This window comes from Melospiza melodia, chromosome 9, assembly GCF_035770615.1.
Source record: "Melospiza melodia melodia isolate bMelMel2 chromosome 9, bMelMel2.pri, whole genome shotgun sequence".
Lineage (NCBI taxonomy): Eukaryota > Metazoa > Chordata > Aves > Passeriformes > Passerellidae > Melospiza > Melospiza melodia.
In genome coordinates this window covers 9,954,035-10,024,647 of record NC_086202.1, presented here as the reverse complement: position 1 = coordinate 10,024,647, position 70,613 = coordinate 9,954,035, and the positions used below count along the sequence as shown (strand labels likewise).

Sequence of the window (70,613 nt, the reverse complement as noted above, 5' to 3'; positions counted from 1 at the left end):
CTCTGGGAGCTGAGGGGTTGTCAGTCCCTACTAATAAACAGGTATGAGGAATGTCTTTAGGCCCAGAACTGCAATAACAACAGCAGAACTGGTGATGCATCAGTTTGTTCTCTGTGTGTGTCCCACATATGCCCATGACCAGAGCCCAGCCCCTAAAGTTGATTCTCAGCAAGACCTGTGGTCCCCTAGGCAAGGAGGAGCAAGAACCATTTTGCCTTTGCCTTGAGAGATGGAAAGCCCAGGTATGAATGGTGAAAGGTGAGGAAAGCTTTCCTCCTCTTTATTATATACTCCAGGGTTTTTTTAAAGAAGGCAATCAGGCTGTCTGACTATGATCTGTGTAGTGCCAAGAGATGCAGCTGTGGGCTGAATGCTCCCAAACCTGCTGATGTTTGTCTGTGCTGCAGGTGTGCTGGACTTCAGTGGGTCAGGGGCAGAAATGTAGGTGGTATGTGGGTGTATAATGAAACCCCTGCACCCTTGTGCTGCTGTCAGGTTGCAACATATTTGCAATCAGACAAACAAATCAAGGGGCTGGGGAGCCCTGCCACTGGGCTGCTGACTAATCTCCCCTCCCCACGCCTCTGGCTGCTGAGCCCTGCCGTGGGGTTTGGGCACACAGGCCCTATGGCTTGGCTTGCTAGGAGCTCAACGGGGCTTGTCGGGCAGGAGGAGCCCCCAAACTGGGGACTTTCCACTAAACCTTTCTGCCCATGGTGTTTTGAGCAGGGTGTAGCAGCAGCAAGAGAATCTCTAGAGAGTGTGATGCTACAGAATAAAAGAGTGGGTGGCAGGGGCTGTTAGCGTGCTGGCAGTAATTCCCAGCTCCGTGACAGTGAGCCACTGATATCATCACACATGCTGGGCCAGATCCCACATTCCTCCTTTTGCCTGAGTACCTGATGAAAGCAGTGGGAATTGCTATCCAAGATAATGATTGCAGGATCAGGTGGATGATGACACCCTGTTTTTCTTATCGCTTTATCTCTGGCACTGCCTCTCTCTCTCCATGTCTCTTTCCACTAGAAATGTTTTCATTCTGTGCTCACAAATTGTAAGAAGAGCCCACTGGAGAACTCTAGTATGCATATGATCCCTGGAAACTCCAAGAACTTTTAGGGAAAACACTCTTCTGCTTTGTTTCCAGCAATTCGGTTGCCTCAGAAGATTCACAAAGCCATGTAATGTCTTGTTGCTGTTGCCCTGGGCAAGCAATTGCTGGGTGCTCTGTAGTGAGGAGCAGCTGAGGAGGTGGCTGGGCAGCAGCACGTGGGGAGAGGTGCAGTAAGATGTCCTGGAAATTCCCTTTGTTTGCAGACTCCTTCATCTACACCTTTGAGATCCCACTCTGGACAGTTTACATGGCTGTAAAGAAGAGATCAGGCATGATAAACAGATGCAAATGTTTGCATGGTTGCTGCTGTGTCTGCTTCCCTGCCCTGGTAGGACCTTCCATGGTGCCCTGGATCTCTGCAGGCTGAGCTTTTCTGGCTCTTTTCCAGAGTAGGAAGGCAAAGTGAATTTGTGTCATTTGAGAATCTGAAGGAACCATAGGAACTATGAATTATACACACTGTTCAAACTCCAGCATTCCTGCAAGTTGAAGCCCTGGGGAAAATGAAACATTCCCCCTGCCCAGGAGAGCATGTCAGCCTGCTGACAGGCACCCTGAATTAAAGTGAGAAGGGTTGGTGTTTGCAAAAAACCCTACCAAGACACATGGTCTGGGAGGTGTCACAGCTCTGTAAGTAACACTGAGCTTTAGATGAACAATGAAGACCTCCTAAATTTGCTGGAGTGAAATCAAAGGTAACTGAGGTATCAGTCATGGCCTACCTAAACTGGAATACGTGCCCTCACAGCTGCTGGCACTGTAGGACCCACAGGCTGCTCTGCCTGGGCATCTCTTCTCCTGTGTGGAGGTTGGCCATGGACAAGGGACAGAGGAGGGCAGAGCTGCAGAGGTGTCTTGGTGCAAGTGCAGGAGCACAAATGTGGCAGCCAGACCTTTCGTGCGTGTTAGTCAAAGCAAAGTTCCCCTTTATCCTGTCTGCTGGCCAAGGCTTGGTTGGAAGTGTAACCATAACCCAGCTGGGTTTTGTGCTTGTTTCTAATATGGCAGTAAGAGATTTCTCCTACTTGATGGAGGAGAACTTGCTGAAGGATTTTACATTGCACCCACTCAAATTCTTAGACATGGGAAATTAATACAGATTCAGTTAATAGTTTGTGCATGGGTGATCTTTCTGCCCATGGACAGGCGAGAGATTTGTGTTGTCTCACGTTTGAGTGCTCTTCACACCAGGACCAAGAGAAATGAAGTTGAAATGACCTCCCTGTAAGGACAAGGTAGTCCTTGGTTTGGTGGAAGCAGAGCTGTACTTCAGAGACTGTTTTCACAGCTGTTGGTCTCAAGTGGGCTGTAATCACAAGAGATATAAATTTGCAACTTTTCCCCCATTTTTCTGGGTTGTCTGAGGATCAGAACTACACTCTGCATGTTTGGGCCCCGGGGCTATATAAGAGCAGGCACGGGACCATGGGGAATTGTGCTGATGGGGACCTGCCAAGGACAAATCCTCTGTCATTCAGACGTGCTGAGGCTGGAAGTTTTTCAAGTATAATGTGTCAGCTGTATGTGAACCTCATCCTTTTATGTGACAGTGGCCATAGTGAGGTGGAATTCTGACTTTATGGTGTCTTTAGGGGCCCCATTCCCACTGTGAGGGCTGTGGAGGTCAGCTCCTTCTTAGAAGATTGCTAGTGGCACTGCTTGTTGCAGAGACCAGCATCAGGAGCTGTGGGATCCCTGACTGCAGCCCCACACCTGATCACACTTGGTGGCTCTGATCCCTCCCCTCTCTGCAGGATGGTGTCCTTTTCCTTATCTATTTCCTTTCTGTAAGTGCTTTGATCTCTGGGTGGATTCAGTGCCAAAGCCAGGTGTTCCCAGATACTTTTTTTTTTTTTCATTTGCAAGTTATCAGTTACTTTGGTGACATGTTGCAAGTTTGCCTTAAAAATATTGATTTAGTTGAGGACTGGTGTTGCAAGCGGGCAGGAAGACGCCCTGGTCAGCTTTTGAACACTTAGAGCTGTAAACCAGCAGCTTTCCTGGGAGAGCAACACCCAGCCCAGGATGTGCTCCTCTGCCTGCTCACTGCACAGACTCGGGGGCCAGGCTGAGCTGGCACAAACACCTCATGTGTAATTCACTACAGCCAGCTGCTGATGGGCTCCAAGCAGTGTGTCTGATCACGGGACAGCCGTGTGATCCCTGGCTCTGCACAGCACAAGCTCTTCATGGTTTTTGAGGTGTGATGAACTGATCCAGCAATTCCTGGTCCAAACCCTGTAACTCCTACTTGACAACAGCATTTTTTGTTTTGAAGACATCAGGGTAGGGAAACTCCTCCACTTCGGTAGTTTTTTCCGGTGGTTAATAATTCTTGCTGCTAAAAATGTGAGTCTCATTTCTCACATGAACTTGGTTGACTTCTGCTTCCCATTTTGTCTTTTATGCTGGTCTCATCCAGTGTGAGCAGTGGAAGTTGGCCAGATGACTAAGAGCATCTCAAGTTCAAATTCTAGTAATCCAGCTAAATTTTCTGGAGGACTGCAATTTATTTTCTCCACGGAAGTGATGGTCAAAATATTCTGCAGTAACTGGTGAGAAATAACCCTTCTGACTTTAAAGAATTGACCCCCACGCTCTCCTCTCTCTCTGCCTCCAACACTGTTCTCCAATCTTTTTCTGCAGCTGATTAAGAGGGAATCCCCTGCTGGAAGAAGAAACTGAAATAGAAAAATCCCTTTCCAGGAATGAGCACTCTATGGGTAATCAAGCTGGGATTGCATTGTTAGGAGGAACTTTTCAAAAATCAGGCCCCCAGCAATGCACAGCAAGAGAATCTTTTTAAGATCTGCAGAATAAGCTGGCTGGCAGCTTTATATAGAGATGCAATCCAGTTCTTGTGTTTGGAAGCAAAAGAAAAATCCTTCCATATAAGTTTAATTACAGTTGTTTTTATAAATCCTTTGCAGTGCACATTTCAGCTAAAACAACCTTGCAATTAATCTTGTAGACGAAAGCCTGATGTAACAAAAATCTGATGTAAAATCTATCTCTACTTCCATGTCCCTTCTTGAATTCTAATCTAAAAAGAGAAGAAAAAAAACTTTAAGGAGCTGAGAGAATTTCTGTATCTGGATATTTTTACAGTGCAGTCCTACAAGCCTGAGCTATTAGCATTCAACAACAAGGAAATATCACCACAATTGTTGCCTGTTGATGGGCTGTATCTCCCACTGACCTGTGCTCACTGGAGAATTGATGATACTTGATGTGACAGCACCACTCTCATAGTGTCTCCTAATCCCAAATCTCAGAGTCAAAACTCCTGTCAATAACTCCTCTGGTTTTTCCTCTAACATATCCAGCTGACATGGGTGCCTGGGAGGACTGGGAATCATTTGCAGCCAAGTATTTAATGAGTGTCCATCACCAGACAGGGTTTATTTGTGGCTGTGTGGCCATCTCCTTCTGCACTGAGCTCAGCATGTCACTACAGCCCCTGCCTCCCCAGACAACATCTGCATGATAGCCAATGTGACAGGCTTCACTGTGCCTTCTCCAGGGGTGTCCAAAATGATCCAATATAGGCTGACAGCTTAGAATAAACACACTAGAATAAATATGTATTATGACGATCCTGTCAGTTGAGACTGGACTGGAGAAATGTCCTCTGCCTAAGTGTTAAATTTGCAGACAAAGAATTGAAGCTGAGCAAATGGATAGAATTGCCTGCTGTAAAAATGGTAGGTACCAAATGGTCCTAAAGCCTGGACCCAATTAAATGCATTGGGGTTGGTTTGGGTGGGATTTTTTTTTTCTTTTTGATGGTGGAAGGCTTTTCTGTGTGCCTGTGTCTAGGTACAGCCCTCTGGGGGATGTCAGGATCAACCTGCCCAAGCCATCATCTGGTGTGATACAAAGCTGCTTCATTTCTGGCTGGAGGAAGGATTTTCTCACAATGGTTTCAAGACTCTGTCCATGCCATATGCCTGTGTAGCCCTCTGAGCTCCTCCCTCTCCAGGATGAATTAAATCATTTGTGGTTGCACGTTTTTGCCTAACTGTAGACAATGCCACAATTCTCCCCTTATCTTCCTAATTTCAACCCTTTTTGTCTTTTTTTAACCAGAGGTGGTGGAAAAAAGAGTCCTTTCCACCCTCCAGGGAGACAGTCAAAGAGTCTTTCTTCTATCACTGACTGACATGTGTGACTTGTCCTAGAAGAAATGGTTCTGTGTTTGGCTTTGGACATGGGTTTCCTCCTCCTCCTCCTCCTCCTCCTCCTCCTCCTCCTCTCTGCAGGTCTGCATTCAGAGGGATGTTTGAATCATCCCCATAATTCCTGTCTTGGTTGTCTTGGTGCATGACAGGAGGCAGGAGTTTGTGTTTTTGGAGTGCAGAAACCATTTGTAAAGAACAACACACTGTAGTTGTCCTCTGAAGTAGGCAGAGCATTGCCAGCAGCAAAAAGCTGCAGAATCATACGTGACTTTTCCAAACATCAGGCCCCACTTTTCCTCTTGTACACCAGGGTAGATATGCAACACAGGAGACTTACTTAAATGCCAAGTGAAACACAAAATGAGTATATTCATGTCTGAAGCATCTGAAGTGCTCCTCTTATTCAATAAAGCCCCAACACCTCCCACTTCCACACTGTCCCAGAGCACTTCCTGCTGAAGGCAGGCAGCTCTAAGCCCTGAGCACTTGTGCCTGCAGCTGACCAACCCATGGCACCAAAATCCAAAGGGTCTCAGATAGGGAGAATGGGCTTTGGCTGCCTCTGGCCCCTTCCTGGTTTCCAGCTCTTTCACAGGGTAAATTGAGCCTTTGTCCTGCTCAGCATCATGAGGCTAGGCTCCTGCCAGCAGGGACAATGCCCTCTTGTGAAGGAATAAGCCTGTAGGGAGGAGGCTGAGCTGTGCAGCACCTTCCAGCACCAGCCTCTGCTGTGGCTGGTGCCAAGGTGAGTGTTGATGGAGGGAGGGATGCCCACCTGCTGCTCCTTCTGGGGAGTGATTGCCCCCAGCACCCACCTGCACCATCTCCCTCCTGCAGGTGTCTGTCCCCACAGCAAGAGCAGCAGAAGCAGACACATCTACCTCTCTCCTGTGTGTTTTTTTTTTTTTTTTTTTAACCTGGGAATTATCTTAAAATAGAGCCACCTACACCACACTGAGGTGAATGGCCAGCACACGCAAATTCATCACTCTGGGCTTAAAGCTGCAGCACGGAAAGGGCAAAGAAGGGCCAAAGTGTGAACTGGTCAAGCTGAGGCCTCTGGAAATGTCAGCAGAATCTGTGTCAATCAGAGAGAAATTCCACAGGCTTGTCCCAAATCTACTGCAGGTCTGCACTTGGCAGGGAGGACTCATCACACCTCTGTTCATGGTCCCTGCAGGAGCCCTGTACTGCTCCAGGACACCCTGAGGAGAGGGCTTGGACCCACGGTGGGAGAGGGGAGCAGATACTTAAACCTGCCTTTAGGAATGATATTGGGGTATGCCAAAATATGCAAATTGATCTTCTGTGCTCTCCCTGCTGCAGTGAGGATGATTTGTCCCTTCTTTAAAGACATCAGGAGAAGATGCACAGACAGTCTTGTCACGCTACCCTTGTGACAAAGCAGAGTCACCATACAGGAAAGCCACGCTGAGCTGAGATTCTCCAGGCCTGTCTCAGCCTGTTGCTGCCTTTCTGTGGACCCTTTGCTGCCACACCACCAGAAGGGACCAGGCAGAGGTAAGCCCTAAGAAGCTCCATTGTTTGCACATCTCTCTCTGCTTTCCCTTTCTGCTTCTGGAGGTTTGTGCTCAGGTGTTATACCATGTGTGGGACACCTATAGGGCCTGGTGGTATTTCTGGCTAGCTAGAATGCACAGAGTGCTGTTCTGATCTGTGTGGAAAAGAGTGCCTGTCACCATACATTCATAGCTCAACATGGTGCCAGGCACAGCCCCAGGAGCAGACTTGCAATATCACAAATGTGTTTTATTCCTGGAAAAGCTCTAGTTGTTCCTTACGGGTAGGCACTTCTGGGGTTGTTAGGATAAAAAAAGGAGCAGCAGCTTGAGCAGCCTGTTTTCTGTAGGCTCAGTAGTAGGACAGGAATGCCATGTCTGCACAGTGAGCAGTTTCTCTAGGACTGATCTCCCTTGGTGGAATGATTTTTAAAGGAAAATCTGGGTTTTTGTATCTTTAGGCCCCTTGGGTTCAGGTGCCCAAGGTCTTTCCAAAACAGTCCAAATATACATCTTTCCCTTTCCTGGTGGATGAAGGATGTGTTGTAAACAACTGGAACTGTCAGTGATTCAGCTGGTGGAAGATGTGTCAGATGTCCCTATTCCCAAAGCACTACTGCTGAGGTCTTGGTATATGTCCCAGTACCCAGCCTTCCCAAAAGGGACACTGCCCCTTAATCCACACTCCTGATACAGCACTGCTTCCCACAGCATTGTCTGTTAAGGGGCTCCTGAGGGATCCCAGGGGTGCAGGAAAGGAAACATTCACATCTGTGCCACGTTCCTGGAGGAGGAGGTTGGTGGGAAGAGAGATGAGCAACTGCCATGGAGGCTCACTTTGCCACCCACTCCTAAACTGGACTTCCAGTATCACTGTAAGTAATGCTGGACAAATGTTCTGGCAAGTGACAAATTGTTTCCCAGCTCAGCTCCATTCTCTTCCCACCTTTTTTTCCCTGTGAGTCAACTTCTGCCTACACAGATGCTTCCAGAGCAGCCCGAATGCCCTCTTCGTTCTGTGCTGATGGGATGGTGAGTTTGCACTGAGGCACAGTTTCTACCCCTGGATTTCCAGATTTTCCTGCATGTGGGCAGAGAGCAGAATGATGCTGAGTGACTGAAGTCCCTGTTCACAGTTCAGGAATAACAAAGACTGCCAAAGCTTGCAGCCCCAAAGCCACATTCCATGGGACCTCCTGTGCACAGTCAGGCAGCAAACAGCTGTAGTGATATGAAATGTGGTGTCTTTGTGCTGATCTTCAGCCAGAGGTTACACTCCTCACCCCAGAGCTGGAGTGGTGATGGTGATGGATGGTCCAGGCCCTCCAGCACAGCAACCACAGGCTCTGCTGGGACCTTTCTGCTGATATCTTGGCAAAGGAAAACAAAGCTGAATCTGCAGGGTGCAAAAGGGGTGGAGCAAGCGGCAGTTTACAGGGGGAGCATTTTCCTCATGCTCTGAAGGACTGACTGTAGGATGAGACCCTCTGCTAGCTGTAGGCTATAAGGTAGCCCTAGAGATCCTTCACTGTGAGCAGTCTCTGTCATTTCCCAGGACAAACTTCAGCAGGGCAATGGGAAGGGCTTGACTTTGAATGTTTTTTTCTCTTTAATAAACAAGAGACTCTTAATAAACCTGGAAATTCCTCTTTTAAATTTGATACATTGGCCTCTTCCAGACTCCCAAGCTTCAGGTTGGAAGTAATAGGAAGTGAGAATAAATGTGCTGGAAGCTGAAGTATTGAAGACCCAAGCCCTGCTTGCTGGGGTGCAGCTTGCACACCAATGGGAAAGGCAGTTTCTGGCGCAAGAGCTCCTGTGCAAGAGGCTGTTTGCCATAGCTGCAGAGGAAATCAGCTGTGTCACCCCACAGGCTTTTCTGTCAGAAGGAAACTCTGGTGAAGGCTCATATTAGAAGCAGCAGCATTGTACTGGCAAGGGTTTCCAACACAAAGTTGACTTAGAAGAAATGACGATGTTGCAGTGGTATAACTGCATGTTTGATGATACCAATACAAATCATTGCTCGTGTCCTGCTGGTCTCAGATCTTGTTCTCCCTACAGGACAGAGGTGAGCAAAAGCATGGCAGGTATCAGCCATTATTTTTAACTTATTTGTTTTTAAAGGAATGGTGCTGTTGCTGGTATTTACTTCCATTTTACCTTACCTTAAATATGATCTCCTCTTACTCTGCCTGTGAAATACAGAGGTGGAATGCAGTCCTACTTGCACAAAACACTTTGGTGCAAAGAAAACTATCATGGGCCCAAAGTGATGGGGAAGTTTTATTTTATAAAGATGCTCAAGTGAGCTGTGCCATCAAAAGGATACAAAGTCGAAGCCACATCCTGCCGGCTTGGCTAATCCATAAAAGAGCTTTCAGTGTTTTCCCTTGGAGTAACAGCTTTAAATTTTAATAAGCTGTAGTGTACTTTCACCGGATGTAATAAGCTGATACAAAGTTTAAATGGGGTTAAGTAAGTAGATACCTAGGAGAAAGGAACATAAAAGATCTAAAGTATTTCCTCTCTTTTACAAGTTTATTTCACTGAGTTTATTTTGGGAAAAACATATTTTGTTCAAATTATTTTTTTGTTCTCTGGATGATTCAGTATCAGGGGAGGGAGACAATATTTGAAGCAACCAAAGAGCAACTTGAGCAGAGAGGACACTAGGTAAAAAGAAATAAATTTATCAAGTTATTAATTCAGGTAACTTTGCCATTTGATTTTAGGACAGTTACCAAGTCGTAGGCATGTGTGCCTGAACGTGACCCACATAATCCTGTAAAACAGGGATTTGTAGGAAGGCTCCTTTGAAGGTCATCCAGCCCACCTGTACCCCGAGGCAGGATCGATTCTGTTAAGTCTTTCTGGGCAGAGTTTTGTTGAGCCTGTTCCTGGAGCCCTCAGCCATGCTGAGCTGCAGTCGCAGGGAGCGACCCCAGGGCAGGCTCTCAGCTTCTCTGCTCCTGCAGCGCCTGTCCTGCCTTCCCTGTGAGCTTCACCCGTGGTACTGCTGGGAGAGACAAGCTCTGCTGTATCTGCCCCAGCCTCCCCCAGCCCACTGCCTCCAGCTCTCCCTTTTTCCCCACAGCTGCCCTCTAGACACCCTGAGCAGACCCAAACTGCACTCAGAAACACCCTCCAGGGTGATGTCCAAAGCCAAGATCTACTTTTTGTGTGTTGTCTGTTTGCAAAGGTGGGATAAAGAGCTTTGTGGGCATGGGATGTGCAATGCCGTGCTTGTGCTGGAGTGAGTGAGGTGCTTTGTAGTCTGCACCATGACCCTCTGGTTGCCCTGTCCTTGCTGTGTCATGCCTGGGGACCCCTGTAAACAAGCAGGGGCTGTGGGGTGGGAATCTTTCTTGTTATTAGCAGTGCTATAGATAACAGAGCCATATGGGGGTTTACTGAATGTGTTTGTTTGCTTATATCTGTGTAGCCTACTGAAATGGCTCCAAAACATTCTCAACTAAAAGTGTGAGCTGTTCCATTTTGAGCTTAAAAAGTCATTTCTGTACCCAGGAGCTGTACTCATTCTCGGTGGAGTGGGCATAGTAGCACACACTGTGCAGTGGATTATACTTATGTGATTATAGCCTCTAGGCAACAACCTGGTGCTTAAGAAATGAGTCAGTCAGAAAGACCAAGGCAGAGGGAATCAGATTCAGCAACGATGAGATTTGCTTCCAAAGGATCTGGACTGAAGTATACAGCATTCCTTCAAGGTATGCTTGTCCTAATAGCCAATTAAACAGCATATGTAGGAATATTTTACCTTACTTGGTGTCTCACAACAGTGTAAAGAAGCAATAAGCACACACAAGGTCTTGCAGTATGACAGGTTAGTTGGGTGCAGAAAGGCAGGAATAGCTGAGAGAAGTGAGGGAAACCCCAGCCAGGCTGGTGAAAGCTGTGTTAGTGCAAGGAGATCTGCCTATGCAGAATGCCTATGCAGGTTCCTGGGAAATACATCCAGGAAAAGGGAAGAGACAGGATGAGAAGGCAAGAAATGCATATGTGGGGAAGCAGTGGCAGGAAGAGAAAAGAACAAATGAGAACTGGCAAGTTGATAAAAGAACAAAAAGGCTTTGTCTCTCATTAAAGGCAGCTAACTGCAGAAATCATTTTCCCATGTAAGCAATTACTGCAGCTACCCCAGGGATAGTATGTGGTTGGAAATGGGAAGACAGGTTCTCTACATTCATAACTGGGTCTGGCAAGTGCTCCACCAATATGGCTCATGGTGCTGGGGGCCATATCAGGCAAGCAGAGAAATTGAAACTTGATTGTGCAGATAGATGAATTCCCTGTTTTAAAAATTATCTTCCATCTGTATGCAGGGTTAAGCTACCAGCTAGTGGAACAGAAAGAACAGAGGCTTCTAAAAGGTGTCAGGAGGTTTGGTTCATTCCTCTTTCACTGCTGACTGTAGCTGTTGACAGCAGCTTCCAGCAGTCAGTGCAGTCGCAGTCACACAGGCATGAGTCAGGTAAAAATCAGACTGAGACTGAGATTCTCTTTCAGCCTGATTTTCAGAAATGCTGAGTGCAGGCAACTCATGTCTATGTCTGATAGTGCTTTTAACCCTGTAGAATCAGCTTTTGGCAACAGGTGTTCTGTTGGGGCTGAGAGAAATTCATAATGAGATGAATGATCATGATCTGATCTTACATCCTAGACTGTATTTCACGAGTGGCCAAGTCATAACACCAATGAGGTCTGAGTCTGACAATCTCCTGTTGCCACTGCTCAGCTGACCTAAGCCCTGGGTATAAACTTCAGTGTCTTGAGACTCTCCATTTACTGGCACAGGCCTGTCTCACTGCTTGTCCTGTAAGTGTTTTGACATCAGCCACTCCAAAATTAGAAACTGATGATATGGAAAGCTTAATAACATTAAAGAAATGCCAAACCATCTTCTCTGCTGCCTTGTGCTATGCTTTGTTCATCTGAGGAATTTCTTGCATTTCCCAACTAACAGGAGGATGTGGGGTGAGGATTGTTCCCCAGCAGGGGTATGAGGCAGCTCAAGCCCCAGACTAGGACCCCATGGCATTCAGGTTACTCTCTAGAGCACCTCCCTGACCTATCTCCTGTATGATCTTTGGTCTTCTCCTCATTCTCCTTTCCAAGAGCTCACTGGCTTTCTCTCACCTTTGGTCTTGCTGAGGTTTGGCCTTAACTCTTTGGAGTTACAAGCACATTTGTAACATCCAGAACAGAGCATCCCACATCTCAGCTGAGACAAGTCAAGCCCTAGAAACTTGGCTGAGTCTGTGTCTTTTGCTCCCCAAGAAATGGTGTTCATTTATTCATGTAAGCCTCCTTGTAAAACACGTTTTGAGTTTTATTCTGTCCAAAAGACATTTTTCACTCTTGGGCAATACCTTCTGGATGCAGTTCCCTTGGGTGGAGGTCCAGCCGCACCCCTCGGGAGATGGGGTTGGCCGCTCTCCTTTGCAGAGAACAGGCAGAAACAAAGAGCCGAGAGGAGGTGGGGAGGGCAGAAGGGAAGAACGAGCTAGGTTAGGGGAAACAGCCTGGAAGAAAAGGAAAGGACCAGCTGATCTGAAAGTCTCGATAAAAGCCCAAGACAAAGGCAGAAAGAGCCTGGGAGATTTTTAGGGGAAGCGGGAGGAGGAGCAGAGAGATGCAGCAGAACCTAAGTGGGAATGATGTAAAATGCTGCAGGGAGGAGGGGAGTTTCCTACCTAAAGCGGAGTGGTTTAATTTTCTCAACCACTTCCATTTACAGGAATCCAGGCCCTTTCTTTCTTCTGGCTGGGAGCACCCGACAAACAAAGGAGCTGCTCCAGCAGGAAAGAGCATCCATGTCCATCCCATAGTCCTGACAGCTCAGCCCTGGTTGCTCATCTGTTTCCAAGTACAGCTGAGACATTTTGCTGGTGGGCAGAGAAGTCAGGGACACTGCATCCAGCACCCTGCAGCAGAGGAAGCATTAGTATTGCTGTTGTTAGCCTTGTTATTTTCTCCTAATAAAAAGGTGGTCGTGACTCACTCCATTAAGAAACAAAAGCAGAGCTGTAATCTGCTGAAAGGGAGTTGTTTGGATGCTCAGCGTTGGGTGTATAAAAGGAGGAAGGTCAGCTGCAGGTCAGGTCTGGTGATATACACCCTGCCAGCAGCACGGCCCAAGCTTCAGGTACTCCCTGGAGAACCGATTTTCTGGGCTGGGGTAATTGCCCCAGCTTCAGAGGTATCGCTTCAGGCAGGAGTGTGCAAGGTGAAAAAGCTCTTCTTCTCACCCTTCCACATTTCAGTTGGGTTTCCTGAGAGGAAATGATACTGTGACTGTGCTGGCCCCCTCCTTCCTCTCAGTTGGGAGGAGCACACCAGCATCTGCTCACAGCACCTCTTCCCTCCCTATGCCCCACTGGGACCAGTTTGCCAGCTGGGCTGTTCCTGGGCTCTGAGTCCCAAGGGAAGCAGGCTGCTTGTCAGGCAGGAAACAGTGGCCCCTGAAGCTGGGGGCTGAGAAGCAGCAAAGTTCAGGTGGTGTGGAGGTTTCCTGTGTGAGCAGGACTGGGTCACAGCACCCCTGCCTATGCCAGATCTCGCATCTAGTCCATGTGAAGGCTTTTGGCACAGCTGTGGTGATCCAGTTCTGACAGGAACCGTGCTGGCACGTGGGTCTCACCCAGCCATGTGGCTCTGCCAATGCCCAGCTGCCTCCCAGGGTGGGTGCAGGGCAAGGGAAGGAGCCAGGCTGCCAGTGGCCAGGTGAAGACAACACCCACGCTGAGATGTGCTGTGAACATCTGCCCCTACCCACAAGCTACTTCTATTTTTGTTCCATCTCATACCCTGGCTGACTCAGAGGAGGGGAGTGAGGGGGGGGTCAGGTTAGAAGAAGCCAGATGGGAGGACTGCAGGGGAATTGAAAGGGGAAGAGGAGTTGCTTCAAAACCAGTAGTTGCCATTCTTTCAATCAGCTTTTCTTTGCACACTCTTTAGTGCTTCTCTGTTTCAGCTGCAGGCAATTTGAGGCAGGGATGGCACTTCCTGCCTGCTCTTGAGGTGAGCATTCTTTCAGGGCACCATCAGAATAAATGACACCCTGCTCTTAGATAGCTCCACTGTCATCTGCCTGGGCTTTAATGAGCTTGACTGGAGTTCACCCTTTTGCTTAACTTCTTCTAGGAATTTCCACTCATCGTTTTGGTGCCTTTACAAAACTATCTACAATGAAAGGGCAACTGCCAAATTTCCTAATTCCTGTGTGTCTTAGTGTCATGACTTCTGGACACAGGCACAGTCAGTGGTCTGTGGTGTAAGTCTTGCACGTCACTGAGACACAATCTTGCAGCCACATGGAAAGGGACCCTCCACTCAAACAGCCATACCAGCAATTTTCACATTTATTGAAGGTGGCCCTCTCATCCTTGTCCCCATTGCTTCAGAGCTTTCACTAATTTTGCAGAAATGGCACATCATGCTTTGTCCCAGTCTGCTGCTCTTCGTTTGTTCCTTAGGCTGTAAACCTTGGGCTAAGTACCAGCATCCTCGGGGTTGTTCCCCAGGCAACAACCTGGGGATTGGTGTTCTCGCTGATCACTCAGTTGCTAAAGCTGCCTTAACGCAAACCATGGCCTAAACAGGGAACCCAACTCTTTCCGAGGGGATCCAGGAGCGGGCAGCTCCCACCCGGTGAGCAGCAGAGCTCTCGCAGGCAGGAATGCCTGGGCTCAGGCTTTTCTGGGGGTGAGAACACACAGTGAAGGGGGAATAAAGGGAAATGAAACTCCATTCGCAACCTGGTGTGAGAAGCCTGCCCCAGCGCTGCCCTTCCTTCCTTTCTCCCTTCTTTCCTTCCTTCCCCTCCATCCCCCCGCACGCTTCCCGATTCTCCTGACGCTCTGGGGAGGGGGCGGGGGTGATGTCGGGATGAGCCCCATCCGATGAGTGGAGAATTTTTGCAGCGTTTTTCAGCTTCCTCTGCTCCGACGCTGACCTACCGCCGCTAGGGAGGGAGGGAGGGAGGGAGGGGATCCCCGCCAGGGGGCGGGCGCGGGGCGGGGATCTCCATCTTTGGGAGGCGGGCGCGTCACTCCCCTTATATGGGCAGTGTCGTCACGGCCCGGCCTCCCATTCACATAAATGCCCGGCGGCGCCGGCTGGGATTCCCTGCCCGGGCTCGGTGCGGCCCCGCGGTGCCTCCGTCCCTCCCGTCCCATCGCCGCCGGCTCCGCGCTAGCACCGGGCACCCTCCCGCCGCTCTCTCCGCTCCCGCCCCGGCTGCGGCGGGGCGCGACCCTCGGCCGGCATGAAAGTCACGTCCCTCGACTGCCGCCAGCTGCGGAAGCTGCTGCGGAAGGAGCCCTCCCGCTGCCTGGTGCTGGACTGCCGGCCCTACCTGTCCTACTCGGCCTCCTGCCTCCGCGGCTCGCTCAACGTCAACCTCAACTCGGTGGTGATGCGGCGGGCCCGCGGCGGGGCCGTGCCGCTGCACTTCGTGGTGCCCGACGCGGCGGCCCGGGCGCGGCTGCTGCCGAGCACCGAGGGGGCGGCGGGGCCCGCCCGCCTGGCGGCCGTGGTGGTGCTGGACCAGGACACGGGCCACTGGCAGAAGCTGAAGAAGGACAGCACAGCCCAGATCGTCCTCAACGCCCTGCTGTCCAGCCTGCCCGAGGCCGGGGCCAGGGTCTGCTTCCTGAAAGGTGAGAGGGGTGGCGGGGACCCGAGGGACGGGGGCTGGGGGAGAGCGGCGCGATCCACCCTCAAAACTCCCCTGGCTGGCGGCGGCCGCCCCGAGGTGCTCCCGTTCCCCCTCCTTCGCCCCGCAGTGAACCTGATTATTGGTGGAGGGCAGGGAGGTAACACGGGGATTTTGTTTCTTTTCCACCTACTGGAAATAAATCCCGGATAGACTCTGCGGGCTGAGCCGAAATGCCTTTCCGCTCACCCCCGCTACGCGTTTAAGAGGCCGAGGGGGAAAGCAGAGAATATCAGTAAGGAACAACAAAAGTTGCAGATTATCAAAGGGGGAGAGACATCGGCGCTGTGAGGGGAACAAAATCAGCCCTGAGGATATGAGAGACGAGGCCACCGCTACTCGCTCTCCGCCCGGTGACACACGGACACCCGCGCTGGGGGCCCGAAACTCGGGGACCGATGTCCGCCCCTCCACCGAGGGCGGAGAGCTTTCTCTCCGTCGGGCACATCGGGACTCTGGCAGGGGAAACCTAGAGGCGAAACTCCGGTGCTCGCCGGGGGACAGAAATACCTCCTCCCCTCACGTGTATTACAGCCCTTCGATTGCAATTCTTTGTTTTCCTTCCGTGTAACCCGGGCTAATAAAACGATAAATAGCATAGCGAGCATAGCAGCCCGCCCTTTCCCTGTCCTTCCCCCCCGCTTCTGGCAGCGCCTTTGTCCTTGTGCCCTCTCGGTTTCCCAGCGCGGCCCCCACCTGCCCCGGGAGCGGGGCCGTGCCCGGCGGGGCCGCTCCCGCCCGAAGCTCCGCAGCCCCGGGGCTCCCGCAGCGGCACCGGCCGGGGAAGGAGCTCCCAGAGACCCCCTTGCCATACCGTGAGGCCATGAAAGGGAGGGGAAAACCAGGCGATGTTTTTTGAATGAAGCCTGTCCCCGTGTTCTAATGGGCCAGGGTTAATTCACTTTTGATCAGCCTTTTATCGCTAGTTTTTGGCCTGAGGTACCCAGTTTTAGCCTTCTGTAATGATCTCCTGCTGGGGCAGAGGCATCTTCAGCCTGGGTATTGCCTGGTACCGAGATAGGGGGATGCTCCTCGGCTGTTTGCCACCACCCTGGTTCTGTCCTGCCACTATCAGCCTTTGCTGGGTCTGACAGTCACCCCAAAAGCACAAATTCTGCTGCTGAAGGGTAGAGATACTGGCGCTGTGTCATTCAATTCCTTAGGGACTACAATAAGCTAGAGATGAAGAAATATCTTCAGGGTCACAGTGGGAAGTCTGTGGTAAACTAGGGGCCAAATTAAGTTCTGCTGACTCTCAAACTGCTTGTTTGGCCACACGATCATCCGTTCCTCTTCATGTACCAGCCCCACACTTTGAAGTGGTGACTGTGGGCAGTTTATCCGGAGTGAGGGGTTAGTGTAGGCTCTGCTTTGTACATCTTGTGAGTTGTGAAGTGTCTTATCTTGAAAGCCTGTTGATTTGAGGGTAAAGACATTTCCTCTCAGTGTATGAGAAAGTTTCCTGCTGCAGTTTCCTTTTGCTTTTCTGGAAGTGCTTGGGGCTGCAGGTTCAGGCCCATGACTCAGTGGGCAGCACTGGTGATTCACTGGGGCCACCAACCCCCAGGAAGCTGTTGGCCTGGGGGAAGATCCTTGGCACAGGGGGGATATAAATCACCCTGGAACACTGTGTTCTGATCAGGAGAAAGGGTCCTTTGGAGGCCTCTGCTACCAACTTTGCAAATAATAGGCTGTAAAACCACCAGGAAAAAATCCTCCTTGAGGTTTCCCCTTATATTCCTGCTCTCCCTAGGCATGGAGAGCTGGGAGGAGGTGTTGGCTACTTAAGCGCTAAGGAGGTCTCATGGCAATAAAATATGAGGAGGTCATCAGGATGCTGAGGGTCTGGTCCCAGAGAGAGCAACTGGAACTGAGTCATTGCATGCCAGGCCCTGTTTCCTCGTTGCTTTCTGGCTTGCAGGGTCACATCTTTCATCTGTGTAGGTGCAGTTTCACTGTGGGTGAGCTCAGCCCTAGCACAGTGAGAGTGGCTGTGTGTCAGGGGGAAAAAAAAGATAAAATAACGGATCCTCCCTTGGTGCTGATAACGATTCTATTACTTATCGATTAAAAGGGAAGTGCAGCTCAGCTCTCCCTGATGAGCAACCGGAGTATTTGCAGAAATGACCTCAGGGAAGGTAGGTTGAGTGGGGAGGGGGAAGAGAGGAGATTGCTGGAGGATGGGATGAGCAGATGACTCACTGTAAGAATGGCCTGCAAATATCCTGATCCCCAAGGCTTGTAATTAACCATTCACCAGCTGCATGTTAGCTGCCCCAAGAGACAGAGGAACACACATGCAAGTTGGGCTTGGGCAGATTTCTGTGTTCATTCAAGTGCAAAAACAGCAACATAGGGTGTAAACGGGGATCATGGCTATTTATATAAACTGGACATACTTTTCCTACGTGATGGCTGTGACTGGGGGCTTGGGGGAAAGATAAGGTCAGCTATGCACAACAAGAGGATTTAAAAGTTCACCCCATGAAGGGCAGTTGGAGATCAGAGAATTCTGTAGAGCTTCTTGTGTTTGTTTTTTCACACTGTGAGTTGCTAAGGATATCATTTTTTCAACCCAGTTATTGAGGATATCATTTTATCAAACACCTCCCACCACCACCCTGGTCTCCACGGTCACTTGACTGCTTGGACCACTGCCTCGTGCTGTGAGCTCTGGGATGAGCTGGCAGAATGTGGCTGGGGGTAGGAGGGAAGGTGCAGGTGCTGAGTGCCCCTTTGCTGTAAAGTCACTCTCCTGCCCTCTGCCATGGAAAACAGACTTTCATCACATTCAGGGAGCTTTGGATCGTGCTGGCCACTTGCAACACGAGGACCCCACGGCAAGAATGAGTGGGCGACAGCAGCACGTCGTGAATTTGAGCACACAACTGCGCAAACATTGCAAAGAGATGAGACACCGGCGCTGTGACAGGGGCTGAGCCGTCCGAGGTGGCGGTGCCGGGCAGCCCCGGCTCTGCGGCTCCTCTGATGCTCTGCACTTCCCTCGTTTCAAAACCCTCCCTCGCACCCGGGCACCCGCACGCAGCTTATCAGGGTGAAACAGTCGCAGGTGAATGAATCACAACGGGAGGCTTTGCCTTCCAACCGTGTTTACTTGAGGGCCGCACTGCAGGGTTCTTGGATGTGGCTGCTCAGGAGCCATTCATCTCTGCTCTGAGAAAGCACGGGTGGCAGACATGTGGCACATTGCTGACGTTTCCGGGCTGCTTCTGCCACCTGACTTATTCAGGTACTTTTTGGAGATGTTCTTCCATGCAGAATATTCCCAGCCTGGAAACAATTTAGCTGCCGACAAACTTTGAGTAACAATGTAATAATAGGATTAATTCCTTCTCATTAGCAGCGCGCTCAATGAAATGAACGCAGTACTTAACCGTGCAGAATAGCTCATGTGGGGCTATTCAGTTGTCAAACGCTGTCACAGGATTTCATTAAGTTTTATAGCTGTTATTTAACAGATTGGTTTCAGTGGGACCATCTTCATTACTTCACTGTCTTCATGCATTGTGGTGATTAATGAGAACACATGCAAGCATCCCCCTCTTGTGTTTATGTCCGTTTAAAAATGCAAATAAAATATCCTGTGTGTTGTTGTAGTGAATATCTTAATGACAGGTTTAGAAAAGATGATCTGAGTACAGAAATCTCTGCCTCAAATGCTGGAATTAGTGCTCATGGATAAAACCTGGGGGAAGGGAGTTTAGTCCCCACTGCACTGGAGTTAATGGTTGCTAGACTCAACAGAATTACATTTGCTAACAGCTTTAGTCTGGATTCACTGGGTTTTGGCAAGTTAATAATTGTCAGTGGTATCAGAGGTTTTTCCTTGGGTGCCCAAAATCTTTTAAGCAAACCCATTTTCGCAGAGGAGCACTATCCTTCCTTGACACTCCTCTGTACTCATTGCTGGGCACTGCTGTCCCACTGCATTGCTGGAGCTTTTTTTGTCCTTCACTTGAATTAAACCAGTCCTTGGGAGGGCAAATATTCATATTTTCTTCTTTTTGTTGTTTCCCTAGGGGGATATGAAACCTTTAACTCTCAATATCCGGAGTGCTGCGTGAATGGAAAACTCATTTCCCCAGAGAGGACGGAAGCAGAGAGGAACCTTGCCAGCCACTGTGAGAAGCAGGGTGCCAACCACAAACCTGCTTATGACCAGGTGTGTGTCATGGCTGTGGTAGGTGACCTTCCCCTTGGGACTTCTCCCTGCTGCCACCAGGCTCTCCTGGAGGCTGGCAGGGTGTCAGTGGGCCTGGTGCTGCCGTGGGCTGTGAATAAGTTGTCACAGTCCAGGCTGAGCTGAATAAATTTCCCTTGTGTGCTGCCGGTCAGCATCACCTCCACCTGGCTTCAAAATTAGGCAGAAGGAGGCAAAACACTCATCTAGCCCCAAAAACTATTTATGAACTCTCTTATCACACACCCAGACAGAGTGAGCTGTCAGCAGCTCGCACCCCCAGAGGAGACTGAGAATGGGCAAGGGAGAGGCTGCCAGGAGTGTCGCTTTTCTAGCAGACAAAGGAGCATGTTCTGCCCATGACTCCTCTGACATCTCAGGAGGAATTTGAGGCTGGCAAGGAGCCAGAGCATCTGAGAAGTGAGACCCACCCCTGGGCTGGGGAAGTGGGGTTTCCAGAGGGGAAGTCCTGGTGTGCCCCCAGCCCGGGGGCGATGCGTGCTCCGAGCCGTCACCCTGCGGTCAGGGCGCTTCCGCCGGGGCGCGCGGTTCCTGCTGCTCGGGGGAGCCCCCTGTGACGCCTCTCTGCTCCCCGGGTGCCTCCCACACCAGGTGCCCTCCTGCCACCGGGGCTGCCTGCCAGCTGTCCCCGATGCATGGGAACCACCATGTGGGCGGGTCAGGGGCAGTGGAAAGGCAGTTTCTTGCAGCTGGGGGGAGGCAGCAGCTCCTGTGCATCATGGAAAGTTACCTGCCAGCTCAGAAAGCTGTGTCACATGGTGGCTGTTCTTTGCCATCTCGTCATCCAGCCTTTGCTTGTGCTGAGGAAGGAGGAACTGAGATGACGTCTCAGAGCGGGTGCTGTGCTTCAGAGAGGTGTGGGGTGAAGGGGACTGAGGAGCCCCCAGTTTTTTTGCTTTTTTTTTTGTTTCACCTTTGGAGATGTGACCAGAGGGGCAAAGCCCTGGCTGAGCCAAAGCAGCCTCTTCCTCTGTCCTGGTCTTCCTCCCTGCTGGATGTGGCTTCCTGCCTTGCCCCATTTTGGTAAAGCCTCAGTGGGAATGAGCACCACCTATGAAAGCACTTTGGGTGCACTGCAAGGGGAAGCACTTTAAAGAAAGCCACAAATATCCTACACATGAGTAGGTTGGGTCTGACTTTGTACCTTGCAGATGTGGACAAGAAAATGAAAACATTTTTCCTGCATGGGCTTGGCCATGGGCCTGATTCATTGGCCCTTGCTGTGGGAGCTATGTCCAGCAGGGAGCAAGATGAGGAGAGAGGGAGGGAGTAGGCACTAACATGGGCTCCCTTGGTCACTCTTGGGTCTCAGGACTTTGGAAAAAAGAACTACATGTTTCTACTCCTTCTCTTCCAGGGTGGTCCAGTTGAAATCCTGCCTTTTCTGTACCTTGGTAGTGCCTATCATGCTTCCAAGTGCGAGTTTCTCGCCAACCTGCACATCACAGCCCTGCTAAATGTCTCCAGGAAAAGCTCAGAGTCCTTCAAAGACCAGTATTGCTACAAGTGGATCCCGGTGGAGGACAGTCACACAGCAGACATCAGCTCTCACTTCCAGGAAGCCATAGACTTCATTGGTAGGTACAAATGAACAAATTTTCAGATCTTCATGTGTTTTAAACTCATTTTAAATGTAAAATCAATTAAAAATACATTTAATTATTGTTAAAATAAAATACACATTGAAGTCTACTAAATTTTGTGAAGGAAAAAGCCCTAGTTCCTTGGATTTGCATGCCAGAGTCAGTTATAACCAGGTGAAGCAGAGTCAGCTCATTGCCTTACTGTGCTGAGATATCCCAAAGGTGTGGGGTCTTAGAAATCCATTGTCTCCCCTTATCACAGAGCTCTTTACATTCCTCCTTTTGATCATGCTGGTATCTCACCCTTTAATCGAATACCCCAAGGCAAAAAAGAATGAGGGGGCCTTTAGAAAAGTTTGTGCTATTCCATTTCAAATCTTCCTGTGTTTGGCTGAGTGGGTGAGTGATGGTGAGCTGTGCCAGGGAGCGCAGGAGAGAGGATTCTCCCTGAGAAGCACAACACGGTTTTGTGGGGTGGAGATCATGTTGAAATTGGTACTGTTGCTCTCCAGGAACATTCAAGAGAGAAAGAGAATAAAACACTGTTACAGACTCATTGCTCAGCTGAATTTGAGTCCTTCAACAGTGCAGGCAGAATTACAAAAACCTGACCTGAGGGTGCTCTCTAAGTCCTTCCTCTTCCTGGACATCTCACACCTTTCTGGGAAATAATAATTTTTTGCACCTTTCTGTGCTATCCTCAACCCCTTCTGATAGATGTCACTTAGAAATTTCCCAGATTTTGAGGACAACTTTAATTTTCACTTTCTTTTAAAATTGGGCATGTGGTGTAGATGCTGGGGATGACTCAAATCCATGTCTTCCTTATTTTGTGCAGTAGCTAAATATAACTGGTCATGGTGGTAGTCCCCTGGCAGACAATTGAAGGCAGGCAAATGATAACTTCCTCAGCTCTGTGTGTTTCCTTGAGCACTACACTCACAGTTATCCATAAATTGGAGATTGAACATGTTGCTCAAGGCAATAGAGCAAAGGCAAGTCTATTTTTTGAACAGTGTTTTTGTGTGGAAAGGGCTTATTTTAAGCACATTCTCTCTTATAACAATCATTGTGTTGTGTGAGTAACCACAGTGGCTCCTGTTGTGTCAAATGGGTGCTTTGCATAAGCCTTTTATATCCCGACTTAAGTCCAAGCATCCTTTAACCAGGCTATAATTAGCAGCTGCCTACCAGCGCTGTGTGCTTTGTGGTGAGGCCCCAGGGACTGAGCTCAGCCTCTCCACCCAAGGGTACCTCCTGGTACTGCTGCTTGCTGCCAACTGGTCAGGCAGGGAATTAGGATTTTGAAAAAAAATCCTGTTTTTCTGGCAAAGATTATGACAGCCCCTGCAGTTTTTGAGTGACCAGGTAGTGGGAGGGCTGGCCAGGCTTGGATTTACACAACATTTTGAGCTGCAGGCAGAGAAATGCAGCTACAGCATTGCCTGCATCACAATGTTCTTGAATGTCAGTTGTTCCAAAAGAGAAGTAGGCACAAGGAAGGAGACAGGGATGGACTTTCCTAAAAAATGCAAAAAGAACCAAATTAAGATCCGCAGATTCTGAAACCATGCTCAGCTCTGTCACAAGCTGGGTTTTGTCCTCCTCGTCTTTTGATCTCCATGTCACCCTAGTACTCAAGAGAAAAGCAGGCCTCTCTTTGCTGCAGCCTGGCTGTGTCCCCCCCCAGCCCTGGCTGTGTGACAGTGCCCCCTCCATGCCCACAGCAGCTGATGTGTGCCAAGGCTTTTCCAGCCCTGGCAGTGTGGCAGTGCCCTCCCCATGCCCACTGACATGTGCCAAGGCTTTTCCAGCCCTGGCAGTGTGGCAGTGCCCTCTCTATGCCCACAGCAGCTGACGTGTGCCAAGGCTTTTCCAGCCCTGGCTGTGTGGCAGTGCCCTCCCCATGCCCACTGACGTGTGCCACGGCTTTTCCAGCCCTGGCTGTGTGGCAGTGCCCTCCACATGCCCACTGACGTGTGCCAAGGCTTTTCCAGCCCTGGCAGTGTGGCAGTGCCCTCCCCATGCCCACTGACGTGTGCCAAGGCTTTTCCAGCCCTGGCAGTGTGGCAGTGCCCTCCCCATGCCCGCTGACGTGTGCCAAGGCTTTTCCAGCCCTGGTAGTGTGGCAGTGCCCTACCCATGCCCGCTGACGTGTGCCAAGGCTTTTCCAGCCCTGGCAGTGTGGCAGTGCCCTCCCCATGCCCACTGACATGTGCCAAGGCTTTTCCAGCCCTGGCAGTGTGGCAGTGCCCTCTCTATGCCCGCAGCAGCTGACGTGTGCCATGGCTTTTCCAGCCCTGGCAGTGTGGCAGTGCCCTCCCCGTGCCCGCTGACGTGTGCCATCTCTCCGCAGAGCAGGTGCGGCGGGCGGGCGGCCGGATCCTGGTGCACTGCGAGGCTGGGATCTCGCGCTCCCCCACCATCTGCATGGCCTATCTCATGAAGACGAGGAAGCTGCGCCTGGAAGAAGCCTTTGATTACATCAAGCAGCGCCGGAGCCTGATCTCACCAAACTTTGGTTTCATGGGCCAGCTGCTGCAATATGAGTCAGAGATCTTGTCTTCCACCCCCAGCCCCCCTGTCACCTCATGCAAGAGAGAAGCCGCATCGTTCTTTGCAGAGGAACTGACCTTAGGCAAGAACTTTGAGGGCTCGTGCTTTGCCTTTCCTACCTCAGTGTTGAGTTCTGTGCCCATCCACTCTCCTGTCCACCAGCTGAAGCTCAGCCCGATGACGGCGTCTTCGTCCTGCTGAACACCGCGGGGGCCTGGAGCTGGTGTGGTCCTGATGCAAACTGTGATCCCCAACAAGAACATTTCATGAATGTGCAATAGAGAAACTTCATCCGCTTACTCTGAGATGGAGTGGTTGTCATGGGTCATACTTCCCATATGCTGTGACTGTAAGATGCAAGAGGTTTAAGCATGGCAGGTTTTCTGAACTTTTATTGTCCTTTTTTTAAAAAAATACAAAGTGCTTTTTTAGGGTTTTAACCACATAAAGTGCACCCACTACTGTATTTCCAGATTCCTGGGGAACAATGAGAAATCCATTTAGTATGTTCTCAGTTCCCATCTCCTTCCAATCTTGTTTCTGAAAAGACCCTTACTTAAAGTTTCAAGCAATAAGCAGCAGCAGCAGGGAAGCAAGCAAAATGAGAAGCACTACCTTTGCAACCACAGAGGTGGAGGGAGTGAATATTTGTTCGAATCTTTCTCTGGCTTTCCTCCTCCCCTCTCCTGTGTTGTGTTTCAGGTAGCCAAGGGCTGGAGTGGGGAGGGGGAGCACCTTTTCCAGGACACTGCTGCACAACCAGGTGAACATCCCCTCCTGTGCTCCAGCCTCCGAAGTGTCAGGAATTGTCCGCGGTGTAACTGGATACCAACCCCGGCCAGTGGGTCCATTCAGGTGTGGCATTTCCTGTACTTCTGTATTTGCCTTTGTACTGGATGTGCTTTTAAGTAAAGCAGGGGCTTAAGGACTATCAGCTACCCTGCTGAGCTATTATCCTCCCACCTGTCTTTTAAGAACAGCCCTAGAATACTTGAATGCCTCAACAATCCTCATCACATCCACATCCCAGTTGTAAAACACTGTAACTGCTGGACTTCACACCAAAAAAACCTGACAAGCTTTCAGCTCCAAAACAACTTTTTCTCCATCCCTTCCCAAGTGTTCCCACTGTGTATGGTGTATGGTCAAGTGGTCTTTTTCAGTGTTATGTGACTTGCTTAGAGTGTGTGGTCACCTCTAGTCAGCCTTTGTCCAGAAAAAACATTATTTCTGTCTTGCTCACATTGGCTTCTGTGTCCACAGGGAGTTCAGAATGAGTGTCTCTGTCTGTTGACCTTTTTAGTATTTTTTAATATGTAATATGTATGGGAAATGGCAATAATTTCCAGGAGATCTCGTGAATGTGAAAAAAAAACAACAAACCTTGCAATGGTTTTTATGGTATGTAAAAAATAATAAAGGAAAAAAATGCCAGGAAAATAAAGCTGTTTGTTGTACTTGGATTGATCTGTGAGAGTGCTTTGGGAGAGCTTGGTGGCAGGAGAGGTCACCTGAGAAAAACACCATGGTGTAAGAAGGTAGGAGAGATGGGAAAGTCTCACTGTGCTGTGTGCTGCAAAGCCACCAAGGTGCATCACTAGAGAGGGGAGAAGGTGAGGGGGAGGATTGTTTCAAACAGAATGACATGAGTCACGGTGGCGTCACTTCCCAGCAGCCGGGCAGACACTTCTGGTTTGATTCATGCGTGTTTTATTTAAGATTTACCATCTTGCTGAAGATGAAAATCTGAACTAGGCACGGCCCCCACTTCCTTCCAACCCACAACAAGGGATCCTACTTGCCCTGGTCCTTAGAGCAAAGCTTGTGTGTGACGTGCAGCACCTCTGGGTGCCAGGAGCCAGGGCATGTGGGTAATACTCCTCTTTTCACTTTTGTAAATGAAAAAAAATTAAGTTAGAAGAACCAGCATGTCTGATGCATTTCATACCCCTTTCCTTCTTGAATTTACTAGGCTTTTTCTGGCTCATCACTGCAGCACATTTATGATCTGCAATTCCAAATTATCAAGTTGTAAAATCTATGGCAATATCTGGGTTACAGAGCATATGTGCACATATACATCTGTTTGTAACTTCTTACCTCCAGGGCAGTAAATCTGACAGGTGAGAAGGTCTTACTGGAGATGTGCCTTGGATTTGTCACCCAGTGTCAGAGGGATGTGTCAGCAGTCCTGCCTGGGCCCTGGGAAACCTGAGCATGGGAACCAGCAGCCAGGGAGGTAAGGCAGATGATCTAGTAAGAGCAGATCAATTAATTTTCTGAAAGATCTAATTGGTCCCCTTGGGAAACTCTGGAAAAGGCTTCCTGCCTCTCAGCCCACGCAAGCACCCGAGCAGAAAGGCTGTTGAGCTTAGTGAGAGTCCAGAGTGCTGAGACCTACAACCAGCCAACATTTCTCATTAAAACTGCACTGAACCCTTCTGGGTGGACAACCAGCTTTGTTTCTTAAGGACTGGAAAGCTGAAACCCTCAGCAGAGTCAGTGATGGAATATTTGCAGGGCTCAAGGCAGTGGCTGAAGGGGTTAACAGAGGAACTGCTGACCTTGACGTTTGACCAAGGCAGCTGGAAAAGATCACAGGCCAGGGGGAGGAGCCAGGTGTTGGCAGAGAGGGAAGGGAGCTCTTATCCTGGGCTGCAAGCACGGTGTGTTGGTGGATAGTGTTAGCAGGGGGAGATGCTGGGCTGGGATTCAGCAAGGATAGAAGGCCACAGCCCTGTGGGAGACTGAAGAGGAGCTGTTGTCATGCCTGGACACAGGAGACTGATGTTTATGCTCCTGCTCAGGGCAGGAGTCCCCTCTTCTTGGCTGGAGAGGTTTAGTTCACCTCTCCTTCTTGCAAAAGGAAGTCCCAGCCTGCAAGTCAGAGTGGGATGCAAGTGCTGCCTCCCAGAGGGTTGTGCTCCCGTGCTCATGCTCTGTACTTCAGTGCTAGTGTGAGAGCTCTGCTCTGAGCACTGATATCTGAAGGTGAGTGTATCAAACTGGGTAGCACCTACCTGGGGAAAGGCAACGTGTCTGAAGTCACATATGCAGGGCAGGGCCCCTGGTTCTCTGCTTCCAGACAGCAGCACCCAATAGGTGCCTTCATCCTTGGGGAAAGGAACAGTTCCACACATGTTTTTGGTTTGTGCACTAAGGAAATTCACCAGATTTGGTAGGATGGAAGATTTAGGAGGCTTTTATAGCCCACATGAGCTTGGGTTTGAGTGGCTCATTGCTGAGGATGGAAGCTCAGAGCAGACAGGTGTGTGGGGAATGTCAGAGCTGAAGGCTGGAAGGCTGAATTGGCTGGTTCAATGTGTCTGTGTCCATCTGCCTGCAAGGCTTCACAGAGGAATAGGGGCCTCAAAACCAAAATTCTGATGGAAAGTAGAGACCCTTTTAGCTATAACAGCAAAGGGAAGGCTGCCATCAGGATGCTTTCAGACTTTAGAAGAGGCAAATGAGGGAAAGATGGCAGTGCTATACTCTGAGACAAAGCTTTAGTTAGAGTTTATCCATTATGATACCCAGAATCCACAGAAGATGAGAGGAAATGTCAGAGAAAAGGAGATTTTGCAAGTTCTGTGGAAGTTGTCTATGGAAGTGCTAGTTCAGCACTGTGCTGGGATGTGATATCTCCATTCACACTCCTGATGGTGCACCCTTGTGTCCTGGACAGCTGGGTGCCTCCCAGGACCTGTTTCAGATCCTGGGGTCTGAACAGGGCTTGTGCCATGGAGCTTTTGGTCCCTTGCTTTGAGGCTTGCAAGGAGCAGTTGTGTTGCAAGCATGAGAGCAGTTGCTCAGCCTCTGGCTCTGCTCTGCACATGCTGCCTTCCCTTTCTGTCTTCAACACAGGCAAGCATTCAAGAAACTGCCACAAAAAATACATATCTTTACATCGCTGCAAATCAGATTGTGAAGAAATCTAGGGTGGAACTGGATGAGTGGGTGCTGTCCTTAAGTGTCCCTAAATGTCTTTTTAGTCCATACATTTGCTGGTGTGATTTGCAGCCTATCCTGGTTACAAAGCACAGGCTTTCTGCAGCTTCTTCCTGCCTAAAGATCTTTCCAATAGGTAGAAATTTCATCCTTACCAGTAAAACCCAGGTAAAACTGATCTGCTCCGTGGGGAGCTGTTCCTGAGGTGCCCATCCCCAGCCCCTGAGCACCACAAGTTAGGGCAGCTCTTCTCAGCTTTTTGCCTTATGGTGGGAGCTTCTTTTTTTAGGAGACAAAGCATGAATGAAGAAGGTATTCTGCAGGCGTTGTCATTTGTATGCTAAAAACAACACTTGCCTTGCAGGGAAGTCAAAGGTCCAAATGTGCCTGTAACATGGGAAAAAAGATGTGTGAGGCCCCAGGTATGGTGAATTTGACCCTCCATCTCCACTTTTCACAGTTTCATGTTAATTGGAGAGTAGACACACTGCCAGCTCACTCTCTGGGGAGAAAAAGGCAGGAACCAATTTGCAGAGCCACATAAATATGGAAGTAGGATTTTTTTTTTTGACGTGGGAGGTGTTACCAGTACCACACATTACGGTTTCTTGGCTTTATCACATCATAGGCTTTTACTGAGACATGAGTAAGTTTGCTAAATAGGAAATATGAAAATAGCTTGTGAAATAGGTTGAGTCATCAGAGAGAATCAAATGGAGTTCTGACACCAGGGCCTCAGTTGTAAAGTCCTACTTTATTTTACCATTGCATTAGAAACTTTGGGGTCATTTCAATCTTTTTATTTCGGCTTCAAAATTTCAGGTACTCTGACCTCTAAGTAAAGTTTCTAAATCCATTCACATTTTCCATCAGCAGTGGTGATACATCCCTGTGTCCTGCCCACGAACACTTGCAGGGAATGTAAAAGTTATCGAGACAAACGGATTCTGCAGGAGCAGCTGAAATGCTCAGCACTTCTTCCAGCCTTGTCCAGCCATGGAGAAGTCTGGCCCCTAGACATCCCTTTCATGTACTAGCCTGTGGAAGTCACTGGCTGTTATTGTAGCTTCTGGGAATCCCAGCAGGACACCAAACAACCCCATAAAGGCAGCAACTCCAGATCAGGAGTAACCATGGTAGATAGAAAGGGGGAAAGATCCTCAGGGACAGCATTGCCTGGGGACTCCCAAATTTCTGTCAGGGATTGTTCTCATATCCCAGAGTGTGACCTGTGCTGGGCAGATCATGGGTGGAAAGCATCTCTAGGACACAAGCTTTTCTGGGAGCCATGGGATCCATAGGACACACTCTGCATGAGAGGTGGGAAACACCTTTAGTATAAATTCAGCCCCAGCCTCAGCCCAGGCCAGCTGCAGTCAGGACTAGGACTTCACAACAGGCACCACACAAAGGTTTGTGATCTGCTGGGACTGTTAGAGGCTCAGAAATGAAAGGCAAACTGATAAAGGCCTCAGTTTGAGCTTCAAATCCCCTTGGCATAACCCTTTTCCCACATTTGGTTTTCTAAACCAATCATGTAGGTGAAGCTAAACATTTGAGTAAGTGTTAGTTGGACCAGGTTTATGTCTCCCAAGTGACATTACAATGTAGTTTGTATGGGCTCTCTCTTTTTTTGGGGAGGGGGTTGGGGGTTGTCTGTGTGTGAATAGTGGTTTATTTCTGTCACAGTGATTCTCCATTTCTGAGATCCCTTTGTTAAGCAGACAGTGGGTGAGTCATCTCTGGTTATTAAATTGCCCATACATTGTGAGCTGCCTCTAGGCCCTGAACCAGCCTGTTGCCTTGGTGGGGAGAAGAGCCCCCAAACACAATGGGATTTGGATCAGGCCCTGGATGAATCTTTCCATTAAATCTTTATTTTAAGGAGCTGTTTGTTCTAATTGGAGCTAGGACTTACTTCTGCATTGAAATGGCATTTGAGGTCTCCAGGACTCAACTGGAACAAGTATATCCTCTCTGCTCTAATGCTTCCCATCACATTAAGTCAAGTTAACTGGAAAATCAATTGACACGAATTCCAGCATGACCATTAACTCCCATCCATCTGGCTGGGCCCAGGGTAAGAGATTCCTGACAGGGATGGAGCAGAGCTGTGCTCATCCCCTAGATACGCTTGCAGCCCGAGGTCTCCCCAGCAATGCCCACATTGCCCTGAGTAATCACTGTGGCTAACAGAGAGCCCAGGGTCAGGCAGGCTGGGATCACTTGTGAGCTCTCCCTGTGGATTTCCAGGGCAAGTGATGCAGCCGGTCCTGCTGGCACAGCCACGTTTGTCCAAAGCACAAAGGAAGTGAGTGAGACCTGGACTGACCAAGCTGACCAGATGGGTCCCTTGGGTATGCAGAAAAGGACTGTAGCAGCAAAACTGTGTTTTCCACAGGACAGCTCACTTCAGCAGAGGATATTTCTGCTCTGTTGGTAAAACAGAGCTGTGCTGATGTGGCTTTGCTCATGCGAGAAGCATTTTGGTGCTAGAGTGATCCTGACATTCTCTCTTAATGTTTCTCGCAGGCTTATGTGTCTCTGGATCCTGCCTTGCCTCAGGGATAATGATATCAGTCTCATTCTGAGAAAGGCATAAAGCTTTTTTCATGTTTACAATGCATATTAGACCCATGACAAAGACTCTCCTAAGCACAAAATCTTGTTACCATGATGTATTTATTGTACTGTGCTTGTAAGTCCATATGTTCCTTATTAGAAGAGCTTGTTGTGGGGTTTTGCTCTTTTTTTGCCTTTTTTTTTTTTTTTTTTGTGTGTGTGTGTGTGTTTTTTGTCCTTTTCCCCCAGGATATAATGTATTACTTAGTTAACAACCAAACCAATTGTGGAGCACTTTCAGAGAGCCTCTGCAGCCACTCTGCCAGGCGATGGGAGCCCTGGGTGGGTGGCGAGAAATTCGTGTGCTGCTGAGTGCTAAAGCATTGACATGGCTCAGTTTACTAAATCCAGCTGTGAAGAGCAGCTGGTTTTCTGGCAGTCAGCACGACAGAGGCAGGCAGATATGCTCAAGAGAATTGATCAGGGACCACCAGGGGAGAGAAGGGGAGGGTAGGATGTTGCCTGTGCTGCTCAGTGTTAAAGTGGCTCCTGGCAGTTCTGATCACTAAACCCAGCTGAGAGGAGTTTTTCTGGGCTTGTCTGTGAAATCTGGTGGGGATTCACTTCAGCCATGAGGAAGGGGGGAGCAGAAGACCTGTGCATAGCCAGCTGCTGCCACACTCAGTGCTGTGGCTGGTGGGATCCTGGGGGAAGGCTGTCGGGACACGTGGGGAATGTCTGCAGACAGCACGGGAGGCTGCCAGAGGCTTCAGACAGCGTTCCCATCTTGGTTTCTCTTCTCATTTCCTTCTTCATCTTCCGTCTCTTGGGGGTGCAAGAAGAGGCAGCTGGCACAGCAGGCCAGGGCTAGGAGAGATCGTGTGGAATAAACAGCAAGACACTTCCTTGGAGGGCTGGAAAAGATAATAAAGATCCTGTTATCCTTCCCGAACAGTGAAAATTGCACCGGTGAGGGCTGCCAGCTTGGGTGTGAGAGGACAATGTCCTGCTGTGTCCCTGGGCTCTGCCTGGGAAGAGCCTGAGAAATGCTGAGCGCTAATGGGGATGAGGCCCGAGATAGTCCCTGGGGCAGTGGTTTCAGTTGCCATGACAAAATTGGAAGTTTTCTTTGTTTTGCTTTGATCTTCAAAGCACAGGGGGACATTTCACACTTAGGGGAGGCCACCCGGTGCCAGGTGAAGTTGCTGCAGCTTGTTAAAGTCAGTCAGATGCCATAAGGTCAGAACTCACCTGCCTCAGTGTGAAAATGCCTTGCAGACAGGAGGGGGGCTGCCTTTTCATGGGGCTCGTTTTGATTCTCTGGTTAAAAAATCGCGATTGTTTGTGAGTCCCGAGGAGGATGCAGACGGATGGCTTAAAGAGGGGTAAAGCCCAGGCAGTGTGATTCTGATCACTTTAGATATGTATTACTTTGTTGAATGGATGTGGTCAGCCTAAATAACTATTTTTGTCCTAACCTAATTACAAATTTACTGCAGCCACCTCCTTCCAGGGTGCTAATTAGGAGTGGAGGCAAGGGGAAAGGGTTTTTTTCAGAATTTCAGGATGCTCTGTGGAAATCAGATATCCAGTCTGGCATCCCTGTCAGACACAATTTTGGTTGCACTGGCCACAAAGACTGAAAAAGCTGACCCAAAATGAGGCAGTCTGGGTCACAGACCCACACAGGCTCTTTCTGCCTCTGCCCCACTGTCTGGCTCAGCACATGTGCTGAGTGCAGACACTCAGAGATTTCCCTGCATCCATCCCCCAATTTCTCCAAGGATTTTCCATGGCCCTCAGTCAGGCTCTGTCCTACCACTGCTGGGAACAGGTTGCAAAATATCCCTTGGTCAATTATGTCATCAAACCAGCAACACCTCCAGGGCCAAGACAGGCTCCTCACCCCTCTTGTGTGAGGGCAAGAGTCAGTCCTCCTGCAGGCACCAGTCCTGCAGATGGGGGACATGTATTCATGTCTGTGAGGATCTCCTGCTGTTGGGATTGCATTTACTGCTCACTTGAACACTAGGAGACTTTTTGGAAGTAAAATTGACTGCTTTTAATTCCTCTCCCTATTTGCTAGTCTTGCACTGTTGTCTGAGCTGGCAATCTTTCACCTGGACCTAGGGACTAAACAGATGTTTAGAGTTCTACCTTTGTTTATGATTTATTTTGAAGAGAATCAGTTGATCTTGTCCTCTGTGGGCTGTCCCTCAGCCCTGCTGATGGATGGGCAGGTGCTGGCCTCAGGAATGTCACACAGCCCCCTGAAAGAAGGCACTCCTTGCCCTGATGCCTGTGAGCTGGTGCCAACCCAGGCTCTCTTCAGGGCAGCCCCTGCTGAAGCCAAGGGGTGCTGTGGGCTCCCCCCTCACTGCCAGGGCAGCTACTGGGTGCAACAGATCTGTGGGATCCAGCATCCCTGATTTGCTTCTCCTTCGTGTTTATCCATCAAAACCAGGTCTGGGATTGCATCTATGGGTACCCTCCAGCACAGCTGACCCCATAAACAGCTCAATGCAGATCCCTTCCCTTCTCCAGGGTTAAAAATAGGAAAAACAGAGAGCAACGCTTTCTTTCACAACATTTCCAAATGCAACAAAGCTTTTTTTGCCTGGCAGCGCAGGAAAGCACGGCTGGTTCCCCTGGGGCAGGGTGTGCCCAGGCCCTGTCGCTGCGGGCAGCGCTCCCGGTGTGCCCACACTTAGGGCGGGGAAATTCATCAGCCACAGCCACGTTTATTCACAGAGAGCCTCGGCTGAAAGGTGATGAGCACAACAACCATTTTCCTTAGTAAACCTGCGGCAGATTCATTTGTAATAGCCTATGCTCTTTTCAAAAAGAAGCCTTTCTCTGTTCATTCTATGCCGATGTTTTACCCCGCCACTCTCTTCTTGACAAACATGTTAGCTCTCCTAAAATGTTGTTGGAATAAAGGGCTTATGGATGAATACTTAACAGTCAACAAAAATTATTTAACTTTACACATTCAAAGGATCATAGTGATCAAGAGAAACTTTTTTTTAAAATTTTTTAAAAAGAAGCTGTCTGATTGTTTTGAGTTGTTTAAAGTGAGTAGAAACTGAGTCAGAAAAGGAGAAGCAAAAAAAAAAAAAAACCTCTGATGCTTTTCATGCATATTTTTTCACATAGATGCCTCCCAGGCAATTCTCCTCATCACCCTGGCACCCCTCAGGGCACACTGTGGTAGGGGCAGGGAGCAGGAGACAAAAAAGAGCAAGAAAAAGGTCTGTGGGTGGTGGAAACAGGTACCCACCATGGAACAGAGATGTCACTGGCTAATGCTGCGCAGCCAGCATCTGAACCTGTAATTACATCCACCCCTTGTCAAACTAAGATTCTTTTAAGGCTCTTGCAGGCTTAGGGCTCCCATTTGTAAGTTTTGTGGCAGGCAGTTGCTCAGTTGTCAAAATTACAGATATTTCTGCAGGTACTGCTGAGGAGTCAGACTGTGCATTGCAAGGCATGGGTCACTGCAGGGTTTGAGAGCAACAGAGCTCAGTAATTTGTTCAAGACAAAAAGAAATTGTAGGAAAGGGAACCCATGTGTGGTTTGCTTGCATTTTTTTCACCATAAATGCTCCTTGTCCTTCAAAAGCCTGGTGGCTTTTAACATGGATTGAGATAGATGCATGTGCCAGAGTCTGTCAAGAACACACTGGTTTGTCTCACTTCACCTGCTGGAATCTCTCGTGAGTTCAGTGGTGAAAGATGCATTGTGGCCCTGCTGCCTTAGGATTCAGGCTTGTGTGTTCTAGGAGGATAAGTATTCTTGGCTGTCCCACTGTTACCCTGCTTGGCTTTGGGCAAGACACTTTCTCACTGCCTTTGCTCCCCAGCTTGGAAGCAGAACATCAGAATATCTGTTTGTGAGTTCAAAGGGCCATTGAACACTGGTTTCTGCAGGGAAAAATCAAAATGTCAACCAAAATCCAAGTTCCCTCCTGAGATTCTGCTGCAACACCAGCACTAAGAAGAACTGTCTCCAGAAGTTCTGCCTCCCATAATGATTTCATGTGATGGAGCACAAGAGAGCGATGTTGCAGTGAACCTACTGATTTCTACAGGCATTTGAAAAAGGCAGTAAATACCTCAGTGATTGCACCCATTCATGAATGAAAGCAGCCTATACACTGTGTTGGTTCACAACTGAAAGTGGTAATAGAAGAGGTTAATAACACTTAAAGTGCTTTGTCCCTCCCCACAATAGGTTTAACATTTTTTTTCTGAAAGAAATTCTACTATTTGAGAAGTGAGAAAAAAATTCTACAGAGCTGAAATCCCATCTATGTGTTCCCATTAAGTTTCATGAAAGAAACGCTTGACATATTTTTATGCTGATGAAAACTAGATGAATTAAAGCAGTGCTCCCACTTCCTCCTTTCTGATGCTAATGCCTAATTCAAGCATATTTATACCAAAACCTCTGCTTATAAAGCAGGGCCATGGAAAAAAATCTCTGCAGCACCTACTGAAGCAAGGTGAACTCCTGGTGCAGCAAGCACTGATTTTGTGTTTGCGGGTGCTGAATACAGAGCGCTGTTTTATGAGCTGCCAGCTCTCTGCACTCCTACAGCCGCAGCAGCTTGACAGAATAAAAATGGCATGCATCACACTTGGGTTGGAAGCATATTTTCAGCAAGTACTACAAAACCAAAAGAGTAACAGAAAATATAATACCTACCCCACCACTCCACTCTCTCAAGTGCAATCTCTAAAAGCTATGTGGCAAAACCTGTGTGCAGGGCCTTATTTGAGTGTTTGAAACACTCATTGAACCAGACAATCATTTGCCACTTAATCCTTAATGAATGCCGTTGCTATTTTTGCAAGCACGTCACACTGGTGAGAATGTTTGCTGATGGAATATCAGTGGGATGTGATTTTATTCTTATGAATAAATATAATGTGGTGTCTGTGCACATTTGTATGCACACGAGCCCTCTCCAAACTGCCGGAGTGTGCTGTATATCCAAAGTCCTCGAGAGAGAGTGAACACCTGGGGATGAAAGAAATCCCAGGTCCTTACTTGTGCTTGTTCATAATAGAGTGATGCACTTCTTGGCGCACCTCAGCAACAGGAAACTGTCTGGAGCACCAGATGTGGGATGTTGGGCTTGACACAGAGTTTTCAAGAAGACTTGGTGTATTCAGGCATAACAATGTCATTGCAGCAGTCAAGAGAAAAGGCAAATTTTCCTCAGCTGTTCTCTCTGAACCCCTTCTTTAGGGCAGGAAGATTAATTCCTTGCTCTGGGAGTCTATGATCAAGTGAAAATAAGCTTCTGAACTACAAAGGAAATCTCTAAAACATGGCTCAAGGCGTCCTGTACCTCTAAAAGCAGAAGACAAAGAGGAATGAACTTTAGAACCTGCCAATTTAAGAACATTTCCATGCCTAGTACTGCCTTCAGAAACAGGAATGGTCTGTCCACATCCACCTGTGTTTTTAGCTGGAGAAGATTGGTAGTGAGGAGACATCCTGGCACAGGGTTTTCAAGAAGACTTGGTTAACATAAAAATGTTAACACAAAAATAGATGTAAATAATTCTTTTAACCAGGTACAAGATTGTTTAGTTGTGTAGTAAGGAAAAGTGGGGAATCTGACTTTTGTTTTTTTCTTAAACTCTCTTCTCCTCCCTGCCAGGGGTCTCCTTGGATGGGCCAGACATCTGAGACCTGAACTGCCAGCATCTCTACCCAGGAAAAGGGAAGAAGAGTAAATTTAGTATCACAAACTAATCCCAGAGAGATGCTGTGAGACTTATTTGAGGATTTAAAATTCTCTGAAATCCTAAGATGAAAGGGATTTTGAAAATGCAAATAGCAAAAATATTTTTTCCCTCAGTCAGATTGAACTAAGCTATTTAAAAGCCAAATAACACAGGCAGGAAATTTTCGTTTTTAATTTGTTTGTGAAGCAACCATTAAATGCTTTAGTTTTTAAGCTCTATGTTTTCTGAAGAAACAATGGACCATTTCTTTATAGGTGCTGGTAAAATCTGTTACAATAGCTGTTAGTAAAACCATTTAATTACATGGCACTTAAGAATGTCTGAGACTGGTGAGATTTTCCCATTGGAGAAGAGAGGTAATTCATCAATCTATTATTCTAGGAGAGGTAGAAACTAGACCTTTCTGTTTAAATGTAGTGTTTATTAGCGTTAAGAGGCTCAGAGGAGGAATTCTATTGCATGTCTGGAAGTGCTGGCTACAGCCGCAGTTTTGAAAGAGCGCTGTTAAATCGAAAATTGCATTTGCTCTGAGATGTCGCACCCCGACTGGTGTCACGACAACACCCGAAATCACCATAAGTGGAAGAGATTAGGTGAAAATTAAAGCTTCTCTCCCACCATTTTGCTTATTTTTTTGTGTTTGACAGCTCCTCGGGGGAGCTGGATAGTGGCTCGGTGGGTACAGGAGTGGGCAGGGACCAAGCCAAGCTGTTTTCCTGGGAATGTTCCGCACCATCGCTGTTTGCCCAGCTCACCCCGGGCACCTCTCCGGCCTCGCCCGGACATTTTCCCTGCGGATGCGGAGCTCGGCGCCCAGCCCTGCACAGCCGGGAGGAGCTGGCTGAGGGAACGGGTGTCCTCGGGCAAGGAGCGCGTCTGCGCAGCCCTAAGACTGCCGGTGCCTATTTTTTATTATCATTTTTATTTTTAAAAATAATTTTTACGCCCTCGAACGGAAGCCGGGTCCTCAGACCGAGCATTTATTATTTGACCTCCCGCGCAAGCGGCCCCTCACGGCGGCCCCGACAGCGCCCCCCAGAGGCGCGCGCCGCCACTCGCTCCGCTCGCCTCAACTTGCCTTTGGCGCCCAATCCGCCCCTCGGCGGGAGAAACCACTTTTCCTAACTCCCCGGGGGGACCCCGGCGTCCGGGAGGCAGAGTGACTTGCCTTCCCCGCCACGCAGCGCCCTCCAAAAGACCGCCGAGGCACTTTAGAAGATCGGGAAAAAGAAATTCCCGCTGCTCCACGTGGTGTCGCTTCTTCAGCGGTACAGGAGCACGTTCTCTGCTCCACAGTTCTCCCTCCAAGTGGCGCTGAATGGTTCGCGCCAGGACGGGACGGGGAGGGTCCGCCGCCATTTTGTTTGCGTGAGGGGTGAGCGGGCCCTGTGCGGGAAGCGGGGGGCGGCTGAGGGGGCGGGAAGCGGCGGCGGAGACCCGCGGTCAAGCCGAGCGCTCGGACCGGAAAGAGACGGCGAGGGCGGGCTGAACGGCAGCCTGGCGGGCCTACCGCATCCTCGGCAACATGTACATCAAGCAGGTGAGGCGGCGGGATTCGCGCCGCCCGCAGTGTGCGGTGCGGCCTGTGCCCGGCCTAGGGGGTTGGCCCAGCCCGCTCCGCCCCGGGGCTGGGGGCTCTGCACCTTCACATCTGCCCGGCCCGCAGCAGGGGACCCGCGGGCTCGCGGCGGGCTCGGAGGCCTTGGCTTCGATCTTTTCTGTCCCGGGGGACGGATCGAGGTCCAGGCTGAGGGAGGTGCCCCCGGCCCGGCCACGGGTCAGGTCCTACCGCCGGCTGGGCTGGCGGCGCTTTCTGTCCTTCTCTGCTCCCCGTTCATTCATTGCAGGTGTGAAGTGCCGCTGGGGTCCCCTCGTGGACCCGAGACTTGTTCGCGGGGTCCCTTTGTACGCCAGCCCCGGTGTCCGGGCCGCGGAAGGCTCGTACCCAAACAAAGGGCTCTGCTCCGCTGTCAGAAGCATCTTTCAGCTGTTCCCATTGCGGGATCTCTGCCTTGGGGTGCTGCCTCAGGCCCCCGGGCATGAACCATTTCACCTGTTATGCCTCACCCTTGCCAAACGATCTGTGGCTGGTGCTCACTTGAAAAGATCCTGATGTACACCTTTTTCAAACAGTTTTTGAGGATATTGTTACATTACTTCTGCAGTTTCCCTGCAGCTGCTGTAGTAGCAGATTTTTATTATGCTGCATATGTGTGTTCATTCAAAGCCTACCAGGATTCTCATTTCCTGGTGGACTCAAAATTGACCTGTTTCTCACACCCTGCGGGTGTTTTTCTTAAGACGAATACTTTATTAGCGTTGAAGGTGAATGTTTTACATAGATACCAGGTTTTCATCTACTGATTGTCTGACTGGGCAGTATTTCAAACACCTTTTGGTCGTACTTTTGTAAATCACTCTTGATTAATCATCATAGATGGGCACATTGCTTTAAAGACTTTGAATAAGAGTTTTTGTTCTGCAGATTTTAATCACTTGAAAGATTAGTAGTGGAGAAAGATTAGTAGTGGAGATCTGTAGAGTAAGTCCAAATTAACTCGGAGCAGGGGAAACGTTTCATTTTGGGGAAAACAAAAAGAAGGAAAATTGGGTGGCCAGTAGCCAATACTGTTACAGGAGCTATAGGAGAACGTGTAACAATTCTCATTCTTTTTATTTTATTTGCTGCCTACCTGTATTCTTAGCTTCAGATTCCAGGAATGAAATAATTTTGCAAAGAGAATTTGACCAGAAAGCCGTAGTGCCTGGGGAGAGAATGGCTCTCAAGTTCTGACTAAAAGTTAGCTAATGCTTTAAAGTTTTATTTCATTTTGATTTTTATAAATTCCAGTGTTTGATTTGCTGTCTGACGTGGCATTTTCATTCAATATTAGTGAGATGGTTTTAATCCTTTAGGATAAACAGGTGATAAGAGGAGATTAGTGGAAAACCACAACAATACTATCAAGTAGTATATAACACTATATATATACTAGATATATATATATCTATATATACATAGTAGTATATCTATATCTATATATCTATATCTATATATATATATAGATACACTATAATACTTATAGTGGCCTGTCTCATAATGGGAGAAAGACTGAAGATCAAACTTGACATGAATAAATATGGGCATTTTTCTCTCCCAGTCTTTTGTCCAGTACTTTTTGTGGGCAGGAATTTCCCCCACTGTTTGTTTAACCCTACCAGAACGTGGATGCAGTTCTGAAGGCAGATGTTTCTTGAGGTGTTTGGGTGTACACTTAATAGAGGCCTTTGTAGCAGTGAAGAAAGGCTTGCTTAAATGTTTGCAGTACTACTTGTAGGCTTTTTGCTGGAGTTTTGTATGTGCTTCTTGAATAAAAAGTATTATGCTCATTTTCTGGACTGTGGGCCTCCTTTAACACTTGAGGGTGTGGGAGAAGGGTGTTCAGATAAATAGAAGATAGTGATAGTACCCTAGAGCTTACAAACAAAACATCGAAGTCATTTCATACCTTAATCTTCAGCACTAATAACATGGAGAAGTGTAGTGCAAGCTGGTTTTGTGTCTTGTTAAGAAGTAATTTTTAGTGCATTGTAGCTGTCCTAGTGAAACACTGTGAGTGCTGTAACTGTATCCTGTTCTGTTGGGGAGGAGCTGGGCAGAGAGCACAGTCATTACATGGGAGCTGCAATCCTGTTTCGAGTGTTCCTGCTGGAAGATGTGCAGGTGTCAGACCTCCCGGTGCTGCTGCCTCTGCCATGCAGAGCAGAGCTGCTGTGCTTTCAGCCAGCTTTGATGTGTGGAGCAGCTTGCTGCTGCTGCAAGGTGGATTCCTTTTGTTGCTCTGCAGAGCTGAAGTTGGAGGATATTGTAACTCTGTACCCGGTGTATTGCTAGGCCTGGCAAACCTCAAAATGCTGCTGAAGTTAAAAGAGGTTTGATGTGCTGCTTTCAGATGACTGTTTGCTGCATAGCTCTTGAAGTTATTTGTGTACATTTTTGTCTCTTTAGGCTGTGAATTAGAGCCAAGACAAGCTTGCTTTTCGATGTTTCCCTTTAGATTGCACAGTAAAATGAGACTATTGCATGTGAAATAGGCAGTCTAGTTCAGTTTGTGCAGCCTGCAATGGCACTGCTTGGAGAATTCACCAATAAAATTCTCATGCTCTAAGTAAATTGCATTATAAAAATTAAGTCCTTGTTATACTCCGTTTTCTTTCCTGTATATGATACTTTAGGCAAACACTTTTTTTTTCCAAAAACCTCTTGGAACTCTCTTGCTTGCTGTGCTGTGGCCTGCACAAGTACCAGCGTCTCTTGCTAGGGGAGAAATCTGTCCCTAAATCAATGCTTGGGTGGGGGGCAAGTTTGATGTGAGTCTCTGATCTTGAGCTGGAAGGTTGAGTGTGTGCAGGAAGGGCAGGCAAGTTGATATAACTATTCTGTCAAACCTTATAGTAGAAAAACTGAGAGAACTCTGTTAAAATAACTCCTCCTTCTCACCAGGTAATCATTCAGGGCTTTCGAAGCTACAGGGACCAAACCATTGTGGACCCATTCAGCTCCAAACACAATGTCATTGGTAAGTTGTGATACTTGTCTTTTATCACTAGTTAAAATTGCACTTTTATTTCAGATGATATTCATGTTAGTCTCCTTTATAGTTTTTAATATTCTGGTTACATTTGATGATTGTATTTTCTGGTTGGGGAACTTCTGTACAGCTGTCTGTAATGTTCCACAGTGTGTTTTACACTTACAACTGTTACCATTCAATTTTGCTGGGACAAAGCTGAGCCTCCAGAAGCTGAGTGAGGTTCATAAATTCCTTCCTGGTGCACATCTCTGTATCAGCCAGACCTCCTTTAAAGATTGTCCTTGCAGGAGCAGCACCAGAGAATTTGTACAGGATTCTTTTTCTTTTTGCTCTGTGCAAGTGTCATCATTTTTATAAATAAGCACACTAGCTATTATAAACTCCTGAAGAGAAAGAAGATCATCTTTCTTCCAGTTTTAAAGGATGAATTTGTGGACTGTCAAAAAGTACAAGTTTTGAAGTGCAGGTTCTTGAGTAATTCCTATTTTAATAGCATATTTTTTCCCACCATTCTCACACCTCTTCTATTTCTGCCTATGGATGCCTGGCCCTGCCTTTTTTGTTTGCATTGATTTTAGTGATTGTGCAGCAACTTTTGAGACTGCTGACCCAACAGCAAGCAGTCAATTTTGGACATAAAATCTTAGTAGCCAGGATTTAACTCTGGCGCTAGGGAAAAAAAACACGCATATGACATGAATACATGTCTTGTTTAATAATATTATTTCTACAGGAGCTAAAACTATATCCAGGTATTTATGTTCTTAAAATACACTAAAAAAATCTCTTTTCACTGAGAGTTTTTAGCTTCTTTTTAAAGACTTGATAACAGTTTTTGGAATGAGGTGAGTCTGGATGCTGTGTAGGCAGGCAGAGATGAAAAGCCTGGGGTGTTCATTGCTGCTGGAAGACAAGTGGATTTGAAACTGATGCAGCAGGTGCTGATCTTAAAGAGAAGGCTCTGGGCCTTGCTGAAACACTGCAGTATAAACATTGAGATTATATTGGTGTAGTGCTGTGTTCTTACACCTTTCATTTTCTATGTAGAACTAGTATTTATTCCAGTATTTTATGATTAACAGGTGGAGTATTACGAAGTTAATGGGCTGCATGAAGTTCATGCAGTCAACCTGAATGTATAGGAAGTGGTTTCCTCTGGGTAAATGTTCTGGAGCCAGGACACTTTGACTTAGGTTTACTGTTCTTATCCATCAGATTGTCAGTATAAGAACCAAAAAGATGGCAATAAATATGATTGGGTTAGCTGTTGTTCTCATTGTGGAGTAGTTTTGGAGTTTGTAAGTCCAGGTAATGTTTGAGTGGGCAAAGAGCTAATGTCTTGTACTCAAGTGGTCCATGTACCAAGTTCATCTCATTCCCTGGAGGTTTAATTTGGCTGTGTTATATTTGGGTTCTGCTCTTGAATATTTTCGTGTCACATTTGAAGTACATTGCAGTGTTAACCTATGTCAGCTTAACTTATGTCATACTTTGTGTTTTAATTTTCAGTGGGAAGAAATGGATCTGGAAAAAGCAACTTCTTCTATGGTAAGCATGGATTTCTTGTTAGCCAAGGGATGCTGAAGATAGCAGGTTTCTTTGCTTGTTTTTGCTAGAACTCGGTTTAATAAATGATCTTCCTCAATAAGGAGTGGCAGAATGGAGATGACTTGACAGTGATGAAAGGCAGATATCAATGCACTTGTTTAATACTTAGTCCAGGTTTTTCCCTAGAATTCAGCTTCTCCTTTTAAGGGCCTTCTAAGACTTTCAGCTGGCAAATGTATTTACAGGAGGAAATGGATTCTAAAAGTTGCCCTCCATGAAAGATGATTATGATATTTGCAGTTTTTTTAGACATCTTTAGTGGCTAAATTCTACTCAATAGCAGTTTGGCACAGCTTAGACATTCTTTTAATATAAGGTTATGAGGGGGATTTTGTGAGGTGGGAGCATTAATGGAGGAGCAAAGATGCTAATTAAAGATGTTAGTATGCTTTGTGATGGTTGTGTTTATAAATTGTCTAATGCTAAGTACTTTAGCAATATTTTTAGCCTAGCCTGTGTGCTGTGTATATGTAGAAGGATGCTGATGAATCCCTAATTGTTCAGCATTGTTAATGATTATGCAATGAACCAGTAATGTGGCAACAATGACCTCTTCAGATAAATCCTGCTGTACAGCAGGTTGAGTGATAAAGATCCTGCAGATCAAGATTTTTAATGAAGAAATATTGTAAGATTTTGGCAACAGCTTGATTGTATTATACAACAGTAAAGCAGTGTGTTTTGAGTTAATGAAACTGTTGCATGTCTCCCTGAAGGAAAGAATAAATTTTCTGTTTCTTTCCTATTTTATTACAGCAATTCAGTTTGTCCTCAGTGATGAGTTTAGTCATCTTCGCCCAGAGCAGAGACTGGCTTTGTTGCATGTAAGTGAACGGGTGTAGCAGCACAACTAAAGAATAAGCTAATGCATTTGAATGGGACAACAAAAATGTTCAATTCCTGGGCTGTGGATATTTCAAGGCAATTATTTTGAAAGTAATTTTCTTTATTTCTGTTGGCAAAAGGGAATTTATTACACAGTACTACATTATGTTGATAATGGCCACCAGTGAATGCATAGCCAAGATTAGCAGAAATAAAAATGTGTGCTGGAAATTATGTAGATGTTCTTACTTCTCAAGTCTTTGAAAGGAAAGGGGAAGTAGGGTTGTCAAGGAAAAGAGGAGAAGAAAGAGTTCAAAATCTGGCAGCTGTCTAACCAGAACATCTCTTCTCTTAGGAAGGAACAGGTCCTCGAGTTATTTCGGCATTTGTGGAGATTATATTTGACAATTCCGACAACAGGTTACCGGTAAGTTCAGAGACCTGCTTTGGACATAGATTATCATTGCAGACTCAAGTGATCTCAGCCCTATGGAAGGCTTCAGCACAGTACCTGCTTTTGGGTCATTTCTGCTAAAAAGTGTCATAGACATTCTGGTGTTAGTTACAGCTGCTTGCAGTAGGTCTGTGTATTTACTGGGTTCTGTTTTCTTAAGATTGATAAAGAGGAAGTCTCACTTCGCAGAGTCATTGGAGCCAAGAAGGACCAATATTTCTTAGACAAGAAAATGGTGACGTAGGTACTTCTTTTCCTTATCTGAATGAGAGCAGTAGTAGTTCTGTAAAATTCTATAGGCAAACCCAACACTTGCATCCCTAGCATGAAATAATTTATTTCTGTTGTGTAATACTGAGTGCCAGTAGTTTGATAGCTGGAATATCAGCCCTTATGCAATAGACAGCACACTTTGAATTGGCAGTTCAGTCCATCCATTGGTGTGGTGTTTAACTGCTTGCATAGTATTTCTTTCAGGGTTTTTTGAAATAGAAGAGTTACCACACTCTCAGTGGTTTTATATCCTTCCTTATGACATGTTTGCCTGTATTTCCCTCCTCTGTGCTTCAAGGTGCTTATTTCTTAATCTCTTCCCATTCTATACTATTTTAGATATTTACCATTTTTATTCTCTCATTTCATTTTAGAATTAGCCATTTTTAAATAAAGAAGGTTGTTCAAACAGAGCATGCATTGCACACGGTGATATTATGTGATGTATAGTTGTGATAATTTACTGCATTTTATAGCTCTCACTTTTACTGTAAGTTTTTAATGGATTCATAATAACATTTTAGGAAAAATGATGTCATGAATCTTCTTGAAAGTGCTGGATTTTCTCGCAGTAATCCCTACTATATTGTCAAACAAGGAAAGGTAAGATTCTTTTTCACAAAGTAGAAGAATCACTGCCAAGGGTATCATGTTTCCTGGATGCCAAACTTAGTTCAATTATTTCAGAAGTAAACCAAAACCTAAATCTACCTCAACTTGAAATAGCTCTTGTATGTTAATGCTTCTTTGGCAGGTATTATTGTTTTAGTAATTTATGTTGATTTAAAAAAGAAATCATGTCTGTAAATGTTGATACTTAGCAGAGGGTGTTTTATCATGGTGGTCTTTACAATCAGGCTTTTTTTTCCGTATACTTAAATACAAAGCAAACTTGATTCCTGTGAAATAGTTCAGTATAAATTCAAAGATTTCTGGGCCTATAGATGAGGCAGCAAAGTAATGGTAGAGAATTTTAAGAGGTTGAAAATACTGTCAATGGGGAATGAATGGAAAGTGCAGAAGTACCAAAGTGAGTGCACATTAGGAAAAGAGCTCATGGCATGGGCTGTCTCAACTGGTCTTCAAGACCCAAGCAGCTTTCTAGAACTTTCAAAGGACACCTACATCTGGAGACAAAGCACAGACTACTTGGAGTGGCTCACAGGGTGGAACATCAAGGAGGCTGGGAACTGTCACCTCCAAAGGAAGGCATACTTGGGGAGGAATGCAAGAGGAGAAGACTTGAGGAGCTCTTGATGTCAGGAATGCTGACCCATAGTACAGTCTGCCAGATGTTTACCAGGATAAATTGTCCTATACAGTTGAATGTGTGCATTTGAAAGGAACTGCTTCAGCTGGAAAGTCAGTGGTAGTGGGGGTTGGTGCACACTATTTAACAGCCAAAATACACAAACTGGTTTTAATAGAAGACAAATTAGAAACAGTTACCTTCTTAGAAAAGCATGCAGCCACTGAAATTCTATTGAAAGGAAGTGAGTTTTATGTTGAGTGTAATTGTATGACTGTTTTGATGTCATATTAATGAGTGTTTCATGATGTTAATTATTCTAAGATTTATAACCCCTGAATTGTATTGTGGTTTTATGGAGGCATTTAAACTATTTGATTTAGCACCAGGACTTAAAAGCACAAGGCTGAGTTTCTGTAAATATAATTGAGTGGTTTATGATTTTTTCAGTGTAAATAGTACTTGTATCCTGAGTTTCAGAAACAAATGGAAACATTTGAAAAGCAGCAAATTTTGTTACAAGCAGAGTACTTGCAGTCCTGAAGTAATTGTCTCAAAAGGAAAGCAGTGTGTGGTGTATGCTGTGTATCTGAATCTTCTTACCAAAACCTCAGGCAAGCAGGCAGAGCAAAAGAGTGCAGTCTTTGCTCTGTTGTGGTTAGCCATACATTCAGAGCAAGTTATTGAAATCATAGATCTTGAATTTTCAGATCAACCAGATGGCCACAGCTCCTGACTCTCAAAGATTGAAGTTGCTAAGAGAAGTAGCTGGTACCAGAGTATATGATGAACGTAAAGAGGAGAGTATTTCACTAATGAAAGAAACAGGTAAAACTTCAAGAAATTACTGCTTTATGCCACAGTAATTAATTTAATTCTAAAACTTCAGGCTTTTTCAGTAAAGCTAGATAGATGTTATTTGTGGTATGTTAAACAATGCAGAGCTTGTCATATTTCTTCCTTGAACTTCAATATCTCAAAAGGTTTAATAAGTTACATTCTGTGTGCTTTTAGTAATAAAACCTTTAGCTGAGCTAATACAGATAAATTTACTGTTCAAAACATATGAGTGATGTCAGCTGGCAGTGATCCAGAAATCAGGATATGCTGCTGTGCAAACACTAAAGTTCATGTTGTGCAGTCTTTGTTAAGTGTGTGAGCCAAGAGAGTACATGCTTGTGTTGTCTTATATAACAAGTATCAACAGTTCTGCTGTTGGGATGTTTTTGTGGAGAGCTTTTGTACATTTCATGTCTGTTGATCAGTTGGGAATCACTGGAGTAGATTCAGTGGCTGTAAAGATGGGGGATTGTGTTACAGTGTTTAACTGAATTTCTGTCTTGTCCTGTTTTCTGAAGAGGGCAAGCGAGAGAAAATCAACGAGTTGTTGAAATACATTGAGGAGCGACTGCATACTCTAGAAGAGGAGAAAGAGGAGCTGGCGCAGTACCAGAAATGGGATAAAATGAGGAGAGCATTGGAATACACCATTTATAATCAGGAACTTAATGAAACTCGAGCTAAGCTTGATGAGGTAAAATATCTTGGCTGGTACAAAATGTAATGAGCTGTTGGTTTGTTTTTGCTACCATCTCCTTGTGATCCTTGATAGAATCCTGGCAGTGTTAAGGAACCTTTCCTGTGCAGCCATCCAGGAGCCACTCTGGCAGTCAGAACTGCAGCACCTGAGCTAGGACTGAAACCCCTTCCCAGTGCAGGTGCCTCCCTTGACTCCCTGCACCACACTCACAGTCAGACCAGGCTTCCCATAGCAGAGTCTCAGATGTCTTGATCCTTAAAGTAGTTTAATCTTGGTGCAATGACTAAATAACAAAGGAACCCAGCAGAGGAAATTGGGTTTTTATCCCATCACAGTGGAAGTGTGGGGCTGCTGTTGCTGCTGTGTCTCTGAGTGCCACAGGTTCCTGTGCCCTTCATTTTGCAAAGGGACATTAGTTCTCTTGCCTGTGGCTTCCACCACCCAGAATTTAATCTGCAGCATTCTGCAGCTGCACACTGAACTACCTGCACTCTATGTACTTGTCAGCATCAGTGTTCTTCACTAAATAAATTATTTTCATTCTGAAACCACTACTGAAGCAGAATCTGGCTTAAGCTATTGGTGATATTTCCATACAGCTTTCTGCTAAACGAGAGACGAGTGGAGAAAAATCGAGGCAGCTGAGAGATGCACAGCAAGATGCTAGAGATAAAATGGAGGTAAAAATACTTTTAAAAGGGCTCTCCAGAGGTTTGTTCTGCTTTGTGGTTTTGGGGATTTTTTGGAGGAGGTGGGGAGGGAGAGGATGAGGGCTGGTGGTGTCTGTGTTAAATTCAGTTGCATGCTTTCATGCTATTTGGAAACTTGGGGGTTTTCACACATCTAGTGTATTGTGATCTACAGACTAATGATCATGTGAGCTTTGATAAATAGTGAAATGTTCATTCACCATCTTGTGAGCTTTGATAAATATGAAATGTTCATTCATATAAGATACTTTATACTTAAATTTGCATAGGAAATAGAACGGCAAGTTCGAGAACTGAAGACAAAGATTTCTGCAATGAAAGAAGAGAAGGAGCAACTTAGTGCAGAAAGACAGGAGCAGATTAAGCAGAGGACTAAATTAGAGTTGAAGGCAAAAGATCTACAGGATGAATTAGCTGGCAACAGTGAGCAAAGGGTACGTAACACCAGTGAAGTCTTAAAATGTCAATGACACAAGGAAGTGTTCATGTACACTGAAGTTTTGGTTTTAGACTGAAGCCTGTCACTATTTTGTAAGGTTTGTTAAATGCTAACTTTAAATACTGCTTTGTTTGACTTTCAGAAAAGACTGCTAAAGGAGAGGCAAAAACTTCTTGAGAAAATCGAGGAGAAGCAGAAAGAATTGGCAGAAACAGAGCCAAAATTCAACAGTGTAAAAGAAAAAGAAGAGAGGGGAATTGCTAGGTCTGTGGCGTTCTGTGCAAATTTTAACAATGCTATCCATCTGCATTTAACAAAAATTTGTACTTGTTGCTTGACAGCAGGGTAGCTACATGCACTTGAAGATGGTCTGTAAAAAGTCTGCTTTATTGTTGGGGTGGGAACAGTATTTGGCAAAATGATTTTCTAAGCTTAACCACTTCTTGTGGATGATTTTCTTTATACATGAAGAACATTTATACATTTTCTTTTTGTTACTGATTTGGTGCTCGAATTTGAGGGCCTGGTATGACATTTGAAAGTTCCAATATTGATTCTTAATGCTTGCTCTTAATAACTTCAAGATTTCTTTATAATATAAGATGTCTTTCCTTTCTCAAAACAGACTTGCACAGGCTACACAAGAAAGAACAGATCTCTATGCAAAGCAAGGTCGAGGGAGCCAGTTTACTTCCAAAGAGGAGAGGGATAAGTGGATAAAGAAAGAGCTGAAGTCCTTAGATCAAGCCATCAATGACAAGAAGAGGCAGATTGCAGCTATACACAAGGACTTAGAGGATACAGAGGCAAACAAGGAGAAAAACTTGGAGCAGTACAGTGTAAGTTTGCAGCTTATTCTCAGTCTTTTTTAGAGAAAGGTTAAATACTCAGTCATGGACAGTCAGACTTCAGTGCCTATTTGTAAGGAAGATGTGACTTTCTGGTTGAGTGTTGGCTTTGAAAAATGCTTATTGAAAACAGCTACAGATAAACTTTCAACTCCTTTAACATTGTACTGTCTTTGCTCTTTATGTTGGCTTTGTCTTCTCATACTTTCCCCAATGTGTTTGGCCTGACTTATCAGGAATAGGCTTCTATCTGCCTTGCTCTTGTCTATGTTGAACATAGCCATTTAATAGAAAACAATTTGTTACGTTCTTATGGAAGTCTGTGTTGGTTGTTTTCACTTCTCTCATTTTCCCAACAGGGAAAGCAACAGGGTCTTTTTGTCTATGAAGCAGGCACTGCACCCTTGTACCATGGCTGCAGCTGGTTAGAAGTTACATCCCTAGGCGTGTTAGAAGATTAATCTGTTACCTGCATAACTTAGATTTAATTTCCATTCAGAAATGGCTATTACAGTGCAAGTACAGCAAAATAATCCAAAGGTAGCATTCCTGCTAGGAGCTCTAGCTGTGAAAACCCTGCTTTTGTATTGAGAGAACATACAGTGCCAATGCTGATGGTCTTGGTCTTTGTGTAATATACCTACTGAAATTGAGGGTCAGTCTGACACCGTGCAGGAGTGTAGTTGTACAAAGATGATGGTGTTCTGCTAAAATACTGCTTGATTTGGATCCACTTTAGCAAAGTTGTGATTCTCTGAGTTGGTGAATGAAGAAAATGGCATTTACCACTGGCTGATTGGAATTGTACTATACTGCTCAGTGGTAATTCTGTAGAATTGAAAGGGTTAAATTTGTTGTGGATTTTGATTCCTTTCTATAAACATGTCTTGGTTTCCTTTTCCTCCTCAAGGAAGGTTGATTTATGCTTAGGTGAAAAGTTGTACAGCTTGTTGTTGTTCAAAGAGAAGGCATCTTGGGTGAATGTGACTGAGAGCCTGCAAGGTTGGTTTAAAACAAGCTGGCTGCGTTTTTACAACACAGTTAGTCCTCCTTGTACACATATAAATACATAAACACTATGGAGTGCTGGCCCTGAACTGCTCTGGAAATGGCAGGTGTTAAGTGAGCAGAGGGGGGTGTCTGTGCATTGGCTTAAGCAGCACACTGTTGACAGCAGCTGGCTTGAAAGTCTGGTACTGCTGGAGAGCAGGCTAAGGCTTTTGACTAATAGCAGGTTGACATGGTACACAAGATTAGTTGTACTTATCACAAATGTCATTTCAGAGCATGAGAAGTTATATGTGTGTTAGTTACTGTTTTGATTCCTGTTCTTGCTGTGACTTACAGGGATCCATTTCACTTCAATGCCCAGAGGCACAGTTGAACTCAGTGCCTGCCTTGCCATCTGTGTGGCACCTACACCTTGTTATTGCTTCTTTACAAAGCTGTCTTTATTCTTACTGCTTCTGCAGTTTGTTGTAAGCTGGTTGAAGTGTTTCTAGGAATTTTCTGAATTTTTAGTAGTTCAGTATTGAATAAAACAGATTTTTTTTTTTTAATATAGAGAGCTGTAGTTTCATACTGTTGTTTTCTTTGTATTAGAAACTGGACCAGGATCTCAATGAAGTGAAGGCTCGTGTTGAAGAATTGGACAGAAAATACTATGAAGTGAAAAATAAAAAGGATGAACTACAGAGTGAAAGAAAGTTAGTAATTAATTGAAATATGTCTCAATCTCACTTAATGTGAAGGACCCCAACTGTGTAGTTGTTAACATGGCATGTAGGTATGTTTTTGAAATATGGCCATGTATGAACTTCTGCACTTTGCCTTCCCATTAGATTAGCAGCCTTTAAGAAAATAATAATAAAACATTCAGATTGCATTCACATTTAAAAAAAAATTATTGGTTTTGTTCTGTAGTTACCTATGGAGAGAAGAGAATGCAGAACAACAAGCTCTTGCAGCAAAAAGGGAGGATCTAGAAAAGAAACAACAGCTTCTCAGAGCAGCAACAGGAAAGGTAAGATAACCTCACTCTTGATAACTCCTTGTAGAATATCATTCTTGACAAGTTAGTTTTATCTAAAAGATATGATAGTTACTTTTAAAATTATGGTCTTTATCTCACAATTAAGATGGACAAATTATATTCTGTGCTCAAGTTTTCAAATATTCATAGCTCTAGCACTACTTGAAAATGAGTTTTGTGAGCTCAAGGTAGTTGATATTAGGAGACTAGGCAAAAATGGAATATTTTTAAAATTTCCTCTGATATCTTTTTGATTAAAAAAACCCCAAACAAAACTAAAAAGCGATAGTCTCTCATTTAGGTATGTTGTGTTAGGGCTATAGGTTAGTTAACAGGAATTTGGCATAAAACCTGTCACAAAGTTAAAATGAATATTAAGCCCATGCATTTTAACTGCAGTACAGTAATTAGCTGTATTTTAACAGGCCATTTTGAATGGAATAGACAGCATAAACAAAGTTTTGGAGCACTTCCGTCGGAAAGGCATCAACCAGCACGTTCTGAATGGCTACCATGGAATTGTGATGAATAACTTTGAATGTGAGCCAGCATTCTACACCTGTGTGGAGGTCACTGCAGGGAACAGGTAATTAATTCTGTGCTATTTAGTGCAGTGTCACAACTTTTCTACTGAAATTTTATTCTTTTGATCTTGTCGTCTTCCTTTTTTTTTTGTCAAAGTGCTTTCTATATGGTATGATCAAACTGCTGTTTCTTTGTGAAGGAACTAAGAAGAATTCTGACTATTTAAATGATAATTCTAACTGCTCCTGACTTTGTCTAAAAATACCTTAAACAAAAGCAGAAAAAAAAAATTAAACCAAAAAAGGTCCCAGACCCACACTCCTGACACTTGCCAGGGTCATTGGTGGTGAGACTGAATTATATTGAATAAAATGGACAGCATCTTGCAGTGTGGAGAATTCTACAGTAAGCAAGGCTGATATTTCAGTAAATACTAAGAATTATTTAACTTGTACTAGAAAATCTCATGGTTGAGAATGGTCTCTAAACTGTCAAAAACTGCTTTCTAAAAGTTATCTGAAAAGATGCTGAGTGTTAATGAATCTGTGTAAAATGTTTTCTAGAAGTAAATGCCTGTTGGGTGATCCACCACTTGCTGCAACATCTAACACTTCAAGTTAATTAAGATCATCTTTTTGTGTGATTGGTCCCTGTTCCAACTTCTGATTAGTCATGAAAGTTCTTGTTCTAATGAAGTGCAGCTAATGGCATAAGAGCAGGAAAGAGGACAGAGGTGACATGATCTTGCAAAGTGTCACATAGAAATGTTGATGCTCCTGGGATTGGAAATGCAGTCTCTTCTGAAACTTGTATCAGTGTGAACAAGGGTGTCTCTTCCAAGCACTTCACAGTTCTCTGAATCCTGTGCCCCATAGTTTGGAAAATGTAACAAGCAGCCTTAGTTCAACTTGCAAAGGAAAAATCACCCAATTCAGTCCCTTATAGTGCACAGGGAGATGGGGTCTCTGTCCCTGTGTGTGGTGTATAGAGGCAGCAGAGGCAAACTTTGGAGATCCATGCAGAGAGGGGGGGCTGAATGTTGTGTGATGGGACACAGGTGTGGACACAGTGGCACCGTACACATACTGAGCTGCTCCTGGCTGGACAGTGGAATGTGAAGTTGTTGGCTCATCCTATTTTAACTGAAGTGAAAAGAGTACCCACTGGCTTTTTCTAAGGCATGGAGTTGGAAATGCAGTGCAACTTGATAGTGATGTGTTATGTAATGGAATCTGCAAGAATACTGTCTGTATACAAATATGTTTGTCCTTTTAGCATTGTGAAGTTTTGCCTACTTGTTTGGCTTGTTAAACAGGCTGTTTTATCACATTGTGGATTCTGATGAGGTCAGTACAAAGATCCTAATGGAATTTAACAAAATGAACCTTCCTGGAGAAGTTACTTTCCTCCCTCTGAACAAGCTGGATGTTAGAGATACTGCTTATCCTGAGACTAATGTGAGTGAGAATTACTTTTGAACCTATCTTTGCTTCATAGTCACAAAGCCTCATGCTTTGAACTATGTACATTGCTTATTGCCCACCACTTGCTTTTTGTTTGTCTGCATTTAAATACTACTTCAAATGTGTACTTCTGAACATAAACTATGTTATAGAAAAACATTTTTCTACAAGGTATCTGCTCTTTACTAACTGCACTTTACAAGTGAAAAAGCAACACTTACAAGTAGAGTTTTATTGTAACTTGATACTCAAGATATTACTTAATTCCTGAATTGTAATTCTCTCACTTTAGGATGCTATTCCTATGATCAGTAAATTGAGATACAATCCAAGATTTGATAAAGCTTTCAAACATGTTTTTGGGAAGACTTTAATTTGTCGTAGCATGGAAGTGTCCACTCAGCTGGCCAGAGCTTTCACAATGGATTGTATCACTCTGGAAGGTAAATACTGCAATTTTTTATAGGTTATTTATTGCAAAAATAGGATTCCTGGGAACATGGGGCTCATTAAACATATTCTGTTCAGTGCTGTTGAAATAAGATTTATTAAAAATAATGGTATACTTGGCTGAGATCTATGTACAAGGTTGCACTTGGTTAAATACAGTGCTTAAAAATACAGGATTTCTTGGCAAGGTATGGAATTTTCTTATGTTCTAAATTTTAGTAACAATGTGTCTCCATCCTGAGAATTACAGATTAGGTTTGCATTCATCCAGTTTTTTTTATGCAATTTAACAGGCATTTGTTTTCCTGGGGTGTTTATGGTGTTTTCCCCAAGCTCAAACCAGTGTTTAGGGTGTGAATGAATGGCCATAATCCCTTAATTCCATAAGGCCATTCCCTAATTCCTTATAAAGGCAATGTGAATTCTTCTGTGCAACAGATATATTTACATCTTATGTTCTCTGAAATAATCTATAATTTTGTATTATGTATACAATTTTATATATATATATATATATATATATTATATATATACAATTATATATATAATTTTGTATTATATTTTGTATTATAATCTATAATTGTATTAAAGAGGGCAGATTCCTTGCAGGCTTATTGTTGTCTCTTTGTGTCTTCAAGTCAATCTGAAAAAATTCCTAAGGGTGTCTGAGGAAGAAATTACTAATTTTTCAGTATCAGCATACTCTATAAGCTACAGATGCTGGTAATTTCTTCGTCTCTTTATTTCCTCATAGAGAACTTGAGATTTTTTTTCAAACTGGTAGTGCTAGGCATTTGCATTTTTCCCTTAATATAAATATTTATTCTCTTTCAAGCTACATGGTTTCAGAAGCTAATTAAAATTAAAAAAAAAAAAAAAAGCTAATGCTTAAAGGAGATCCTAGCAGTCTGTGAAGATCTTTAGAAAGGAAATAGCGCTTAAATTGAATAGAGAAATAAACATTTCCCTAATTACTGTAAACATAAATGATTGCTGAAACCTTCCGTGCTTTTGTAGCTTAGTTGAAATGTTCTGGTTAACCTGCTAAGTTGTGCTGTGGGAACTGTGCTGGACTTCAGGCAAGTGTGTGGTGTGCATTTTACATCTCATTGTGTTCTGCTCTCAGGTGACCAGGTCAGCCATCGAGGTGCTTTGACTGGAGGTTATTATGACACCAGGAAGTCTCGGCTTGAATTGCAAAAAGATGTTAGAAAAGCAGAAGAGGAACTTGGTGAACTCGAAGCAAAGCTCAATGAAAACTTACGTAGAAACATTGAAAATATCCTTTTGTTGATAATGGGAAAGGTTGTGTGACACAAAGCTTTTCTTTTGTGGTTACAGTAATAGATGGAAAACAGGAGACTGACTTGTTACATATTATCTGTGCCATTTGTTTTGACTGTTTTGTGTGCAGCCTGGTTCTCTGTGTTACTGTATTTGATATTGATCTTTAAAGCTTAGAGGTGAGGTTAAACCCTAGAGTATGAGGCTTTCTATTCCTTTTAGAGTCTGTTGTAGTAACTGCCATAACCAGATATTCTTACTATCTGTGTTAATCTTCACTGCTTCTTCTGACTCAGGCTATATTTTTAGTACTTGTGTCCTGAATTGATGTGTTACACAGTCCACTTCTGCTGTGGAGGGGAGGTGGGAGAGCATTGTGCTATAATAAGCTCTGAGTTGCTTGACAGTTTGATCTTTCCAGTCTCTTTGCACTGTGTTCTTTTGAGATCCATTATCTACATTTCAGGGGTAAGGGAGGTTTATACATTTTTCTTATCCATCACTCAGGTCATTCTGTCCTTCAGACTGAACTCCTTTGTTTTTTGACTTGCATCAGTGCATTAGAGACATCTGTTTTGTATTTTATAAGATCTGAGCTTTCCCTGCATGTTCAAATGTATCCCTGTGTTCTTCCAAATGTTGTGTAATAAAATAAGCAAGGAAATCTTCATTTACCTTCGTTCCTGGCATTGGTAAGTTACTTGATAAGTTGATAAGCTGCTCAAGTTGTTTTTGTTGATGATTCTTGATTTTTCCTCTACAGGTGATATTATAGTTTGGTGGAGTTTTGATTTGTTTGCTATTTTGATGAAAGATGAATATGTCAGATAGAAAAAATTGAAGGTACTAGTAGGAAAAAAATGATTTTTAAAATAAGGACAGAATTTTCCTTAGCCCACAGTATGGATTAATAATGAGATTGACCAGCTAATGAACCAAATGCAGCAAATTGAAACACAGCAGAGAAAATTCAAAGCCTCTCGAGACAGTATTTTGTCAGAGATGAAAATGCTGAAGGAGAAAAGGCAGCAGTCTGAAAAGACATTTATGCCTAAGGTTGGTATGGGGATATTGAAAGCTGTTACTTGGTTTATTTTAATTGTTTTATTAATGTTACTGATAAACGTGCATTCCCTTCTGGTTAACATCATAATATCAAATATGAAGAGATAACTAGAAATATGTTAATATGAAGAGGTGAAATTCATATAAATCTAGAGCTTGCTTTGAGGAGTGATTCTGTCTGTCTGTCCCACAGCAACGCAGCCTGCAGAGCCTGGAGGCAAGTTTGCATGCCATGGAGTCAACTAGAGAATCGTTAAAAGCAGAACTGGGCACGGATTTGTTGTCTCAGCTCAGTCTTGAAGATCAGAAACGTGTGGATGCTCTTAATGATGAAATTCGACAGCTGCAGCAAGTAAGGAAATTAAAATATCTTGCTATTAAATGTGGTACCTTCTTAGCAATCAACTTTTGTCCTTTTGTATGAAAAGTCACTTATGAATATATTGTCAGTAAATCAGTGCTTAGTCAGGAGTAGGTAGGTGTGTTTAAAGTTCTGTCATTTGCAAAGGGTATTTGCAAGTTTTTCTCAAACACCAGGTGAAATTTGCCAGTTGATTGTGTGAGAATTAAGGCTATTTGTGTTGAAATCATCACAATTTTCTTGCTCTTGCTATTGACTTTCCAACAATAAATACAAATAGATATCATGTGAAAGGAGGATGCACAGTATGAGAAAGGAAAATTTCTATATGTGAGTGGTAGGTGAGACAAAACTAAGCTTTTGATTGACACATGTTGCTGGAAAAATACTGCTTCTTAATATACTCTCTAAAGCATTTCTGGGTTTAAGAATTGAATTCAGATACTAATAAAGATTAATAAACTCACTGATTTGTACAGTTGACTTTTACACTAGACACCTTTGAATTTTTTTTTCTGTCAGTTAAAATTAGAGGAACAGTCCAGAGAACTGTGAGATTTTAATACACAGAATTGTGTGAAGAGGGTTTTTTTGTTGTTGTTTTATAAATTTTTTTTCCTATAACAAGGTAAAAATAGTCCTAGTCAGGTAAGGCAACTAATATACTTCTCTACTTTCTTCAGGAAAACAGACAGCTTTTGAATGAGAGGATTAAATTAGAAGGCATTATCACAAGAGTTGAAACATACCTCAATGAGAATCTGAGAAAACGCTTGGACCAAGTGGAGCAAGTAAGGGCTTTCTTTTAAATGTGCTTTTGCAGTCTTGGTTTGGTTTTTTCTAATCACATGTGAATCACAAATACTAACACATGTAAATCATAAATACTTATTTGTTACACTGCATTATCTGTGGTGGGGTTTGCTCCCCTGAGTATAAACTGAGTTAAGTATTGATTTGAATTTCAGCAAGTTTTTGACAAAAGCTACTGTGAATACGTGGCCTGTGCATCAATAGGACTATCATAATGCCAGATTTGTTTGAAAATCTAACTTATTAGACCTTAGAACATCATGAAAATATTGAGTAGTATATGTATGTAATAGTTATATATAGAGTAGCAGAAAATATCTTTTTTGTCTGGCTTATGTTCCCATTCATGCTGAAGCCTGGTGGCATTTATTTATCCCATAGGAACTGAATGAGCTTCGAGAGACAGAAGGTGGCACAGTTCTTACTGCCACAACATCAGAACTTGAGGCTATCAACAAACGAGTGAAGGATACCCTGGCACGGTCAGATGGTTGGTAACATCATATTTTGGAAAGAAAACTCTCCAGGCTTTTGAAAGTTCACACATGCCATATTTGATTCAGAAATAGATCCCAATGTAATTAACTTGTGTTGGGCTTCCAGCCTGAGGGTGTGGTAGTTGAAAGGCAACTGTCCTACAAGCAAGATCTTGTATAATTGTTCCTGAATTTTGTCTAACCCATTTAAAACTCAGCTGCTTGAGTTTGGTTTGAAACTTCCTTTGCTTCCCTTTCTAGACTCGAACAATATGACTGTAGTACATTTGTTTGGGGTTTTTTAAAGCCATATACTCATGGGGAAGAAAAGAGGGATTTTCAGCTTTCTGCCTGAACTTTAACCATGTTTCTTAATAGATCTTCTTTATCTATCTTTTTGTTTCATAAATACTTCATTGGATAATTACTGATCTTATAGAGGCGTGCAAAACTTACAGGTTTGTGTTTTGTACTCTTGTTCAATATTGCAGATCTGGATAACTCTATTGACAAAACAGAAGCAGGGATTAAAGAACTTCAGAAGAGCATGGAACGCTGGAAGAACATGGAGAAGGAGCATATGGATGCTATTAACCATGATACAAAAGAACTTGAAAAAATGACAAACAGGCAAGGCATGCTCCTCAAGAAGAAGGAGGAATGCATGAAGAAAATACGAGAGTTGGGTTCACTTCCACAGGAGGCTTTTGAAAAGTATCAGACTTTAAGTTTAAAGCAGGTAAATAGTGTGCTTGGTTTCATGTTTTGTGACCTGAAACATTGGTGTCACCTGCATCTTGAGTGTCAAGTGTGGCTAGAATTGCAGGTCACTTTGATGTGTTCGTGTTTTCTGTTTGCAGTTATTCCGCAAGCTGGAGCAGTGCAATACTGAACTGAAGAAATACAGTCACGTTAATAAAAAAGCTTTAGATCAGTTTGTGAATTTCTCAGAGCAGAAGGAAAAATTGATAAAAAGACAAGAGGAACTGGACAGGGGCTACAAATCCATCATGGAGCTGATGAATGTCCTTGAGCTCAGGAAATACGAGGCTATTCAGCTGACTTTCAAACAGGTAACAAAATGGGAACAATTATAAAGACACTGGTGCTGAAATCAATCAAGTTGTCCCATGGTGTAGCAGCAGTATGAAAAGAAGAGGATACTAAATAAATCTGTACTAAGAGAAGGCTGTGTTGTGTAACTTGAGGCTTGTGGGTTTTTTAAAAACTGAAAAGTAAATAAGGCTACCATTTTCAGTAAGTGCCCATCTCCAATACAACTCTAGCTGTGCTTAAAACTTCTGAAATACTTCCTCTCACTCTCAAGTGAGTTCCTATATACTTACATACAACCCTTTTTGGGAACTGTGGCAAAAAACTGCACCAAATCTCTTCTCCAGATTTAGTGAAAGGAATTTTAATGTTAGCAAAGAATCTTAACTACAAAATGTGTGAATTTTCTCTTTAAAAGTTTTTTGCTTAACTGAAGATTACTAAGAAAATCTTATTTTTGCTACAGGTCTATGTTTTAATTGGATCATTTTATTGAAAAAAATTTTGAAAATTCTCAATACTACAAAAACAGTTGTTTTAACTCTTGTTTTAAGCCAAGCTTTGTACAGCATACATTTCTCACTTCTGCTTAAGAGCATGAATCTCTTCTTTGAAGCAGATTCTCTTTTTTTGTGTGTTCATGCAAAAGCACTTGTCTGCATTGGATTTCACTCTGTAAAAATGAGTAGGTTTTGATAAGTAGGTTTCGCTTTGTAGAAATGAGGAGGTAAAAGTGACTATTTCTTTTTCAGGTGTCAAAAAATTTCAGTGAAGTATTCCAAAAGTTAGTACCTGGTGGCAAGGCCACATTGGTGATGAAGAAAGGAGATGTGGAAGGCAGTCAGTCCCAGGATGAAGGTGAAGGCAGTACTGAGAGCGAAAGGGGATCTGGATCTCAGAGCAGTGTTCCATCTGTAGATCAGTTCACTGGAGTTGGCATAAGGGTAAGGAAAATAATTGGTTTTTAGTCTCTTGAATGTTTGCTTAGGTTGTCTTTTAACTATATTTTTAAAAGGCAGCATTTAGTTGATCCTGTTTGTTTAATAGCAAGTGATGCTGTGGTTTAATGTTTTGAAATCATCTTGCTGGTGCATTGTTTTCTTAGGTATCATTCACAGGAAAGCAGGGTGAAATGAGAGAAATGCAGCAGCTTTCAGGTGGACAGAAATCTTTAGTGGCCCTGGCCCTAATATTTGCCATCCAGAAATGTGATCCAGCTCCGTTCTACTTGTTTGATGAAATCGACCAAGCCTTGGATGCCCAGCATAGAAAAGCTGTGTCAGGTACTTGTCTGCCTTTTATAATCTCATTGTGGTTGAAGGTAATAGTTTGTTTTCTCATCCCTGATGTTTAAGAATAAAGCTTTTGATCATAAAAACACATTTTTGAGAAGCCCAGTGTGTGTATGGAGAAGTTCTCATGAACTTGGTTTAATGTAGAAGCTGAAGCTCTGTTCTGTTACTGCATCTAAAGGGTCTCCTTACTGCACTTCAGTGTGTTGAAAAACAGTCCTGTTTTGAAGTCTGTTTTGATTTTAAAAAGGAATAGAAAAGTGCATTCGTGGTTTTTCATCATAGAAATTGAATATACTAGGTTTGCTGAGTGACTGGACTTTTCAGAGTTCATACTGGAATTAATGAGAATACTTGTATGTATTATCTGGGAAATAAAACTGCTATGGATACTTTCTTGATTTATGGGGTTTTTGCTTCATTAACCAAAACCTCATTTTGAATAAGGCAAAGACTTTGCTATTTTTGTCTGTCTCACTTTATTGAAAATGCTACATTAATAAAGAATTTTTGTGTTCTTTTTTAGATATGATTATGGAACTAGCTGAACATGCTCAGTTTATTACAACAACTTTTAGGCCAGAACTGCTTGAGTCAGCTGACAAGTTCTATGGTGTAAAATTCAGAAATAAGGTAAGTAGTATGATAGATAGATAGGCTTCTCAGTAAACACCATAATTAAAATAAGTTGTGCATTTGAGACTTAGCAAGAATTCAGAGTGAATCAGACTCACTTGAGCTGATAAATTTCTGTTTATGACACAGTCTTCTATAAAGAGTTCTCTCGTTCTTGGAAGAGAATTTAAATGCCTGCAAATGTCTAGTGTCACATTCTTTAAAGGGATTATAAATCAATCATAGACCCATTGCTGAGTCCTGGAGCCTTCAGAAATGTCTGTCCTATTCTGCAGGAAGTACTGTAATAACTGAATGATTCTTTGTTCCACCAGGTCAGTCATATTGATGTGATCACAGCAGAAATGGCCAAAGACTTTGTAGAAGATGACACCACACATGGATAAAGGAACTTGTAATTACTGCTTATTTGGAAGATGTGTATAGTGCTATGTTTATGCCAGGGACCTGTACATTTTAAAGATGAAGTATTTAGTCCTTGTTTAAAGTAGTTTTTGAGTACACATTTTAACCAAGACCCCAGAAGGCTTAGTTTCAAATGAGCTTGAGTATCCATTTTGTCTCTGTTGCTGTATTTTATAAGATAATTGTTAATGTTACCTTTATACAATACCTGTAGTTTGGAAATTTTATTCTCTTCCTTCAAAATTTTTGTAAAGCGTTTGTTGCTGTTTTAAAGCTTTTCAGAAAATGCTAGCTATTTCTTCTTAAGTATAGTTTTATCATTTATATTGCCTCACACTTTTTTTTTAATGGCTTCAATTAAAATGGTTGGTTTTATGGCTGTAACTTGTATATATTAAGTTTTTGGGTTATATTGTCTTTCTGAAGAGGAATCCACCAAGATGGAGTAAACACTTCAGTCATATTGAAGTGGTATATTTCAGATTATGAGACAAAGCAATTCTCCCAAGCCACTCTTTCCCCTCTTCTGCACATTGCCAGTGCCAGAAGAAAACTGCCCCAAATCTATGCTTGTCCAAATCCATCATGTTCTGGTTGTTGAACTGAAAAAAGGTAAGTATCAGAGAGTCCTGAAATGACCCTAGAACTGTGTCAAAACAAATCACAGCCCCTTTTCCTGCACCTTGTCCTGTGTTACACCCCCTGCATTACATCCCATTACAAGACCAGCATAACTTGAGCCAAGTGACAGTCCCAAGTCAAAAAGTGAAGTCTTTTCCTGCCGTCTACAGTTTTGGCAAAGGGATGTTGAACAGCTTGATGCATTCTCCTGAAACACTTAAGAATTTTCCACAAACCATGAATTTTATAGATAGCAAAGCAGTTGTAAAAAGAGAATCCATTGATGTTAAAATACTACATTTATAAAAACATAATAACCTTAAACAATAGCTTATGTAACTTTCAGTAGTACAGTGAGAAACAGTGAATTTGTATGTTGCATTTATTCTGTGTAGGACACATTCAACAAAGCTGAAGAATAAAGCTCTCTGATTGATAGGTTTTGATCTGCACTCACTCTTACTCCCCACTGAGAACTTCAGGAAGTGCAGGAAAGGAGAGCATGAACTGATGGCTGGGCTCAGGAGTGCTTATCCTTGCATCACAAGGTAGGGTGAGAGAAGAGTACTGAAGCTGATATGGAGCAACCAGGTAGTGATAGACATGTGGGAAGTGACTATCTGCAGTAAGTCTTAAGCTTGAAGGAAGAGGATGTTGTGACATAGTTTTCTATAGTTCCAGGGACTCAGTAGCTGCAGAGAAGATTCAGCTCTAAGTGAAGAGAAGTAAAAAATGTGAAACAAAGTGTCCCAAATGCCCCCAAAATTTTCAGCATGGAAAGAGACTGTATTTGAGAACACTGAAAAATCTGAAATTTGTCCTTCATACAGAGCTCTCAATATGTGCACATTAGGGTGCCTGCTGCAGACCAGAATGTTCCTGAATTACTCACAGGTGAAGCCAGATCAGGGTTCAGAGAAGGACCCAAGGAATGTGGCCACAGGTTCACACCTCAGGTTACTGATTTGGTGCTGTTTGGTCCAGTGTTTGCAGGGACACACTTGATGTGTCTAATCCATGACCAGCAGGTACATAACTTGCTGTAGTGGTAGCAAGTTCTGCTCTCAGCTGATTAGGCTTGCTAGTGCTAGGATATCAGCACAACAGTTGTTTGAATTTTTGGAAGAGAGAAGTAGTTCACATGTCATTAAGCTAATTACTGTGTTTATTAAGAAGTGTCATACTAAATCCATCTAAGACTGATCATGAATTTTATCACATAATCTCATTAAAGTGGAAGTAGATTAGAGCAAGGGCTTTTGTTTTGGTGATGTTGGGTTTTTTTCTACAATGCTCAGCCTAGAGAAGCCTAAGTGCAGCTGAGTAACTTGGACAACTTCAGCTGTGTTAGGAGATCTCTGGGTTGGGTGTGGCATTAAGTTGGGTTAACAAGCACAGTAGGAAAATGGGTAACCAGCAGTCTGGTGGGAACAAGTGAACACAATGTTGTTAATAGTGCAGAGGAAGAGTAGGCCTTTAGCTATCATTCAGTTTCTTATCTGCTAAAGAATAAGGTTTGAACTACTTGCACAAAGTTTGGAAGATTTATCAAGATTTTCAGGATCCCTCTTCAAGGTAAGTTTGGAGGGGGTGGTGGTTTTTTCTTTAATTGCTGCTGAACTTAATTCTGTTCTTGAAAAGGCATTTTTAGAGAGGCTACTCTCTAAGTTGACACTTTGTTGCCCTGTGAGCATACTCCTTCCCACATGCTCCTTAATGCTCTGCTGCTTCTCTGTCGTGTAGCCAGTGTGAAAAAACATGATGTCACCAGTTGTTTCATCGGGTGTACTGAGTGTGTTGCAGTAATGGTGGTACACAAGGGACTGGAATGGGAAAGGCTGAAATTGCAGCACCTCCTCAAGATGTCAAGTACAGCCTCTAAAGTGCTGTGAATGCCCTGCACTGAGCTTGGCTTGCTAGGTTAGAAGCTACAGTTAGAATCAAAGAGAGCCTCAAACAGGGATGAAGTCAGGCAGATTATGTAGCAAAATCCATGTCAGCCCACTGTGTTGAAGAGTTAATTGCATGGGAGAGAACTGTGTGAAAGTAGGAAAAGTAGAACCTCATTTGTTACTAAATTTTTTTAAGGAAAGTTCTTACATGAAGGTGAAAGTATTGTGGGAAAAAAAAAAAAAAACAAACAAAACAAAACAAAAAAAAAAAAAAAAACCAAAAAAAATCCAGAAAAAAACCTAAAGGAGGTTTTTTTCCTCAGACTGTTGTTAAAATCAGGAGTAGTAGAGAAGTTTTCCCTACTGTTTGCTTCAGATTGCTATGGAATGCAGTGATTGGAGTAATGTTTCCAAGGTGGTGTTTTCTTTGTCATGGTTCATGTCTGCTCCATCCAATATCAGAATTTACAAGTTGCCTTTTCAGTCTGTCAGTGCTTTAAATTTTCTAGAGTCTTAAAAATAAGCTTTGTTGAGAGTTGCTGCATCCCTGAGTTTCTTCAGTGTCCTGTTTGTTCCACCTGGAATTTTTAAAGGCAGAATTCAGTGAAGCTAGAAGCTTTTAAATGTAGGACATCTCAGGAATTGTAGATATCCAGAGTGCCACCGGTTTCACCAATATAGGTGTTCAGTTGTTTTTTTTCCTAATTATCAATATGTGAAACTTAACACCTGAGTCACTGATCACATCTAATATCTTAGGATAGTTTTCATCTCTAGCAAACATTCTTCAAGTACTTTGTAAGATTAACACCTTTGAGGTTCATATTTTTAAGCTTATCTAAATGTTACGATATGTAGTTTGTAACTTTGAGCAGGAGATGGAGCCAAACTGGACTAAATGCAAAATGGAAGTTTGCTTTATTGTTAAAGTTGAGGGTTAAATCATAGCTTTCCTGTTAGGATTTTTGGAGTTCCAGAGACTCTTACAGCTGTTGTGATGATTCTGAACAAATTGAGAAATACTAGTTAGTTTTACATGGACATGAATGTAAGTAAAAGGAAATAATTCACAGTTTTTGCTTTAAAAATTTATAAAAGCCTTTAACAGTTTAATAATTTGCTAAAAAGTCCTTATTGGGTAGAACTTCACCAATCTAGAAAAAAGTATATATAAATTTATGTAAAAATAAACGTTGTTCAAATAAAGTAAAAATTGGGAAAATTATCACAAAGGTACATGATTCTGGTTCTTCTGTGAGAAATTACTAATAATTTTTTCTAGTGAATGAGATCCTTGTTCTCTTCGTGCAGATGAGCTTGTGGGTGTGGGAGGTGCTGATTCCCAAAGCACTGATGATCAGAGGGGGTGGGCTGCTCCTGTTCAAGTTCTTCTGTCAAATTCGAGGTATGAAATGAGTTACCCTGACTGTTGAAGTCAGTAACTGCTGGGATCCTCTCAGCTGCTCCTATTTGAGTGTATTTTTCCATAGGCACACAAGAGCATAGCCAAAGAACAGCTGCTCTGTGCTTGGAGCACCAGGTTCTGATGGGTAACAGTTCTTCATCTGGGGGGAAATAGCTGTTGATTTTGCAAGCTGAGAGTCTTCAGACATTGATCTTTATTTCCAGCATCTGCTTGCTTTCTTCCTTGGGCACAATGGATGCTTTTACAGTCTCACTAATAGCCAATAAAAGTATTCCCAGTAACAAGATGAAAATATTTTTTCACATGTGTGCTAAAGTTCACTTCACCAGTGATAGCATTTTAACTTCCAGGAGGGCTATGAAAGAGGGAATTTGGTTTTACAGAAAAGCAGATGTGTAACCGCTTCCTTCGAGTGCAATCATAAATATATTTGGGGACTATTTTAGTTGGAGGTATTTCTCACCTCAGTCCTGGCATTGCATCCCTCTTCTCCCTCTTTACAGTCAACTGAAGTGTAGAGGGAAGCCAAATTAGGCTGAGATCCTTATTTCTAGCTACTCTGCTTTTTTTCCTCCTTCAGTGTAGTTTCTACTCTTTCCTTCTCAATCTCTTTAGTTTCCCATATTTTGGCTGCAGCCACAAGAGGACAATTTGGATTTGGTCACCTTGACTGCCTTGAGTTCAGCTTTTTGATTTTAGTTTTCTGCCTATGTATTTTGTCTCAAGCAAGTGTTTCTTACATAATGCAGCAATAGTGAAGAACAAAAGTCATTGTTCAGTTGTCCTTGACATTATTTTTATTTTTTTATTTATTAAGTACCTCAAACTTCTGTTTGCTAATGCAGATAAGAGCTTATAATTTCTTACTGTAGTCATGGCTTGCATTTGGGATGGCTTAATTCCTCTGTGGGGAAATGTAATGATGAGAAATGACATGCAGGTTCTCAGGTTCTGATGCCTGACAGTTCCCACCATTCTAGAAATGAGATTTACATCGGGTGGGATGAGCATTTAGACCTCACTTGTGCAGCTATGCCTATGAGATGTTTGTTGGGTTACGGGATGTTGATGATATAGAATCTGCGTGTACTGGGCTTTAAATAGGAGGCATTCCAGACAGAGCATGTGTTTGAGTCAGAAGTACATCTAATTGCTGTTGATATCATTAAAGGTTGTAGGCAGATGCTGCTGGAGCTATGAGCACAATGAAAATCTGCCTCTGTTCCTTCACAGGTTTTTCTGCTTACATTTTGAAGGATAAAAATGCATCTGTGACCTTCAGAATTCAGATCTGGCCAGCTGGATGCAGGCCCTCACAGTACAGAGGAAAACACCCCCATGCTTAAACTGGGGGAAGTCAGCTTGTGAATGAATTTCTGGCCAGTTTTAGAATTCACACTTGTAAATATTGAGTAGCTGGGATCTCTCAAGTACAGCTGTAGTTTGCAGCACTGGTTACTTGGGAATAAATTGCATTCTCATTGCTTTGTAATTACATTCAGTCTGACAGTACAGATACCAAAACTGCTGGGGTTACTCTATGTTGCTTCCATAACAGCTATAAATTCTATAAAATATATAAATTATAAAATATGTAATATTAAAATATATAAATAACATATATATAAACATCTAGAATATATAAAGACATAGTAAGGAAATAGTCTTCTTAAGTTTAGCCTATAGCTGTATTCAAAATTTTGTCTGAGTTTGGACAGAACAGCATAGGGTTTGCATGCTTAGATGATAAAAGCACTCTAATGCAGAGGAGGCATTCACTCAGTTTTTGCAATGTACAGTGGTGATATCTATGACCTACTTTAAAAAACACTTTTTATTTAAGAAAGCTCAAAAAGAGATGTGCCACGTCAGTTCTGGGTCTCAACACTTATTTCCCAGTTGTGCTTTCCTACAATAGTATCATGTATATTTGCCCCTAGATAACAACTTTGGGGATATTTGATGAGTTACAGTGTGGATTATTTCTCTTGAAAGGATACCAAGAAGCTCAATCATTATTACGGCTACAGCCCCTTTCAAACAATCTTTTGTCAAGCCTCTTTCCTTTATGCATGGCAATTATTTGACCACCTTCTAGTCAGTGCTCCAGGATTTTTGATCCCTAGTAGTTTTGCATGAGCCATACCAGACAGAGGATGAGGTTCAAGCTGATCCTACTTGATTGGTGCTGTTCTCTGGTTCATTCAGAGAACAAATTTCCAACAAAAAAAATACTCTGGAGGACCAGGCAGTGCTTGTGAGACCAAGTTTTAAATTATTCAGTCTCGTTGCCTTCATGAATTCTCTCTTACCCCACAAAGATATTTATGCTGAAACTTGTAAGATGGCTTTGATGCTAAAAAAAGATTCAGATGGGTACCTGGGTAGATCCATGCACAACTTGGAAGTATGGCAACATTTAAATCCCTTGTTTAATAAGGGACACTCTAAAAGGTGTGTTCACAACTGTACTTTCAGAATATATCTCAAAGCTTTCAAGAACAATGGTCTGTGTATCTAGATGTCTTGCAAATCTAGTAAAAAGCCTCTTGCAAATTGGAGGAGTAAAAGAGAGAGTAACCCCTACAACTGTGCTTCTTCAAAAGAGGGAGGGGAAATAAAACAACTGGGTTTCTATTAGTGTGAGGCACCTGAATCCAAAATTACCTATTTCGTGTCATGTCCTGGTAAGGCATCTCAATTTGCTACATAAGACATCAAGGACCCAAGCCATAAGAGAACCATTCTTAGATTAGATGTCAAGATTGATCACATAAATATTCCCTCGGTGTCCAGGGTGAAGGGCAAAGCAGAGATTAACAGCTGGATGGAGGAGGAGGATTTGTTTTCATGAAGAAATAATTTGGTAGATAGCTAGAGTAAGAGGGAAAACTGGAGAATATTTACCTGCTTTTGTCTTGTAGTTCCTCCTCCCTCTTCCTCAGGAGGCTCGGGTACTTCTGGATGTAGAGCAGTTCCTCAGTGAATAAATTGTCAGAATGGGATCACTGGTGATATTCAGCACACTACACCTGGGCTTCACTGTCTGATCCCTCTGTCTGAGTTGCTGAGTGATGCAACTGGGGCTTGTTTCTGGAATGTCCAGTGAGACAAGGGAAAAACATGGATGCATACAGCTGGTGTGATAAAAGGAGACAGCCAGGTTTTCAGGGTGGTTTTTATCTTGGCTGTGTAACAGTTCAGGAGAAGTGTCTGTGGTGGCTCTGAGGTAGCAGGGGATGTGTTGTGCTGGTTCTCTGACTCAGCACCAGCTTCTAGGAGACCAACCCAGAACCACACATTTGGAGACTGGCAGTCAGATAGGGATACTTGAATTGTTAAATGCATTTTTCTTGTTGAACCTACTTGTACAAAAAGGAATTCCTTCTTCTGTCTGATCCCTCCAAGGTCACTTGGCAGCAAAAGGAAAGGCTGCTCCGTGGGTTGCAGTTTCAGATTAGTGACAAGAATTTGCAGAGCTATCCATACCCTGTGCTCCTAAGGAACCCCTGAATGGAACCCTTGGATCTATGTGTGGGTTTTTACATTGGCTGAGTGTGGAGGTTGTATTAATCACTCTGTATTGTGTAGAGCACAGATGTTGGACTGTGCAGAAAGAGAGCTAAAGGGCTGGATGAAGGCCATGGTCAAGCTCTCTGGCACTTGCTTTGTGACATTAAGTAGCTCAATGGCTGCTGTTGTCTTTGTAGGGAAGCTGTGCTTACAAGACCACTTTGAGCAGTCAGCCTGTGCAACAAACATCATTACTGATGCCACTGTATTTCCTTCTTTGTGGATTACTAGATGCCAAAATTTGAAAGACAGCATCCAGGATGCTCTATGGCTCTTTCTGCAGAGAAACCAAAATACATGATCTGGAGAAAGCTCTGGTTTGCATTCTGTCCTCCCAAAGTGGCATCACCAGCCTTGCCAGTTCCTATGAGGTACTCTTCTTGGAGACAAGAGAACTTTATTTAGCATGACATGCCATCCAATTTGGAAACTATTAAGAGCAAAATAAATTTTAAAAATGATTACTGAAAGAAGCTTATTAGGTATAAAGTACTTAGTATCACATCCACAGACAATTTATACAATATCACATCAGTCCCAAACTTCTGCTTGCTCTTTTTCCACTAGGACTTGGATGATGATTTTATGAACCAATTTCCTGAGATCTCAGCACCCTTCATGCTTTGCAGTTTCTCCTGAGCTCACCTTTCAGGAGCTATACCCAGTGACTGCAGTATGGGTATGTGTATAATGGCTTGGCAGGTCTCCACAGTTGTGGAATTTACAACCATTGCTGTGCATGTAAAGCTCGGAACTGCTTTTTTTTATTATTTATTTCTGGTGTATGATGAATTAGGCCATCTGTCTCCAATGTCTGCTGACCCTTCTCCCCCACTCTCCTCTTGCCTGGTATGTTGGCACTGTCACACAGTCAGCCAAGGTCAAGGTCTGGAGGCTGGTCTGTGACCTTCGCTGCTGAGCCCTCGAGGGCTCAGTCCTCAGTTTCCCAGGGTAATTCTCCAGTATGTCATGCACCCACTGGCCTGAGATGCCATGCAAGGAGGAGGGATCTGTTTACAGTAAACTTAAGAATGCGATAATAGGAACTTCCTTCACGCACAGAGCCAGTGCTTGCAGAGTGCTTTATTTAAGCCCAAAGTTAACAAGAGCACTAGTTTTTCAAATATAAATGAGACACTACCTGCTTTGCAACTAAAATGGCAGAGGACACTTGACCAAATTGAACTGAGCATAGGTCTTAAAATGTTAAATGCAGATGCACTTAGACATACTGAGACAGAGGCAAGCTTTGATGAAACAAAAATAGAAAGCCAAGTAAAATTATCTTGGCTTATCCCATTGTGCTCCTTGCCTGAAATAAAAATATATGATAGTGATATAAGTATCAGCAGCCAAACAGGTATGAAGGTCAACACTTATAAACTGGGCTAGCACTAGTAACTCTAGAACTTGATCCAAAGATTTCTGAGATTAATGGGAATTTTTCTAAGGAGTTTAATTGTGCTTTAGATTAAGCATGTCGATGCAAAAGACTGTATGTATCAGTAAAATGTCTGCAAGCACTTGGGGAATCTTTTGGAAGGCTTACAGTAAATAGCTAGATCTTTAGTATAAGACTGGAAAGTTTATTTACTGCTGTTGGCAGCCATCACAGGGATATACAAGAGCCTGGGCAGCTCCTCAGGGAAGTGACTTTTGTAGTATTGCCAGTGCAGTTACAAGATGATGAGTCAAGTATTAAAAAAAAAAAGTGAGAGTGTATGGAAATGATGGGGCTTTGTTTTTAAATAGAAGGCTGTAGGTTCTTTTTCTTTGATGCTTCTCTTTTGGCCTTTAAAGATGCCTGCAAAGCATATTTCAAAGCAGTTGTATGTACCCAAAAGGGCCAGGAACAACTTCCCAATCAGAATCTGAAACTGCCATGCAGCAATAGGACTAAAAGATGGTACAGAGCACCGTGGATTTACATTAACACCTCTGGAAGAGGTGATACTGAGCTAGCAGAGGGATTGGTGGAATGAGATTTAATGAAGTTGACCAGCAATGAGGAAGAAGAGGAAATTCCTATATGTACCAAGTAGATGACAGAGCAGGCATAGTGTGTCTGGAAAATAAATAATTCTTGTGTTATTTTAGATCAGGATTACCTCTGATAAGAAAACGCTATGTGTAGTGCTATGTGAATTCTGTGCACAACATAATTTAACCCAACAACTCCAAAGGGTTGTTAATTTTCAGCTCTCCTTTTTTTTTTTTTTTTTTTTTTTTTTCAGCTTGACCACATGTTTTTGCACCTGTTTTGGCTGCAGTGTTCAGAGATTTGTCTTGTGGGTCCAAGCAGTCCTGTCTGGATGTGAAGTAGCTGACGAGATTGATGCTGAAGGCTGATAATCAAATACAAATAGCTGTTCTCACCCCTGTTCTCACTCAGCCTCTTCTAAAGATCAGAGCCTGCCCAGACTCAGCTGTGTTTGTCTATTAACAGATGAGATTACTGCTCTGAGATGAGGTCCTGCCCATGCTGCACTAAAAGGTTGGTCTTAGAGCAGTCACAGGTA

At 44.1% G+C, this 70,613-nt stretch overlaps 2 protein-coding genes across 2 annotated transcripts; both read left to right on the top strand.

Annotated features, from left to right (window-relative positions):
• Positions 1 to 14,981: 14,981 nt before the first annotated feature.
• Positions 14,982 to 25,379, top strand: DUSP5 (dual specificity phosphatase 5). Its single transcript, XM_063163221.1, has 4 exons — positions 14,982 to 15,499; positions 19,596 to 19,738; positions 21,135 to 21,354; positions 23,717 to 25,379. Exons 1-4 carry the CDS (start codon positions 15,106 to 15,108, stop codon positions 24,115 to 24,117), a joined length of 1,158 nt encoding a protein of 385 aa, XP_063019291.1. The 5' UTR covers positions 14,982 to 15,105; the 3' UTR covers positions 24,118 to 25,379.
• A 12,211-nt stretch (positions 25,380 to 37,590) lies between these two features.
• On the top strand, positions 37,591 to 60,972 carry SMC3 (structural maintenance of chromosomes 3). Its single transcript, XM_063163220.1, has 29 exons — positions 37,591 to 37,726; positions 40,691 to 40,766; positions 42,291 to 42,329; positions 43,146 to 43,213; positions 43,570 to 43,641; positions 43,829 to 43,908; positions 44,466 to 44,544; positions 45,901 to 46,018; positions 46,549 to 46,724; positions 47,330 to 47,410; positions 47,710 to 47,874; positions 48,022 to 48,143; positions 48,505 to 48,718; positions 50,330 to 50,433; positions 50,651 to 50,750; positions 51,185 to 51,345; positions 52,600 to 52,741; positions 53,040 to 53,190; positions 54,324 to 54,476; positions 55,386 to 55,537; positions 55,740 to 55,898; positions 56,591 to 56,698; positions 57,102 to 57,210; positions 57,688 to 57,935; positions 58,057 to 58,269; positions 59,002 to 59,193; positions 59,355 to 59,532; positions 60,068 to 60,174; positions 60,492 to 60,972. Exons 1-29 carry the CDS (start codon positions 37,712 to 37,714, stop codon positions 60,561 to 60,563), a joined length of 3,654 nt encoding a protein of 1,217 aa, XP_063019290.1. The 5' UTR covers positions 37,591 to 37,711; the 3' UTR covers positions 60,564 to 60,972.
• Positions 60,973 to 70,613: the final 9,641 nt, after the last annotated feature.

Excerpts from the sequence above, each read along its gene's own strand:
- SMC3 (XM_063163220.1), top strand. Across the intron at positions 46,019-46,548 it reads TTCACTAATGAAAGAAACAG|AGGGCAAGCGAGAGAAAATC; the intron begins GTAAAACTTCAA and ends TGTTTTCTGAAG. Across the intron at positions 57,936-58,056 it reads AGACTTTAAGTTTAAAGCAG|TTATTCCGCAAGCTGGAGCA; the intron begins GTAAATAGTGTG and ends TTCTGTTTGCAG.
- DUSP5 (XM_063163221.1), top strand. The coding sequence starts at position 15,106 with ATGAAAGTCACGTCCCTCGACTGCCGCCAGCTGCGGAAGCTGCTGCGG. Across the intron at positions 15,500-19,595 it reads CAGGGTCTGCTTCCTGAAAG|GGGGATATGAAACCTTTAAC; the intron begins GTGAGAGGGGTG and ends TTGTTTCCCTAG. Across the intron at positions 21,355-23,716 it reads GGAAGCCATAGACTTCATTG|AGCAGGTGCGGCGGGCGGGC; the intron begins GTAGGTACAAAT and ends ATCTCTCCGCAG.